General features: G+C 38.3%; 1 protein-coding gene and 1 long non-coding RNA gene across 2 annotated transcripts; both read right to left on the minus strand.

Moving 5' to 3' along the window:
* Nucleotides 1–4,857: 4,857 nt before the first annotated feature.
* LOC149794485 (uncharacterized) lies at nucleotides 4,858–7,299 on the minus strand. Its single transcript, XR_016422635.1, has 2 exons — nucleotides 7,218–7,299; nucleotides 4,858–5,349 (listed from the first exon to the last, which is right to left on the minus strand). It is a non-coding gene; the product is annotated as an uncharacterized LOC149794485 (long non-coding RNA).
* An 845-nt stretch (nucleotides 7,300–8,144) lies between these two features.
* On the minus strand, nucleotides 8,145–32,098 carry LOC149794486 (uncharacterized). Its single transcript, XM_089969123.1, has 6 exons — nucleotides 32,034–32,098; nucleotides 29,792–29,832; nucleotides 28,569–28,988; nucleotides 27,162–27,560; nucleotides 19,361–19,399; nucleotides 8,145–8,272 (listed from the first exon to the last, which is right to left on the minus strand). Exons 1-6 carry the CDS (start codon nucleotides 32,096–32,098, stop codon nucleotides 8,151–8,153), a joined length of 1,086 nt encoding a protein of 361 aa, XP_089825249.1. The 3' UTR covers nucleotides 8,145–8,150.
* Nucleotides 32,099–72,089: the final 39,991 nt, after the last annotated feature.

The following is a 72,089-nucleotide window of genomic DNA, read 5'->3' on the forward strand; positions in this document are numbered from 1 at the left end:
AGATGGAACCAATAACGGCTTTGAGCAAAGAGAACTCAAAATCTTAGATAAGAAGAGTTTAGAACTGATGGATCGTTTGCATTTGGACATGTGGTTGCAAGAGAAATATTTGCTGAACTGAGTCAATGTCCGCTTGAGACTGAATCGTAGCAGTACCGCTTTCCATTTGTTGGCTGAGGATGCTAAGGCTCCTAAAAGCAAAATCGAAGAAGCCAAACTCTACGTACGACGCGTGGAAGTGTTACCTAAAGTAGGTAACGAGATCAGTCAAACGTTGAGCAGAACGACCGCCAAGTATCCCATACGACGCGTGGAAGTGAAAACGTTCACCATTCCCGTTGGACATCATTCCATGATCGAAGATCATCTGTTCCAAGGACAGCTACCCAAACGTTTGATCATTGGTATGGTCTCGAATTCAGCCTTCAACGGAGCCTTCAAAGAAAATCCTTTCAACTTTCAACACTTTAACGTAAAGAAAATCGAAGTCAGTCGCGATGGCAAAACCTTGTGTACCCGACCTTTCGAACCTGACTTTACCAAGAACAATTACTTGAGATCGTACTTGTCCCTGTACGAAGCCACCGGCCAGTTAGGAACCAACACCAGTCACGGCATTACGTACGAGGATTACGCAGGAGGCTATGCTTTGTGGGCTTTCGATTTCACTCCTGACCAAGGCAGCGACGAAGGACATTTCCACCCTATAAAATCAGGCCAGATTCGTGTGGAACTTCAGTTTGCAGAACCACTGAAAGAGACAGTGAACGTCATCCTGTATGCCGAATTCGATAATACCATAGAAATCAACAGTTTGAGAGAAGTCATTCTAGATTACTAGAAGCCATGGAAGACTGTTATCCCTCATTACCTAGTGGAGAAACTTTGGAGATGAAATGTGAGGAGACCCTGGAAAAAGAAGAAGTAATCATGATGAAGTCAAGATGGCCAGAACAAGAAGTCCATTTAGTCTCCTGTTTTGCCAAACACTTGGTCGACAAAATGACGGAATTGATCAAGAAAAATTGTTATGGATGTCAAAACGATCATCCCAGTCAAATTCAACACGATAAATGCCTGATGTTGAGTCAAGAAGAAAAATTGGACGAGTATCTGGACGAAGCTTGGAGTCTCATCTCGAACAAAGACGTGTTGCACCAGTGGTATAAAGACTTGCGTGAACATTCTTGTCCACCATTAACCACTCAAGAGATCCATCGTATCGAAGCTCTCCTGAATCAGAGTGAGGAAACAGAACGAATAACCGTTTATTCGTCAGACATTTTCAAGCAAAAAGTCAGGATCGAATTGACGACTTATTATTACCTGTGAAGAAGAAGAAAAAACATGGATACCTGGGAACTTTATTACCTTTTGAACCACAGTTCGTATACGGCTTCTTGGAATCCTGTCGTCTGTGCTAAAGATGAACTCCCTCATCGCAAACGTAAAGACCATCAAGCTTACGTGATCAACACGGACGACAATCATCTCCCAGGAACCCACTGGGTAGCCGTCTACTTTCCTCAAGAAGGATGTGTGGAATATTTCGATTCGTATGGATTACCCCCTTTGGAAGACGATATCATTGACTTTATGAGAAGAAATGCTCAGATCACCCGATTCAATAATGTGAAATTAAAAGGCACAGATTCCTTGGTGTGTGGAAAGTATTGTGTGTATTTTCTGCATCATCGCAGCCTGGGCTATTCCTTAGAACATTTAGTGACTCATTTCGATCCTCGTTCTTCTGCTAGAAACGATGTGAAAGTAGATCGATGGTTTTGTGACCATTATGCTTATCTTTTGTCTCAAGCTAGGAAACGTAGTGTCAATCAATGGCCTAATGATTTCCAACAGTGGAAATCACGATTTCATTCACAATGTTGTCAGCCCTGTTTAAAGTAGTTAGTATTTGAAGAAAAAATGTTTGATGTTTGAAAAAAATTGTTTGATGTTATGTTGTTAAAAATGTTAGAGTTGTTGTTTAGTGTTAAGTGATTTTTGAATAAAAAATGTTGTGTTTTGAAAAAAATGCCTTTGTGGTTTGTTTAGCTATAAGAATGTTGGATTGATGCTCTTTGATTTCTTACTATCCCTCTCATGAACGTTGCGGCTCGAAAACCGTGTGGGGATGTTTTCCTTCACGTCCGCGCTTTGACTTTAAGAACCGGTTTGTTCCCAGTCTAACCATCCATTGTCGACTCATCCTCCTACGAAGATGTGCTCCAAACTAGCTAAGCTCAACGAAGCCTACGTGAATTTGCATAGGGTCAGACACAGTCTGATACCGAAGCCAGAAGAAATAGAGAATGTGAGAATGTTAAAAATCACTGAAGACCTGATAGAAGAACTCTTCAGAGAAGAAATGAACAGGGAGAAAGAAGAATGGACAGAGAAGTACAGACTTCAGAGACAGCAGCAACAGCAGCAACAACAATAACAACAACAGCAGCAGCAACCTGAACCTGACAGAGGCTTTGTCGATTGCCGTATCGACACCAAAGAGTTCTTCTTCTCTTTCCGAAGAAGCAGACCTATTGCCAGAAAGTCTATAATCAGAGGACATCGCATTCTTAGAAACTAAAAAAAGAATGCCATAGCAAACAAAAAAACAGCCCTTTTCAGGGCTACCCAATACTCTAGAAAAGAAATAACGATCGATTTGCCAATGTGTGTAGGTAGAGTAGTGTGAAAATAAACACTAACTCTTTTTTTAAAAAATGTGAGGGTATGTGTTTATGTGCTTGTGTTAGTAAGTGATCAAGTAAGTTGGTATGGATAGTAGATTAAAATGATGTCTTTTTGGTGTTTGAGGTATATATTTGGAGTTAGATCGGATTGCTTTGCGTATGTGGATAGTCTATTGAAGTGATTTATAAAAAATTTTAAAATAGTGATGGGTAGCATAAAAAAGTGAGTGTTTCTTTTAGGTCCGCGCGTTGTTGTTGTTTTAGGTTATGATCTAGGTAAGATCAATTTTATGTTTTTTTAGGGGGGATGTTTTCCTTCACGTCCGCGCTTTCAGTATAAATTGAAACTCACTGGACAGTCTAGCTACCCTTGTTGATTGTTCAACACTAGAAAAATGAGCAGCAGACTGAGTAAATTGATGGAACTTCAGATGCATCTGGAGTATGCCAGATGCCTCCTGAATGAGCTGGCTGCAGAGGCCCTTGTGGAAGAAGCCAGGATAAAACAAGAGGAAGAAGAAAGAAAACTGAAAGAAGAGGAAGAAAAAAGAGAGGGATAAGGTCTCACGTGTTGATGATAAAGAAATGTGAGGTGAAGCCCTGGGTGATGGAACCTCCACAGGCAATGACTGCACCACAGTTACAACCACAACAAGAGGTAATTGTTCATCCTCGAATGAGGAATAGAAGAGAAAGAAGACAAAGGGAAGAAGAAGAAGTGTTCACTATTCCGCAAACGGAGGAGTGGGATAGTGAAGCCACTCACCCCCCGTCAGCTCTTCCAACAACTTCAGTCAATTGGACCAATGACTGGAGTAGGCGTTGTGTCTGTGGTGCCAGACCCGGAAGGTGCCACCATTAGCCAGGTGCCTCTGAAGTTCCAAAAACAGTCCTTTTCAGGGCTACCCCAATACTCTAGAAAAGAAATAACAATCCATTTGCCAATGTGTAGGTAGAGTAGTGTGATTATAAACACTAACTCTTTTTGAAAAAATGTGAGGGTATGTGTTTGTGTGATTGTGTGTTTGTGTTTGTGTTTGTAAGAGCTCAGGTATGTTCGTGTGAATAGTAGATTATGGGTTTCTTTATTGTTTCTTAGAGTATGTGGAGAGTATAGTTTGGGTTTGATTATATGAAATGAGAAAAGTGGGGATGTTTTCCTTCACGTCCGCACGTTGTTTGGTTATGATCTAGGTAAGATCAATTTTATGTTTTTTGGGGGATGTTTTCCATCACGTCCGCGCGTTTTGTATAAGAACCCACAGTATTCGTGGTTCAAACCATTCTGTAAAGAATAAAAAAAGAAGATGGCTTCAAACCACCTTAACAAAATGGAAAAATTGCAAAACGTCATGGACAATTTAGGAATGTTTGAGCAAATGTTGGTTAACCTAAACGAGGATCACTACTCATATAGTCCCCATAGAGTGAAGATGGAGATAAACAATTTACGAAAAATGAAGGTAATCATCAGTGATCTGTTGAAAGAAATAAAGGAGGAAAAGGAGGATGAAGAGGAAAGGATAAGGATGAGAGAATGGAATGAAAAAATTGAAAAAGAAGAAGAAAATGAAAAGAGGAAGAAAGAAGAGGAGGAAGAGAAGAAGAAAGAAGAGGAGGAGAAGAAAAAAAAGAAAGAGAAGAAGAGTGTAGGAGATAAAATAAGAACTTGGTGGAGGAAAAGAAGAAATTAGAAGAAGAAGAAGAAAACCCAAAGGCCCTTTTCAGGGCCAGCCATATATCTCGAAAAGAGATAGTCTTTCAATTGCCTACCCCTTTTTTTTTAAAAAAAATCCCATGTTCAATTCCCCTTGTACGTATATTAACCCACAATTTATTCCCATGTTAAATTTCCCTTGAGGCTAATCTGACCCACGATTTTCTCCATGTTAAATTTCCCTTGAGGCTAATCTGACCCACAATTTTCTCCATGTTAATTTCCCTTGAGGCTAATCCTACCCACGATTTTTCTCCATGTTAAATTTCCATTGAGGCTAATCAGACCCAAGGGTGTTTTCAATGCTAATTCCCATTGAGGCTAATCCGACCCCCTTAACTACTGGCAAATCTACTGTATAAAAAATTGTATTAGAATAGACGGTAGGTAGAGATATGGAAAAATGATGAACAAAAGTGTACAAAAGAAAGATCTAAAAACTCTACAGATCATCTCAATGGTGTAATTACACAACCTCTTGGGTTAAATGTTTATAAGATGGTAAAATCAAATCCAAACTTTTAACAACAGTAGCAAATGCTGCTAGAGTCTGAAACATCTATCGAACTATAACAAACAAAGGACAGACAGATATATGGATAGATATATAGATAGAACAACTATAATGAAATACAATTATTTCTCAAGAACGTAGAAAAGCATGATGCCAATATTGCACGGCAAATAATCAATATATTTTTTAATATAGTCCGTTTCATGTCCCCGGGTGGCTTTTCCAGATTGTAATAAATCACCGTTTTCTTTATCTTCATTGTCGAAAAACTAGTCGACGCTCTTTAAGGTCTAACATACTTTCAGAAATTAGATTGGTCTCCTCATGATCCGTGGAATAGTCTATTGAATGTGGACTTATCTGACTTCACAATACATTGTGCGCAATGTTCACGTATGGTTTATCTTCTTGACGAACACTTCCATCTAAAATGCAAAACCAAAAGATAGTAATTCAGATCCACGATTTAATATGACCAACGAGTATTCGGCCTACAGGTTTACTGTCTGCTAAAGGCGCTATCGTTCTTCTTAAACAAGCAAGAGAAGAGATCATTGCATATCAGATTAAACACTTTGGACATATCGAAATGGTCTAGAGTGCGTTCATGATATCAATGCACCAATCAATGCGCTGATAAATATTAATAGCGAGTCCTTCGGAGTAACGTATGTGTTACAGTCAGACGTTTTGCATCATTTTGGGAATAGGAATGGAACCCGTCCAACATATAGATGTTGCAAATGTATATTCAACACCCATCATTCCAGATTACTCCGTCGTTTTCAACCATGATCATCATTGCGATGAGAGTTAAATCGCTACTGAAATAACTGTATTATTATATTTAATAAAGAGTTTGATTGTACCCCCTAACATTGTACCGCTTGGTGCACAGTTTTACTCGTATACTTTAAAGTATGGACGACATTGAATATCGAACTGAAACAGGTGATGTAAGTTCAGTCACTTGCAATTGGCATGAAACCTAGGTTTTAATAGTTACCACTCAGAACCTACATTTTGTTGTTTTGAGTTCGTTTGTTGTCATCATTGATTATATCAAATATATTCTACAATCTTGACATTTACGATCTTTGCATCCTGTTGGATTGGGTGGGTGGGGGTGGCGATGATCAGGAACATAAAAAGACAGAACCTGAGCTAGGCATAAATATGAAAGTACAAGTTGTAATAGCATTTATGAGGCCAGACGTAATTTTTAATGGGGTAAAGACAGTAATTCCAAAATGATATCGCCTTTGCGACGATAAAACTGGCATTGCCATTATATCGCTATCAATTATCTCTCACTGATCCATTTCTTTATCTATTATTAAATGTACTAAAATAAAATATATCAGCTTTATGCGAAGACTTATATTAATGAAACTGAAACTTGAATCGACGTCGATTCTGTTTCACTATTTAAGGCCAATTGCCACGCTTTACAAGACTGATCATGGAATATAGTCTGATTTCCAAACGGTTGGATATAGTGTTAACTTTGATGTTCTCTAACTGATTTATGGCTTCACATTAGTTGGTCTTTAAAAATATTTACCTACAGATGCAACTTGGCAGATGTCAAGGCTAATCACACAATATGTACAATATGATATGGCAACGGTACACACATTAACATACAGACCGTAATTAATTGATAGCAGCTAATGTTAAATAGCATAAAATTCTACACACAGTAACTAAGTAAAATTGGTTTTTCACAGCTACTTTTGATGGCGCGAGAATTAACGACACCAGTTCAGTCAAACATGTTTAATGTAAAATTAGTCGAAGGACCCTCTATTGAAGCTACCAGTTGGACGAATATTTCTGTATTTAAAATGAGATAATAGCAAATATATATCCTAAGTACGGTGACGTATATTCCGAATACAGTAGAAAATCTATGTAAAGTATGCATTTCAAAGCCAGTTCAACCACAGAAAGATGTGAGAATTAGGAGACAAAAACCAAAGGGGGAAAAGAGGACACCATCGGTCCAAAAAATGATGTCATTCGCGATAAAACAATAGTATCAAATAAAACAGTCGTTAGATACATATTTAATAAAATACTCTAATCTGAAATTATCATTTGGATGTCCATTAATATCATTAACTTTTGACATGACAAATATTTTTATACAACCATAAGTGTGGGGTTCAAGTGCAAGTAAACTGTCTCACTTGTTGATTTTTGCCGATTAAAGTCTTGTCTGAGGTTTTGTTTAAGATAGCTAGAGAGAGAGAGAGAGAGAGAGAGAGAGATGTCATAAAAAATGAATTACCTGAAGGGATAACGTTCAAGACTGCGTACGGTCCAGAAGATGGCGTTGTTTTATTTAGGCCCTCATAAGTGTGCGCACGGCTATAATAAATGCTTTACTATCAGTAGATAAATTATCTGCATGAAATTCGTCTTATAATTATAACCATTGTTACTTTGGTATTTTTAATATTTATTGTTTTTGTTCTTTGTTTTTGTTGCTTTTTGTATGTTAATTGGGTTCATTTTTTATTCCTTTTTGGACCACGGAAATGCAAATGTTTCAAATGAAAGTACAATATGACTTCATACACCAAACTGATGGGTCATATATTGGGAAAATATTCGCCTTGTAAAGTATGTATATGTTCAGATGCCTTATTTTACATTAGGTTACTAAAATCAAAGAAGAAACAACCTGGAAGAACAGACGGACATAGTTGCAGGAGTCTTGTAGAAGGGAGTATGAGAAACATTATTATGAATGACTGAATATTTGTTCGATAATTTTCTTCATTCCATAGATCTAGATGTTAGGAGTAATCAAAAAATGTATTTCATTGTAAATTTAGATTATTGGAGAAAGAATACAACGACCCTCTTACCACAAAATTGTTTTAACTTACCTTTGTTCTTGACTCTGCAATTCTGCAAAAGGAAATTTCAATGTGTTTTTGTAGCAGCAGCAATAGTAAGAGTCGAAGTTGCATTAATATAGTTGATTCACCAGAGCAGAAGGTGGGTACGAAGAAAAGATATTTTGAAAGGGAAAAGTGTGTGTTGTTAGTTGTTATCATGAATTCCATCCTTAATATCAGTTGCAATTCCAAATGTTTATAATGAATTTTGAGGTTGATGAGTTATATAGTGTTCATGTTTTATCAGTTTCTCAATTCCTAAATCAGTTATTTGAGCTGAGAAAATAATTGTGCGTTAAAATCGTGTGGTACACAAACTAACCTGCCAACTTGCGGTATCGGTGTAGACATATGGACAGGATTACAACCACGACAACAAAGACTCCCACCACCAGTCCAAGTACGATAGCTAACACAGTGGAGCTGTTGTTATTTGAACCTTTAGTAATTTAAATAATAATAATAATAATAGTTGGAAAATTTATCTTAAAGTTTGCAAAATGGTATTATATTACATACATAAAATATTTTACGAGACAGTTTTCATTATGAAATTTCCAGAAGCCAGCAAAAGGTAAATATATTGATCATATTGACATTGTCACCCCATCTAAACTGAATTTTATGTAAAGAATCAAAAACACCAACGCTATACCGAAACAAATTCCTTTTATAATTTAGTCCGATATTTCCATCGTACTTTAATTCAGAAGACTTTTCAAGATTTATGGGCTACAGAGTCATTGATATATATTCTCTACATTTGTCCACTCAAACAATGATGGTATGATTTTAGTCCTGATATCACTTGAAGTGGGCTCAACGGACTTTGTTCGTCTACGAGAATATCTTACTTTAAATAATGTATATGATAACAATAAATTATTTACTCAATAATTTAAAAACTACTGATATCAGCATCCATTCCAAAACATTTGCTATAATGAAAAAAGCAAATTAATGATGAAATGATTAAGGAACATACAGCCTGATAATTATTATGCAAATTAGAAGTTTGCAAACTATCCTGGCATCATAACCAATCAACTTTATAAACTCCGATAATGAAAAGAAACATATGTTTTAGAGATAGAATTAGTGGAATACATAAGGGACTGCCCCATACCAACCCTCTCCGAGTCATACAAAGAGGTATTGATATGGTATACCTAAGTGTAATAAATTGTTGTGATCTATGAGTTTTAAAATATTACGTTTTCGTAACCGAACAAAACCGAATAACTTATTGTGGACATTTTAAACCCAAGTAAGTCATATCCAGAGGCCAGTACAATCTTATTCATAAAGCACTGATTAGATTTTTATTCTTTTGCTTATCATAAGAAGCAAGTGAAAAAATACATTAACTTTGTCTTATATAAAGATGAGTTCTTGTTGTCGAAACTTGGTTATCATTTTCCCCATAAATATTGTATGGGATGAGAGTATGGAGTATTTTTCTGATGTGTCATTCTATCAGTCAAATACTTGACTCTTTGGCTTTCAAAACGTCTCTCTCCTGACAATTGCACTATAGAGATATATAAGTTATAGTGTGACCAATATTTTTGTCTGTATACTCTGACTCGATTGAGCCTAGGCAGCAAATCTTAAACGGTAAAACACAATGTTTAATTTTTCATAATCGCCTGTGCTGAAATATATGGAAAATCATATATTGTGCCTAAGTAAGCAACTGCCCGAGTTTCCTGCAGCAAACAGGTGGAAATATATATTTGCTTCAACTATCTATAGTGGTATTTATTGGCTTAAAACTGTGCTGTTGCTGTTGTCGATGCATTGTTTGTTATTGTTGCAAAGTTGTAGTGTTTGTTTTGCTGTTGTTAGTGTTTTTTCTGATACTGATAATGATGTTCAAGGCATCCCAACACATGGGTGATGATGTTATACAATCAAATAATATAAACTATTTTTTAAGATTTGAGAGGGTACACATGCTTTATACAGTTTCATGCATCTTAGACATAACAAATAAATATATAGTTTTAGCTGTACTGTAACTCGTAACTTGAATTAACAATTATCTGTTCATCAACTGATACTTTGACACTGAACATAAATTGGCCTTCTTAAATTGATTCATTTACCCCCGATATCACAAATGGGCCTTTCTTTCCGCCCCTTACCCTACCGACGACTATACCAATCGTCAAAGCTATTACAGTACATATCAGGAAACTCGTCTATTCGACAACATTAAGTTTCCGCTGAAGGTCTATGACATTACAACGTCTGGATTCCATACTCGAGGTCTTCTTGGACTATCCGGAAGAGCTGCACGATTTTCAAGAGCTTTGATGATAGCCTCGTGGCTGTACGTTCTACCAAAGCCAGGTTCAAACGTAACTCTTATCTATACTGGCCAGACCGTTCTGGATTTATCAAAATATTTAATGCATGACTTTTACAATAACCAAATATTAACGCTCGTTAAGGTGTCAACATGTAGCTGTCCTACACCGATACCGAGAGCCTGCTGCCGGGGATAGAGAGAGAAGACAACTCTAGAGACATAGAGGATGTCAACCTATACGATACGAGTGATTTCACGGAAGTTCATCCTCTTACACGGTGAATTTAACACAAAGGTGGTATGAAAGCTCACTGGCGAATTTAACTGAGTTACTATCGTCGAATTTGTAGGTCTACGTCCAAAGATGTACTATATCCTGTAAAAAAGGCAGCATAGAATCCTAGAGGGTAAAGGGTGTAGCGAGATCGACGGTCAAAACTGATCTATGGCATACTTTATTCAGTGAGAGCCTCACACAGAGAAAGGAGTTTCACTATACCCACACAGCCACACGTAGCAAATTAAACCAGTATGGGGTGCATACAAAAGACTAGCCACTCGCCTCTGAACATGAAACAATGGATTGATCCAGTGAGATAACGACAAGATACTATAGCCACATGCAAACAAAGTTGAAGGCTGCCAACGTGTTTGAAATGTGTATTGTCTCTTTACTCGAGACTCAAGCATCTGCGGATGGTGTGACATAACCCCTAACATGCCGGCTCGCAGACGCCGTAAAATCGTTGAAAGTGGGTGGCATCATACGTGCCGTTTGCAGGGCAGGGTCGTTTTATTCGTCCTGCCACATACTCCACAGGGACCTCCACCCCTGTAGCAAGCAAGGCCCGAACCTTCGTGATCTGCTTGTTTAACAGGTACTTTAAAGACATGGCGTTATAACGTAAGACTTCCAATGGACTCACATACCTTTTCTTCTAGTGATAAGAATATTGGGAGGTAGATGGGTATCTACCAGTACTACCTGTGACTCTTCTCTCACGAACCCAGGCGAGGCCGCCGATCAACCACCCATTGGAGGCCTGATCAAGGTATTATATGACTGGCAGGCCAGGGGTTCCCATCTGTTTAAAATAATATGCGAATTCAGCCACCATACCAAAGCTGTGGCACTGCGAGTCCCACTCTCCACATCGATTGGCGCATACAGATACTACATCAGACCCATCGCATTGAGGAAATTACCGGGGGCTTTCCCTGCGGCACCGAAGAAGTTGTAGGTGTGGCGCTTACAACTTGCTTCAGTTGGCATAAGCCGTATAACTTAGAGACATAGAGGAAGATGCCGACCTCTACGATACGACTGATTTCACGGAAGATTACCCCCTCCTATACGGTGACTTTAACAAAGATAGAGGCAAAAAGTATCACGGATTTGGCAGCCTATAAGCAAGACCAAGACGCTGTGAAAAACAAAACTTGGATACTGCAGTAACACGGTGAAGGAATATGTAACCCGCCAAGATGAGGAAACCGTTTGCAAGCCTGGTGATAGCTGACAGGTCTTTCCAACATGGGAAAAAGTAAAATTGCGTCCATAGAATACACGGTAACCTCAAAGAGCCCCCGAATCCTATCCTGTCCATTCCGCAAAAAACATAATGAGAATTTTTCCTTTCTCTTCTCTAAATAATATATTTTTCGTTGACATTGTCTTTGTTGTTAGTTTTGTAATTTTATTTCTCTTTTGTTCTTTCTGGTAGCAGCCATACAGCATATGAAAATGAGATACAATGAATAAAAGTTAATTCAAAATAAAAGTTTATTTAGTGTTGGTTGTGATTTTAGGGATTATAAATGTTTGTGGTATTTAGGGACTATATATTGAACTTGTGGCCATGTCTACCGTAAAAGACACTGAATATACAAGTAATTAAATGGCAATGGTTCCAGTTAACATGATATGTCACACGTGACACATGCAATCATATATCTGAATTTCTGAAATATGAACATAAATCTGCAACATGTAATCTGATGCTGCTGGTGGTATGGAAAGAGTCATGCTGTTGTTGTTGAGATAAATACCTGAAAAACTTTCAACAGTCATTATAAATTATAGTTAAAACATCTTCATATTTTCTTTTAAATTTTACTTTGGTGTGTATATAAATTTCAGCTGAGGTTTGATTCAGTAAGTGGACTACTCTCCTGCTCAATATGTCTTCACAGATAACACAGCCATAAGATGCAACGTCTTTATATGGGATCGATGTTAGGAAACTGCATATACTTCTGCATATATACATTAAAGTACGTGTAGTTTCATTATTAACAATGCCTAGTCAAATTATATCGTAATAATCATTGTTGTTATATAAGCATGATGAGGGGGCAGGGGTTATTGGAGATATATAAAATGAGTAGGTTAATGGTGGATAGAACATTCAACGGATCTAGTGAATCGTTTCAAGGGGTTTGGATTTGTAGTCATAACGTTAAATATATTTCTAACCTTTAACATTATGCAATGTGTTAAAATCCCGATGCGGAACCAAGGCTATTCAAGACAAGGAGAGACTTATGCATTTTTTACCTCTACAAGTAATACCTTGCCTAGGTGTGACTTTAGTTTCACAGATGGTCATCATAATGTTGCACATGACACAACAATTAAACATGTTGTGTGAAAGACCTAATTCACAGTTCTGACTTACTGATATAAAATTGCATTAAATAATGCAATATTTTCAGCAATTGTATGTGATATATAATACTTCAAATAAGGAAAAGTATACGAATACATACGTATACATACGAATACATATTTGTTTCAGCATTTATCACCGAGGGTCCCATTCACATTAAAAATGCTATATACTACATTTGAAAATAAATAAGAGATTTCCATCGCCGTTTTCACATTTGTCTGAGATACAAGGACTCTCCCTACTAGATCAAACAGAAACCTTTAAGGTAATTCAGGTGTTGCATTGTGCCATAAAAACAAGAAAAAAGAGACCTATAAACAATTTAAAATCTACATACATTCTTCACTGAACACATAAATATGTACACACATACATACATACATACATACATACATACATACATACATACATTATTGTGTCTTCCTTCATTTTCAGTAAAGGGCTTAAAAGCAACATAATATAGAATACAGATGAGCAAAGTACAATTCATGCATACAGACTATTTCAACTTTAGCTATTCCACAGTAAACCCTCACCAACTAACACTCATCCCAAATGGCGTTTCCCCGTCAAATGTCAGACGTACAGTTCTCATTTGAATTAGACAGCAACGGTCAAGAAAAAATGACACAAAAATGGGTCCGTCCTCAAGTTAAATATCGGTCTGCACTCTGTAGACGTTTTCCAGGTGCTATTTCCGGTGATCCACTTCCTCGCAGAACCAAAACATGTATTATCGAGTGTAAATATGTCAACCAACATGATTGTGTTCTAATCATATATTTCGAAATATAGCAATCGAGTGATGCACAGTACTGCTCTGGCAATTAGTCCCGATTGACAAAATGTCCCACTATAAGCAAATTCATTGCATTGCTTAGTACGTCTGAAGGAATAAGAACAGATTTCGCAGTCTCGATCCCGTATGTTTTCGTTTTGCAAGAACCAAATTTTTTAGAAGGTGCATCGGAACCCAGTGTTTGAAGGTATGGAAAGGTAAATGTAACTAAACTTTGAGGGATAGTTGGACAAACGAAGGGGAAAATATGACACGTAACCAGATAAAAAGGACAAATCGAGCTGGACTCTGGCAGAATCAGGTGAACGTTGTCTCTTGATGTATAACATTGCTAGATATTTATGAAGCTGCTTCTTTTAGCGCATGTCCTCAGATCCCGATGATGTACGTACTTCGGTCTATGTCAGTCTACCTTTGTCTGATGGAAGCTCATCTAAAACGGACAACATTTTGTGTGCTGTTTAGTTTTTGTCATTGTTCTTTTATTATCTCTTTTGGTCTGTCAAAACTGTTCCTGGCATATATACTTCTCCTATAACTACATTCTAGTATGGAAAGTTTGTACCGCCTAGCAAACTTCACATTTTTGTAATCGAGAGGAATAACATACCTCCAGAGTTTCGGTATACTATTTCCTACACTATACACGGTATAGACATTGTATTAATGTTATTATCTTTAAAGAAGGTTTCAAGCCGATAATCGTTTTGTTGCCAATTTTGATCTTAAGAACTGTTGGATGGTCCCCACGTAGGTTGTACAGGCTTCAAATTAATTTATAATTTAACAATAATTAGTGAAAGGATCAATAATTGTAGTTTCTGCTGTTTCATATACTATTGTATAGCCTCTTTCTTTGATGATTGAACAAATTTTAACTAGTCAAAACTAGATTTACCACGTTTATCAAGTTAGTGCATTACATGAGGTCCAAGTAACTCCACCAACATCTAACTTGTTAAAATATTCATAAGCACATCTTATCTCAATATGGATAAAGACCCATTTAACACTCTTCGCAGCGCGCTTAGGATAAAGAAAATTCTAAGCCGTACCGTAGACCAAAACCAGATGTTTGTTTTTAGATTTCCTAACCTCGGCACCTACAATATTATTGTGCCACGTACTGCTAAGCTGGCATTTGCAATTGATTTGATAGCGTATTGACGTCAACCGTACAAATGCAAAAGAACGTGTCATCACCATCGTCAGAATGATCACCATAAAGCTATCGGGAAACGAAGTGGCCTGCATTGAATATATTTATCTTTGCAATATCTACAGGGATATGTGGCTGATGGACAAGTTGACTAGCGCAGTCTTACCTTGTACACAGAGCGCCAACAATGATGTTATACGTGTTAGTTGCGGAAACAAATGATCGCAGGTGCATATGGGTAACGCTTTTTGCGCCGCTTTCCTTTGATAATGGAATCCAAGTTGCACTTTGGAGATCATACATCTTTAGGTATCTGTGCTCATAACAAATGGTAAAAATATTGTCATATCCTCTTTCTTGCATCTTTTACTATAGTATAGGTAGAGTTTCCAATTATCCAATATTCAAGGAACATAGCCTCTCAATACAGCACGTAGATTAACTCATTCATGATGTATCGCGAGCTACTTGGCATTAAGGCGCATGGCCAAAGAGAGGTCATCAACCATAATCCAATCACCATTGGCCAAATCCAGCAGCTGTTTGTCAATTTCCAAACTTTTGAGTCACTGATTTAACCGTGCCTGACTTGGCCGGTTTGGCTTTTAATATCAGCGTGATATCGGTTGATGCCAATGCTACGATTGTAAAGACCATAGGATGAGCCATTGTAAAGAAGACAGTCGTAACAATATTGGAAAACGGGTTCCTAAATTTTGATTACACCGACGTAAGGAGTCGATATTTTGTGGCGGCAGTTGGTATAAAGAGTTATCTCAAACTCCGCAAAAATGCATTCATAGTCTCCGCGGTTATGCGATTCTCAGAGGCAGACAAACTCCCATCATGCAAATGAGAACCCAAGAGATCTGAGAACATTTTCTTGCCATATGGTAAACATCAAACTTCCCAACAGTCCGTTCGCGCGTACCATAGGACCAAGTTTACTTGCATTTTCCAGAACTGTATTAGTGTGTCTAGCCAATTCTACTTTTAAACACGGTTGTGTATGTTTGTTTCACTCAAATGTTCACCATGTTCAACTGTGGGAGCTCATGTCGGCCTTTAATCTATCACCTATTCGGCTGGTTAACACCATGTAAATGGCGTCAGTTTGTTTCACTGGCGACCGCTATCGATCTGGAGAGTATGTTAATTATCTAGCCAGGCCTCTACGCCATAGACATGCTTGCTAAGCCGGTAATCTGGGCCCTGTTAGATCTGTCGCTAACGATTTGCAAGGTCAGCGGACTGATATCAATGATGATCCTGATCAATTATGAGATGCAAACATTCTCATGACAAGATGATGAGGCGATGACTCAGTACCGGCCGTTATACCGGATACTGAGCAATTGACTTTACTGTGCAAAAGACCATCTGTATCATCCTTGACTACCTTGCCACGAAAATCAATGTAGTCAGCTGCGCTCCTTCCACACATAAACAAACACACATACACATAAACACACACACACACACACACACACACACACACACACACACACACACACACAACCATTAACTGATCTCGCACACTGTTTGTCTCGGTGCAAAACCCAAACATAGATTCTCTTATTTTCTGTTAGACAGCGGTGCTGAATTATCAGCACATATACTGTTAGGCTCAATGTCTATAAATAGCTATGACTGACATCTCAATCCCTCTCGAAACTTTACTATTTTGTTATATATTAGGTTCTTTACATTTATAATCCATAGTTCCGACTGCTATTGAGCAGTTTATAACTGGATGCAATAAGTAAATACGCATTTTTACCACAAACCTGTTAGATCCTAAAAAGCACAACATTACTTGTCTATTTTTTTAAATGCAATCCCACCGCTTGCTCTTCCAGATGAAACGCATTTGTGTAGTCAGACTTCCGTCGCACTGAAGCCTCTATAGGGAAACTGTTTCCTTGATAGGGGAAATATTTCTTCTATTAGGAAAGGTTACCTTTATAACGTAGAATCTTCTTTAGAAGGACAACAATCCTTTTGAAAAAAAAAATTCTCCTTCCTTACAGTGAAAATGTATGTCGGATTTAAAAACAGTCATGGAGAAAATATTTCAGGTACTAATGTCTTTTAAATAAGCTCGAGAAAAAGAATTTTGGCTATTTAAATAAGGCTTTGGTTTAGTCTGGCGCTTTACCGCACAGCAACACAAATTGGTTGTTTAGTGTCGAAGCATTTGGAGTATAGTGTCTTCGCGAAGGACACATCACTGTTGCTGATAGAATTCGTCTGTCTTGGGGATTACTGTTTGTTTATTATTGTGTGTTTTGTTTAATTGCTTGTTGGTTTTATGTTTGTATCTTGTTTGTTCTTTCTTAAGTGCGTTTAGGTGAGTATTAGCTGCCTCACGTGCTACGTCTCTCCTGAGTATGGTCAGCAACTCTGGACTACAAGGCGATAAACTAACAATACCGCTCATGAACATCGCGGACCTGTTTTATTACGTAAATTCCACAATTCAGTGCAAGCGAGGCTAACAGGTACAAAAGCGTCAAAGAGAAAAGAACACGCACACGTTTGTATGTTTTATTACATTTTACTTTTTACGAGAAAGCTAAATCAAACCTTTAAGCCAGGATGCACCAAATTTTGGGACAGGGTTAATCGGGAATGGGGGTCCTACGTGCGGCTGCATTTACGTGAATACATATTGTGGCCAGTTTAAAGCACACTCTCGAGAAGGGAGATGGAGAGTCCCAACACCAACCGTGTTAGGACTATGAGCGAGGCTGAGTGGCTGACAATCATGTTTGCTTATACTGTGATTTTGGTGGTGCATCGTCGATGTGACTTATCGGAAAACAAAAATAATGTAAACTCCTCAGATGTGATAGCCGAACTGAAGATAAAGTGTATTAAAAGATATATTTCCATGGTAATGTTTTAACTAAACATTTAACAAATTCCGAACAAATGCCATTCGTGCTGCCTATGTATAATTGATTATCTACGTTCATGATGTAAGCATATTAACAAATATGTCTCTTAGTCGGGTGTGTGCATAATAGCGGCATGTGAAAGGGCTGATGCACAGAGTGGGGGCTCAACCTTTTCGTCAGTGCAAGATTAGCTAGTGCGGGAATAGTACTTTGGTGGAGACAGCTCTAGCGGATGCCAAGGTCCCATATTTTTCGGTTGGGGTATACTGGAGAGATTTAAAGGCCTCTGGAGGCTCTGACATATATACCCCCGCGAAAGAGGGAAGTGGGAAGCACGCAAGCTCAAAAGTCCAAATCTACTAACTGCCCTTGCTACTGCAAGTATCTGTTTCGCTAGTTATGTATACAACAGCACTAATTTGACATTATTCACTAGTCATAATCATATCGGACCACTAATTATTTTACAGGCAAATAACCGGTCTACTGGTTGGAGATAAAAACACGGCGGATTTAATTCTTCCATTATACGTTTCATAAACTTTAATCTATATACTATAGTTGAGAATCAAATGTTTACCTTTCTAAATATTGTACTTAATTTCCCACTGACAAAATTACATATGGACTCATAGTGTTGGGCTATGTTATTTGGTCCAAACCAAGAAGTGTCCTTTTTATCAAAATGAGTAGCAAGAAAATGCTGAGAAACACATGCATTTCATGGTGAGAAAAAGTATCTACCTCCAATGAATGGAAGCAGGTATAGTTTGTATGCCAATCAAATGAAGAAATTAATTTAATTTTTTATACATTAGCAGTAGACTTTTTATATTAACATTAGGTTCCATATGAAATGAATTAGTGGTCTCATCCCTAATGCACCGGCAACGATTCCAGTGTACAGTCGACGATATTCCGACGCACAAAACCATAAAATTACGGAAGCAAGAGCTATGAATAAGGGTCGTAAATTGGTTTCTCTATTTTCTTACATAACGACAACAATGATGCTAGTGGACATGGCCCCACGTATGTTTCAGAGATTCGCCTTTTTATGCTTACTTGCCATAAAAATGAATTATAACGTTTGACAACTGTGCAGTTAACATTGACATTTCCACAAATTCTACATCCCTAAAACATACCACGAAAGGACACATGATCTGAAGTAATAAAAGCAGTTTCTGCAAACAGATTTCGCGGTGATTTCTGTACATCTGTACTGTACTTTTGTGCAACGCAGACCCACTGATATTAATCTTTTGTATAAAGTATCACTCGTTGATTTGTGGCTCATTCGTCATTTTGGAGCCAATTAATCGAAATGAAATATACTGTCATGGTCTTCATATAATTGCATCTGATAAGTGGGTGGGGTGCAATGTATCTTTAAAAGTAAACTAGAGGTAAGAAACGTTAGTATGATAATGAGGAACGGCACTTTACATATTGGCGACAAAAACCCACAAGCTTGTTTCCAATCGAAACACGTATATGGGTTCATTTTGTCGATTTTCGTTTCACTGTTACATCGTTATAAAGAACACCTGTCGATAAAACACACTAAGAGATCTGTGAAATCCTTTCAGTATCATATGTTGAACGACTTGACATCAGCTAATGAATCTATATGTTTTTCGTCCGTTCAAGTTTTATGTATATATTCATATATGTATTTACCTGGTTGTGTAGTGGGTCGTGCTGTTCCACCCGAAGGAGCTGAAAAAGTAAAACAAAAAGTGAATAGTAATTTTACAAATGCAAGTTCTTTTACGGATTTCCAAATGTCACGTGAAATATCTTGGGCTTTAGTCGATGTAGAGCTTGTTCGCTTCCACTTATTCACTTCAGCTTTTGGTGCAGGCCTTGAGCACAATATAGCACAGTCACTAAAAATAATTCTTATAAAATAAAATATGAACATTTATTCACTTGTTTTGTTAAAGCACACCACAATTTCATCAACATTTCACACTCGCATATAAAACAATCATTCTTTTATTCAAAACTAAAGGTCAGCATTTTTCTGCAACGATTATTACTGTACACAGTATATAACAATTTTATAATAATCCATACAATGTTTGCATCATTTTAGTCTCTCTGTAAATAACAATAATTAAGAGTGTTACCGAAGAGAGAAAAACTCTCTCTGGGTTAAGTGAATAAAACGCACATTGCCACTTCTTTTCTGGGGACAAATGGGTTACGTTTATTTACAAAAAACAAATATTTTTAATCTTTCACAAAATATTGAAAGTACCCTTGGTGCTTGCTATTATTTGAGAGTACATGTTACATTAATCCACTGGCAAAATAGGACTTTAATTTTCCAAACCTATATACGGGTCATATCTTCATGGTAGCGCAACCGTTTCTTTTTAACCACATCATTATCCATCTAACGGGGAGTAAAAACAGGGTTTCACGGTATGCTGATACATTTTAGATATTTGTATAAAAGACACTGTGCCATCGTTCTGCTGGAGAGAAGTGTGTTATATTCATTTGGCCTGACTATTAACCTACCAAATAGAACAATAGACTATAAATCATTTTTATTTTCTGAGTTATATGTAGATTTGTCTTATATGTATTCAAGATTACGTAAATTTAAAATAGTTATCCGGCTATATCTATATGAAAAAATAATACTTTTATATTTTTTTAATAATAATCATTGTGTGAAGCAACTAGGAAACATATACAACTCTTTAATAAGTGAATAAAAGTGTATCCTGTTTATCTACATTAACTACAGTTGTAACATGGGTTTTGTTGTTGTTTTGTTTTGGATATGTGATATGATACAATGATATAATAGCCCATGAAGTTTTGATGCCTTCTAAAGTTAATAGATACTGTGTCCATACGTTCAGTGATGTGGTAATAATTGTCTTTACTGTTTCTTCGAAATCTAGGCTGTCAAGTTCGGTCCTTGTCATTTTAACCAGCGTTTGGCAATCATCATATACCCAGCCTGAAGTCCGCAGAGTATTGCCTCATGGTAAGAGAGGTTTCCGAGGTCTGGCGGAGCAAACAACTTGCGCACGACTATTGTATATGAATATAGTCAGTGTGTGCATAGTAGCGGCTTCTAGAGCTTATGGGAATATGGTTTGCGAGGCCAGCCGCCAAAACTTTTCTTCCACTCAACGAAAGGTACCACGTACTTGATGACTATGTCAACAAATCTTGTCCGGATCTAAACCCCATCCCACGCTTTACACGTCAATGTTGAGGAACAGTTCGAATATCTGCTCTCGATCTCTCTTTACGTCGCTATCATTAAAGATTTTGCTGACTCTTTAAAAACGAAGCAATTGTGGCACTACCATCGCCGTGGTATGACTCTATAACAACGAAGCAGTTGTGGCACTACCTCGCAGTGGTACTGGTTCTGCTGTTTATGTTTTATGTGCCAACCCTCTAGCTGGCCCGTTTCTCTAAATCCGGTAATATGCACCGACTCAGGTACACGCGTATCGCTCTTGGAGATTTCATACAGACCATGAAAGTTCAACGTTTCGGATAAGCTTGGCAATAACAATATTATTCTGCACATATGACATAAACTGTCGATTATCATCGTTTCTGATGGATATTACAACCTAAAGACGCTCGTAAAAGTAATACATGCTTCCATGCCTGACATTACTGCGGACTATAATGTCACGACCGTTAGGGTCAGCATCATGATCCTTTCGTTCATCAACAATACTGAATCACGGACTGCACGTCGCCATCATCTTAGAGTTTGACTCAGCTGTGGAATTTGTAGGATTAAACACTTCTACGACACTCAGCACCCCATCTTTTATCAACATTCTGCGACTATATGTCCACCTCGATGATATATATACACCTGGGAGCACTATTGATGGAGCAAAGAGTCCTCTGCCACAAGTTATTACTTTTGTTGGTGAGTCTTACGGTTGATATGTGATCGATCTCCTATGGAAAACCACAGTGTGATTGCGGCATCCATGAGCTATCGATATGAATTTAAAATGAGAAGCACATTAATATGCTGAAATGCACTATCACCACTTAAATTAAGAATTATTGACTGCACGAGTCGGACAACAATGTATCGATGTGGTCCTGGCTTTTTTGCGCCAGCATTGCGGTTGCCTAGGTGCCATCGGTGTTGTTTGCCCCGGAGGCCGAACTTTGCTCCAACGATGTTGTAGATCTTAACGCTTTCAGTACGGGCACCAGTACTACCATATAAACTGTGTAATTTGCGGCCGATAGTATCACGTGAGTTTGTAAGGTTACGGCATAAATGCGTTTGGATTGCACCGGCGCAAGACTTTCAAAACGTTGGCAGTTTTACGCACATCAATGACAATAATATTGTCACCAAAAATGTGATTAGATCATTAATCTCTAAGAAAGACGCATTGGCTTAGCGTGCACATCATTTTCAATCTGTGTAATTTAAGCCTTAGTGGCAAATAATAACAGTACTGCTGTTAGAGCAAACGTCTCACACGAAAGCCTTACAATTAGATCTCCGTCTAGGTTTACCGTTAGGACCACCAGTGCAAAGGCATCAACGTCGCCGAACTGCCGTCGCGATTTTCAACAGCTCTAACCATCTGTGACTTTCCCAGACTTTGTGTACCTTAAAGCTACCCCAAAGGGACACATTGAAATGGAAAGATCCAAACTGGGATGGAACGAAGATTCAAAGTAGAGACCGACCATTAGATGCATACAGATTACCCTAAGCCAACCCGTAGCCAGCTAGGGTTAATGGCACTTTCGATGCAGCAGGAACAAGACACGAAAGCAGTACCATGGTGTGTGTGCGTGTGGGTGTGGGTGGGGGACGGCGGACGGGACTGCTACTATAGTGTCAGTGCAGTATTTGGCAAAGACCATTTATGAAAAAATCGTCGGCAATAACCTTTCCTTTTGGGTATATAACACGCTCTATCACTAGACTCATCAAAATAAAATTCATATAATCTTTGAAAAGATATATTTGGCTTATTACAGTGATCGGTCATAAAAACTAACAGGCGTAAGAAAAAAGCTGCGAACAGAAGGCACGTCGGTTGTTACTCTTGATCAGCGTGTTGGTGATCATACAACAGACCGTGGCATTTCCTCACCTAAAGATATTATGGAAACTACGATTTATCTTACATCATCACCATTTTGTTAGCGCATAACAGGTTAGAGGAGTGTGCCAGCGTGCCAGTTGCTCCTAACACGCACACATATAAATGCAGACCAATCAAACGTTCAGATTAAGCTCCTCATACAGGAATTATAATGTCGATATACCAAAACTCTAAGAACCAAAAGATTTTCGACGTGTGTCAACTTTGTTTTAATTTTGATTAGTGGAAATATTTGCAAACAGAAAGTGCAATACAAAATGAGCATAACATAGACATAAAATATGGCCAGTAAATGTTAGAGAGCTTCCCTTGTTGGGGGTGGGGGGGATGGAAGTGGTATTTATGGAATTAATATTGGAGGTTATGTTATGTATATTTAATTTGTATTGTTTGTTTGACCTTTGTCCGTAATTGAGGTGATTGGAGTTTGGGCCAAATGATAATGTCATTTTTAAAATATGTTTTCATTGGTATTTCTCTTGGAAATTCTTTGGTCTACCTGATCTTTACAGGCTATTTGCAAAAATTTGTGAAAACAGACCTAACCTAATTTACTAATTTGGTGGAAATTTCCATTGGAAATGACTTAGGTCCATTTTGTTGTGGTATAAGTCAGGTGACAATCTGTATATAAAGAAAACTAAGTATACAATTATCCATTCCTAAATCAAATGGCGGTGTGGTGGCAGATACCCCATTAACATATTCAATCGTCATGAGGCCTGTACTAAATATAAAAATCACATTAATTGATGAAGTTGCCAAAGCAAAAATACATGGACCCAATAACATCAAACACACAACCTTCTTAAGTATAAACAGCACCATAGTTTTATTCAAAAGGCGTTATGTGCCCTCCTTTGTCCCTTTTGAGATGGTTCAGGGATGTGAACCAACAATTTAGAAGGGGCCTTTGATCGGCAGTCCTACAGAGAACATTGTGTTTAAGGGATGTCCTCCATGGACTACCTGGATGATAAATTCCGGCTAAGCTCTCCTTGAGCACCATAATGTATTCTGTTCGCTCCACCCCCCACCCCACCCCCGGCAAATTAACAAAACTGGTGCGACTGAATCCGCAGTTTAGTTAAAAGAAGAACAATATGGAAGCGTAGTCGCAATTCCTCCACCATCAACCCCTGGCGAATCATAAGCACATCACACATATGACAATGTTTGGTAATTTGTTATTACTGGAAGCCTTTCCTTCTGTACGCCATGCATGGACAATTTCACACAACGTTAGAAACATGTATTCCTCCACAATCCCACCAACATGGTTCCGCTCTACAGTTATTGCGTACTTCTAGAAGAGGGACAGGTATAAGGTTTAGTTTGCATTTGCAACTAGCACAGTGGAGAGGATGGTGGCAGACCTCTATGCTACTTTCAGGTACTGTGACCGAAATTTATTTGTATGTGGTAGTATAGAAATCATGATGTATAGAGCAGGACCACTGATCAAAATGGCTTATTTCAAGTAATCGAAAAATGAGCTTGAACTAGTGCAAAGTGCACTAGACTTTAGCAATTATTAGAAAAGGGAAAATGAATATTGCAGATTAGGCAATGCCAGTTTCTGAAAGCATAATAGATTCGTTATAAAATATATTAATTGAGGAAAGGTTATACGTGAAAATGAACAAAGGCATTTAGCGGTCTTTTGATGGATACACATCCAAATAAGACTAAGCTGTAAAGGAAACTAAAACTTCTTTTAACGCTACGTAACATATGCAAAGATTCTTTCTTAGCCCTAATTACGTGAACAAAATCTGGGAAATTAATTTTCTTTAAAAATCAACCCAATGCAAATTACGAAACCGCAGAGCGGAAACAGTCATAGTCCGTTAAAAACAAACTAGCTACCTGCGATCACCCTTAAAAATGAAACTTTAACAACTCGCCATGAATGCACGTAGCGTATGTTGTGACATATAGTCATAATAGACGCTGCATATAAGGAGAGAAATGAGGAATCATATTCATTCTATTTTTGAGTCATTCTCATTTCCTGTGTTCCTGTTGTAAGTCTGCTGACCTGTTTTATGTTGTACTTATATATTATTCGAGAGGAAACACATTTGTTTGGAGTGTTCCATGGAAATAGAAAGTGCTCATTATTTGGACTATACTAATATTCTGAAAGTGTTGTGAATTATTCAAAGGAGTTCTGGACAACGCCATCTTGACAGCGTCACGATTCTCGGCGGACCAGTACATTTACGATTTTGAAATTTATACGGAACTTTTCATTCATTCGGACTTAAATAGAACTTCATAATACTGTAAGGCCCTCTGACATGTTCATTTATAACTTCGATCATTAATTTCTTTGTGAGTTTTACAATTCTTGCTGGTTTCGCTTCTTTATGTTACTTAGTTTGTGACCAGAGAGTCATAGCATTATTTATGCATTAGTTTATTTGTTACAGAATTATTGTGAGCTGTGAAAACTCTCTGTAGTGGGAGTCATTCCTTCCAGGACCTCTAGTTTATAATCGTGGACCCTCAGAGTTCCCAGTTTGCTGTATAATGAACTATTTGTTCTGCAGCAATTAAAACATTGGAACATCAAAATGTTGTTTAAAGACGATTTTCAAAACATCCATCAACGAAAACAAATTATTTGTACGTGTTTGAATTTTGATTAGTTTTACTGTAACCAAGAATATACAAATAATAAACACTTCTGTACAACGTTAGCCCCGTCTCAAGACTCTCCCAGCAGGTAGGTGCAATGAAACATCAAACCTATCGCTAGGATGAACGAATGGTTGAGATACAATGACGATCTAAATATGCATATATTTTTGTGTGCCGACAATGTCACATGGGTCAGTATATTATCTCTCCTCTACTTTATAGGGATGAAATGAAATTAACCCAAAGGAACTGAGTTCCAAACAAAGGTAGCACAAATTACTGAGGCATGAAATATGTCACAGTGTCCTCTTTTACTGGTGGCTGCACTACCCTTCGTGACCCAATTACATGCCAACTTATATGATTCCACAGAAATAGTTTCCAAAACAAAGAACTCAACACATACATTAATAATAATCGATGGACCGTTGTGTGTAAGTTAAAGTGACTTAATTTTCACTCACTGGTTTAGTTATCTACACGGCACATCTAAATGCTCACTTACACGATTCAGCGCTTATCAGAATCTGAGACAAATGACTTAATCGCCAACCCAGACCTAAGTGTTCACTCCAGATATAACACATTTTCAATTTATTATGCAGACTTGCTTTTAAATCCTACATAGAAAAGAAAATTTAATTGTGCTAAAGTTATGTTAAACAATAAACTTGTATGCATTTAGTCCAATAAGGTTACTCCAGCTGTAAGCACAGTCCACGTTTATGATGGAGCATTACATAAATATAAGTTTTGAAATTGGGTTAAGTCCTATATGTTCTTTGCATGTCTAAATTGATAGTATGTATCACTGTGAGAACACTAACTCAAACGCAGCCATAAAATTGAACACACACTAAATCAAGCCTTTACCAAGCTGCAGACCACGTTTTTAATTAATGTCTTTATGAATAAGACTCAGTTTGGTTATAATATGTAAGTGTAGGTTTTTGTTTTGTTTACACTTTACCCAGGAAATTTAAAAAAATACAATCAGTAACAAATTATGAAGTAAAATACCGAATTCATTAAATTCATGCTGAGATCTCAAACTTAAAAATCACATTAAAACGAAGTTGTTTCTGAAATTTGTTCAAGAGATTCATTGATTATAGTTGCAAGGCATGATGAAGTTGAAATTTGTACATAATTTACGTCTACATTCAATACAAATTAATACATATCAGTAAATCTAGTCACAAGTTCAAACTGACATGCAAACTAAATATACATTTAATGAAAATTTGTTAGTATACTGGTGAATATTTTCAGCAATGATATGGCACACACTAATGCATTTCGCATCCATTTTGAACACTGGCTGTGATTTCATTCAATTTTAAGAGTGACATAAAAAACTGAATGAAACAATCAAGATAAAATAACTCCAGTGTGGTGCAGCACATTCCAGTGATATTATGGCTATGTAAGTTTTACATGTAAAACATTTATAGAGTTTGAAATCTTATATGTTATAAAAATACAATTTATTCCGAGGGGTTAAAAAATGAAAATATCTTCTTTTAACATGAAAACTTTTATGACTTGAAAGCCTTTCGATTTATACATGTGAAAATGCTTAGTATTTCAAAGATGAAGTAATTAGATTGTGCTGTGACAATTGCTAACTTTGTGTGATCGTTCTCAAAGCAAAGACAATAAATGGGTAAAATAGATCTAAAATTAGACTCACTGGTTACCTGCAACTGATCTGTACTGATTATTCGCCGGTGCTTCATACAGCTGACTACCCAAGTATGTCCGCGCTCTGCAACGGAATGAGATGCCATCTTCATCCAACTTTGTCAAGTTGTAATACAAGGTGGATGTCCGCCTATAGATGCAGCCATCTTGTAGAGAAGCTTCTTGTACGATGTCAGTGGATTGTGTGGGAGTGTAGGGAATAAATGCATTCATTGATCCCATCTCTGATGACCTTTCCCATATTATTTCTCCTTCTGGAACACTGCCAACATTAGCAGTACATCTGTACTTGATTCTGGTGCCTGCATTAAGCACACTATTGTTGGTTAGCTGTAGCGTATTCCCATTGACATCATAGTATTCAGGACAGTCAATGAACACTTCAGTTGGCACAGCTAAAAGAGAGTCACCAGACGTTAAAAAATATATTCTTCTAAGTTTCACGTACATTTTCGTATGATTATATCCGTGTTTAAAATAAAAAAGAAACAACACAGGAATGCATTGGAACCCAGATGTCAAATTAAATTCTGACTCACAACAAATACCTCTCCCTGTATTCGATAATCAGAAACTTCAACATTACATCTTAATGATGGCAGAAATGAGATGACTACTTCTCACCATGGTGATGTGCGAGACAAAATCTCTTTCATGACATTTATTATTTTGTTTCATCTCGGCTTTGTAACATATCACTATTCTCTTCCTTCATGACATACGCGCAAATCTGCTGTACAATGTGAACGGTGTGATAATACCACGACATCTCAGTAGCTGTAATAAAATACAAGAAAATAATGCTGATCGATAAGAATTATACATATGTCATTACTCAATGAAGTGTCCATTTTACCTCCTGGAGCTGAAGTTTATGGCTCTAAGCACATTTTTTTCAAAATATATTCTATATTATTCAAAAGTTTTCTTCACTATATGCTGAAATCTCAGATTCTGAAAACATGTCATCTTGAACTTACAATTTTCAAATCAAACAGAGAGCGCATAATGCATAATGTCAAACGAAGCGTTATTATCAAGGATTTGTCTACCATTTTCATTTACAGTTAATGGAATGGGTCATTTTCATCCATAATATGGTCAAATTTGGGAATTATGAATTGTTTGCACTCTGACAATCGCTTCACAAACGATACAAAGAAAATATTCTTGAAAGTTTCAATGATTCACGCGCTTCGGTTAATTTGACTCGTTAGGTCCCATTCTACACTTATTATAGTAATTTCTTTGCCAATGATATCGTTGTCTAGAGCACAGAGTTCCTAAAATTAAGATTGGGAAATCTGACACCCAAATTGGGAAAATGGGCAGGTTTTGGGATGGATTGAGTGTGGGTCATAAAACTAGGCTAGAAAAATTCGAGATTACATTCACATACTTACACATAACTGTAAAATTCTTAGTGTCAGTAACTGTCTTAGTATTTTGATTAACATCCAAGTAGGTCAAATAACAATGAAATTCGGCTTGATCAGTACATGCCAGCCCCTGTGCATTTATGGACACTGTCATTACCACTGACTTTTGCTCCGTATCAAGACTTCCAGTGACATTTGGTGATCTTGTCTGAATATCAGAGGGAACTGTTGGTTCAAGTTCAGCCAAACCATCAAAACCCATTGAAGCAATGCTAGTAAAAGCAGACTCTGTAAATTTTCGTCGCAAGAGTCCTAAGCGATACACAGTGACTATATCTGAAGTTCCCCTGCTGGAACACTGCACATTTAAACTCGTCAACAGATTCTCAGTACTGGATCCTGTCACCATGGATGATGGGTTCAAGGACACTGAAATGCCATCAACTGTAACAAAAAATACAATAAGAATTAAGTGATTCGGAGTCCATTGCTTTTGTTCCAAATTTTTAACTCTCGCATTTTTATGTCTTGTAGGAGAGATAGTGGTCTTGAAAAAAGCTTAAAATCTCAGACTAAATACAAATGGCTGAACATGCATCAGTACTAAAAGAAATATTTTTTGACACAGACACAGGGCTGGTTACTTAAATAAACTCACAAGCCCTGACCAAAAGTCACGACTCCAATTTCCACATGCCCAAACTCTCCCCTTTTTTAATATTGTCACAAAACGTTGCAATAGCTACAGTTCGAATATAAATTCAATAGGATTCAAATGGGTTTGATGGTAATGCATCAGTGTTCAACACTACACTCACTAGGGACTGGATGGTCCTGGTGTTCAGTCTTCTCTGATGAATTCTCTGTGTGAACCCTGGTAAGAACCAAGTTTAGGTATGTCGATGCGTTGTTTGTAGTATGTGCAAGAACTAATAGTCCCTCCCCCATCATATTTTTTCTTTGGCCTGCATGCTTCACAAAGTAAACGTCTGTCAAAAATCAGTTCTGAAGTTGATTTATATTGAGCTTTGCTGATAGCTAATTGCTTTCTAAATCGGCTTAAAAACTTAATTACACTTGAACACTATTCCGACAACTGAAATCTGAAATGATCATGCTTTGCATTCCTTATATACAGTAAAATCTGACTTCACACACTTGTCAAAAATATAGTACATGTGGCTAAACATTCAAGGGAATGACATTTAATAACTTTTGTCCTTTGTACATGCATCTATATAACATACCTGATTTACCAATAACAGGTTGTTCCACTTCCTGATCATACCTATGCAAATTAACACAAAGGTCTCACCCAATGCAGCCTTCAAACGCATCTCAGTAGCTAATGTTGGGCGATTAAATAATCTATGAAATGGTGATTTATATCTGTCCTGTTCACTTTAACTGCCGCTATTTAAACTGCCAAAAGAATAGTTTTACATCAGCTCCAATCATGACTGTTTCCCGTTTATAAATGTTTCATGTAATGGCCATATACTGAAAGTGGTTTCTTTTTGTTGAAGATTACTGAAAATTGTGTTCATTGAAACACGACCGTATCAGAGGGTGAGGGGGTGGTACAAAATCATACTTTTAGCTTGACACTCTCTGATAATACATTTGCACATTTCAGCAACGCGATCCAAGTATCCTCAGACAAATTAGATTTATTTTGACAAACCTGACGGGCACCTCACTTAAAATACAGGACGTGTCCGATCTAAAATTAAAGTGGCCCCGGGCGACAGGCTATCCAATTATTTTAGCATTGTGCATGCTGGGAAATGTTACTTTTAAAGCTAGTAATTATAAAGCAACAGTACCTTGAAGGAACGCATGCTCTACTGGCTGCAAAGAATTTCCATGAATTCAACACATGGTCATTTCTTTATTTTCACTCTGGAGCACTGAAGCCATATTTGACATTCCTTAGCAACAATCAGATTTTCCAATTATCTGCTGTGGTGGGCTTCTCCACCATGGACTTCATGTAGTAGGTAGTAGTAGTCATCACGAACTGACATGTAATGCTGTGGCATGTCGTGGAAGGATGACGTTTACCTTGAAAAGTTGCAGTAATATCATTTTGCAATAGTGGACATCCATTAAAATGTGAGGAATTTACCTGTACGTTCCGCTATTGTACATGGTGAATAGTGTCCTTTCCAACTGTACACAATGCCAATTAATATTGAAAGACTCCCATAAAAATGACTAAAACGCAGTCGCTTACGTGTTTTGTGCTTTCGGTGATAATAGCAGTAATACGATTCTAATCCTTTCATATCGACCTGGGAAGGACTTTCGTCCACCTGATTAAAATCCAGCACCAGTCCGCATTTATATGACCCCAGTAGATTTTTCGAAGATGAGGTAGTAGTCCGGAATACACGGGTGCGGGGTTGGCACCAAACCGCTATTTTCACTTCGCCCACATAAAACATACAGAAACTGATATTTTTAAATACAGTAGTGGCGGACAGTCACGGGGACGGCAGCCAAAAAGAGGGATTCTGGTTCTGGCACAAGGGCGGTATCATAACTGGAGTGATTCTTATCAAAATAAACCTGTTTATGATAGAGGGCATTTACTTTGCTGGAACCGGCATTTTTAAATACTACTACTTACAGGGATAAAAACAACAATACTTAGACAGCCAATTCAAGATTGTTTAGTTTTTAGTGATTAGTGCAACCGTGCTCATATTAGTTAATACGAGAACAGAAAATATTTTTTTAGCTAATGCTAATTGTGACCTGATGTCAGGTAAAGTACTATATAATCTTGTTTTTCTACAAAATAATATTTTCTGTTGCAAGATCATAGCAGAAGCAGTTGTATTACTTTTATGTTCAGTGTTTTATTTGGGCTGGAAGTTATTTATTCAAATTATTTAATTCAAGGTATTCTTCTCTGGAACTACAAAGTGCACAAAAATAAGATTTATGGAAATAGAGACTTTAATTTATACTCTAAATTCAAATAAGGATATATTCTTGGGTTTTATTATTGTGATCCAACAAAAGACTGTTTGCACATCACCATTTTACGGGACACCAAAAGTATATCAACACTTCCAGCGTTAGAATTATTTTATAGCTCCACTAAAGTTAACAGAGAACGTTGATCAGTACGATTTATGTCTATAATTATATGATCATTTGGGATTTAATTCGTAATACCCTAAGTTCCTTTTTTACATTTTCACATTGTATTCTTGGGAAATAAATTATTTGTTGAATTTTACAAAGCATTTCCTTCTTTCGCTTTTCTATTACTTATTTTAAGACCATATTGTCATGGTATACTGGCCCTGGAGAACACAGTGAATGTTATATTGTAGGCACAATTTGATAATACTCTGCAAAGCAATTGGCTGAAAGACGTGACCCTACATTCTTGACAGATCCTTTTTAAATAAAAGTTAAGCTGTTAGTCAATAATTAGCATTGCCTGTGAAGATCAATACTTGGAAATGTCAATACCTTTTGCCCACCGTTCGTGCACAGTTTCTTGGTGGTGTGTTCTGAAGATGAACTTCCTCATCCATAACCTAAAGGCACTCGAGCAGGGACAACATCTATGGTCCACAAATCCACTGGGTTGCCGTTTACTTTCCCAAGTGTGGAATATATCGATTTCTATGGACTGACTTCTCTGGAAGACTTATATCTTATGACATGAAAATGTTGTAACCACTCAATTCAATAATGTGCATTTCAACAATATGATTATATAGTGTGTGTGTGTGTGTGTGTGTGTGTGTCTGTGTGTTGTTCTTTTCTTCGTCAATGAAGTCTTGGATTACCTTTAGGACATTTACTGATTCGTTTGTACGCTATTTCGCTAGAAAAAATATAAAAATGTGATTTAGTTTTCCTTATGACTGTTTTAATTAACTCATCGATGGCAAAAGGACATGCTTTTAGATCATTTGAAGTCTAATCTTAATCCGCAACGTTGTGTTATGTATATTAATTCGCATTGTTTGTTTGCTAGATTGTATTTAGTTGTATTCATTTTGATTTTTTGACATTGCTATAATCTTTATTTTTCATTTGACTTTGTCCAAAACCAAGTTAATTTTCTACCAAACCTCGGTCACTGATTTTCATTTCGTAAACAACATGTTTATCTCAGTCTGAGTCGGAATATTTGGAAATTCCCCATGAAATACCAGGACTGCCTGTTGTTTACTACATATTAAATTATAAGTTTAGAAAAAACATCTAATTATAACTAGATTTTATGTTGTAAAGATCTAGAACCTTCCAGAGCGAAATTGGCAATCCTGTTTCTAGAAAATGTTAATTCTGACGAGTTCAGGTATGAGACTATAAATTCTTGTTTTTTCTAGACATCATTCATTCGCGCTTTAAGATCTGAGCAGAATTAAACGTATTATTGCTTTGTCCAGTAGTTCATTTGGGATGGAATTGTACTTATTTAAATTTTTTGTTCACTGGAAATACAATGTGCTCATTAAAAATAATATTCTTGGAAATAGAGACTTGAATTTACAGTGAAATTTAAAATAAGGATATATTCTTGGATTTTTTGGGGGGGTGATCCAACAAAAGACTGCTAGCACAGCATTACGACACGGGCCACCATAGGCACATAAACACTGCCAGCGTTTAATTTCCACTAACGTTTATTCAGAACTTTAATTATTACGATTTGTGTCTGCTATTCTAGGATTATTTGGGATCTTGGATACCGTAAGTTCCTTTTGTTAACATTTTCACTTTGTATTCTGGGTCAAATATTATTTGTTGAATTTTACAAAACCTGTTGGTTCTCATTCTTTTCAAGTACTTATTTTAATGTTATAGGGTCGTAATAGTTGTCAGCCTCATAAATATGGTCATGTTTAATATTCCTTCTGACATGTCTGCTGTATATGAAGTGGATCGGACTCCCATAATCCTTTCTCTTGGTTTGTTCAGAACTGATTTGGCGGTTCTTATTGAAAAAATGTTGATAGAAAAAAATAATCTTCATTCGTTGTCTACTAAAATATATTTTTCGACATGCTCTCTCTCAGTATTTAATTTTTATGGGAATATGTTCTTTAACGTTTATATCTTCGTTTATGATGTTGAGTGGGACAACATACTGCAATGCTAGAAAATGGACAAAGTAAGGTCTTCGGAATTTTTCGCTGATTACAACGATTAGACCTTGAGTTAATCATTTGAAAACAATTAAACATTTTATTTTTTATAACTCAACGTTGTTTAGATACAAAACATATGAGCAATAAAATTTAATACCCTATTTAGATAAGTGTTCATTGTAATTAATTTTTAAAGTGTAAGTATCTTAGAGGTTTAATGTCACAACTACTGCAACAGCTGATATGTTTTATTTATAATGTGTGTAGAACAACTGCATAGAATTTTTTTAAAGATTGTCCCAACACTTAACTCAACAATTAAATGAAAACTACTAAAATGTACATTAGTTTTAATACTATCTGGTCTTGTCTGATGATTGATTAGAAAATGTTTCAGTAATCTGCCTATATAAGTTACTTTTAATATAGCTTATTTCTTGGAACGGTTTGCTTGAACATGGCAGGTACAATAAACAGTGTCCTAGCAGGTTCATTCTTTGCCATATTTGAATGCACATAGAGGTTTCCGATCTTCTCGTCCACTACCAATTTATCCCGTCATGATCCTTACTGGCGTCCGTCAGTGCTCATCAGTAACCATTTCTCGTTTTAACATTTGAATTAATGCTATGTTGTCTCAGCCTACTGTCATTTTTAAAGAAATTTGGAGACAAAAATTAATGTATCAACGGGCGTAATCGAAAAGCCGACTATAATCATAAATCCATCTTGTTTTTATTGCTTTGTAAGAGCAAGCACGCGCTGAGCTTACCCTAGCACATTACGAGCCTTGTACGGATAAATGATTACTGACAATTAATTTCTTTAATTAATTTCTTACATGTATATGTCATGGATAGATTTGTTCCATGGATAATGTCAATTTAACATTATTTTAAGACCCACATGTTTAGAAATATCTGAACAGATATTGATTCAAGCAGGGTTCGACATCGTCTGAGCATCTTGAACTGATCATCTCTGGATAACGAGCTAATAGGCATTAAACGTTTGCAAAGAAATGCCCTTTCTTGAATAAAACAAACAACACTCAAATGCACATTCCAAAGAGGAAAAATTGTATTACGAGAACTAGTTGAACATGAGTAGGACTGCCTATCCAGTCAGCTGCTTTGTTCAGTACAATTTATGTGGTACTTTCCTTTAGGAAAATGAATATAACTAATTTTAACTTTATCCACTGAAACTGTGCAGAAGGAGCTGATTATAAAATGTGAATAGACGTTTATTTCATTGGCAAGTACTGAGAGATGCCAGTACACGGTACGTGACTCTATGGTACTGTTCATACCGAGCAGTCTTTGTGGAGGTATTTGTAGATCCCGAAGAGTTCGTGACTGATGCCAACTGTTGAGATCTTTATAGAAAGTAACGGAATGTTCTTAAGGTGAAAGAGATATCTCTAAAATGCCACTTTACGCTCGTATGGAAACGTTCATCAACATCGCCACGCACCTTGTATACCTTTTATAGAAGGCAAGGTCACGGATACATGACCATTGAATGTTGGCAAAGATATACATGGCTATTGAATGTCGGTAAAGATGATAAATAATTGCCTAGTCAATTTAAAGTAATCTCGTGTCAATTTCTTCATTACCTTTACCCGACAATACTGAAATCAAATGCACAAGGCAGCAGAGTAAGACCCTCGTGAGCATTTTCTTCCTTTTTGCCTCATATACTTCAGACGTCTAATGGCGGTCCCAGCAATAAAGTCTGACCTTAACCTACATATTTTAGTCAATGAGGTATGTAACATAAAAAATATACACAGGTCGAATATAAATTGTGTAAAATTCTCCTTACAAAAAGAAATATCAATTAGTACTTACATTTTAGGAATATCATTGCATGAGGAGTCTGATACAAATAGACAGACTATATTTTATGACTATTTCGTCAATAGATTAGTCAGCAAATAGTATGATTCATGCAAAGATGACTAGGCCATGCCCATTCCGACATCGTAGCTGGGTATATCTGCGCTTGAGTATAAACAGGTACACGAATTGTTAAATCTATAAATAACATGTGTCACCATGAATCTTCTCTCTCTCTCTCTCTCTCTCTCTCTCTCTCTCTCTATATATATATATATATATATATATATATATATATATATATATATATATATATATATATATATATATATATATATATATATATATATATATATATATATATATATATATATATATATATATATATATATATATATATATATATATATATATATATATATTCTTCTTGGCATCCGTACGTCTACGGGTGACGATGGTGTATCTTCAGAGTAAGTCTTTGTTTCGCCTGCTTCCTGGCTGTCTTTTCAGCTTGCCAATATATATATATATATACCTTTAGTGTATTTTAAATTATCAAAAGTGGTGTAATAATTCAGCACTGTTGAAAATGTATTGCTCACAAGCTCAGAAAATTGTCACGTGCATAAAACTGTAGTATAGTTTTAAGTACCCAGCCTTTATTTTGTTGTTAGTGATATAATGATGATGGCCATCGAATTAAATTGATTGAATGTATTTAGCACTTGTTTCAAAATCAAGTTGTGGGCACTAACTCCACTGTTAATCACTTACTCTCATTACATATGGTAACAATTTTAATACATGGCCAACATATATTACATCGGACCAGGTGGAAATTTTATATATATATAAACGTTGATGTTGTTTCGTATTTCAATTCCTCTCTCTCTCTTGTGCATGTGCGTGCGTGCGTGTGTGTGTGTGTGTGTGTGTGTGTGTGTGTGTGTGTGTGCGTGACTTAGATTTTTAACGTAAGTTTAACACTTTTTCAGTCATATCACTACAATGTCTGCAGTGTGGCAGTTTATAGTGATGTCTACCACTGGGGCATCATGCCGCAGACATGTAGCATCATGTCCCACCCAGACACATTATCCTGAAACTAGGCCGACCAGTCATAACACTAACATCTTAATGCTGAGCGCCAAGCAAGGCAGCTGTTAATACCATTTTTGTAAGTCTTTGGTATGACTCGGCCGGGGATCGAACCCACAATCTCCCGCATCCGAGGCGGACGCTCTAACCCCTTGTCCGACGAAGCGGTCGTGTGTGCGTGAATAAGATCGTCTTTTTATTTGGTATACGTTTATGTGTGGTAATAAAACGTGGATCCCTTCGCAGTAAAGGCATACAATGGGGAATAGACTTAATATAAACAGGGTAGATTAGTCTTCCCATTTATGCACACAGAGTCAATAACCATCAATGTAAAATTTTATAACAAGGTTAATTTGAAAGAAACAGATTCAAGCGAGTGTTAATTAAATGATGGGCAACAAAAAAAACCCTAAGTAAACAGGTAGACACACAAATATATGCCCATTATGTCGGTCAATTCTGCTCGTCAGGTAAAATTTCGCAAAGATACGACATTCCTGTAAACATTGGATTACGTGTTCTTTTTGGTCGAAAATTCAATTTGTATCAGGAAAGAACGATCGTCCATTAAATAAAGAAACTGATATTTATAGAGTGTACAAATATATCCCATATTTCTACCCTTAATGCATATGAAAATGTTATTTCTAAATGTAAACATGAAGACCCACTCAATGGCCTTTTTGAAATTGTAACCCAGAAAATCCTATTTACTGTGTATCTTTTAGAATCATACAAGTAAATACATTATATGAAAGATGTAAATGTGTAGCTTTAAACGATACGGCATTTTAGTCCAAGTTTCCAAAGGACTATATTGAATAATGGCCATTTTCTGCCCCTTCTCCAAATGTCTTATATTATGTATACTGTACATATGAGGTGGTTAATATTTATTTATGACATCAATTTTTTTTCACATGTCCGTTGCCATGGTTACAGGGTGTCAAAACACTATAAAATAAGACATGAAAAGTAGTCATCTGTTCCATTTATTTCTCATAGATACTGTTTTATCATGAGCTATTCACTCAGTTTCAAAATTCCAATATGCATTTTTATTATTTTAGGGGTTATAAAACTGTGTATATATATATATATATATATATATATATATATATATATATATATATATATATATATATATATATATATATATATATATATATATATATATATATAGTTTACTTTCTAAAACTATTCCAAAACGGTCCATCATAGACAAAAATAGAATCAAGAAATTATACATCAACTGAAAATACGTTGACAAAAAAGGTACTTTATCATAAAATAAAAAAAACTGTTCCTCAATAAAATATTGCTTAATATCATTGAATGATGTTTAAAATTATTGAATTATTTAAATGATTGTTTGATATTATTGAATATGATTGTAGGACTCACGGTACTAATTCAGCTCCAATAGTAAACATATGGAAACACTATCATATTCAAAATTCAGTAACTTAAAATTTCTGGGTGCTCATGATGACACCTATAATTCTCCATGCACAACTAACCTTGGTGCAAGCTTATGTGTGGAGAACACCATATGAGCCGCGGCATTTTGTTTATCTACATGTGCATGAAACACATGTTATTGATTCTGCACCAAATGAATCAGGTGCTACTTTCATTATTGAGTACTCCTAAGTCAAACCTGTAAAAGGACTAAAATTGCATCAATAGAATGTTTATATTTTTTTTTAAATTACATATCATCCTATCTCAAAAGATATTTTTACTAAAATTTTTATTTTCATTATTAACCAATTATGGACCACCAAACCCTTATATACTCTATTATTTGTTCACCTATTTCTAGACTGGTTCACAGTTCTTCCGTATAATTAGTACCGTGTGTCCTATAACCAGATTTAAATTTTTTAGAAAACGTTGTATTTTACTCATTGATATTGGAGCATAATTGTAAGAAATAATTGGCCATGCTTGTGCATGGATAATAGTGCAATAGCATTTTATGTGATACCAATGTCTGTAGCTAAATTGCATCCACATTACATGTTGCTGTGTTGTATTGTACATATTAGTGGCTTATTCTTGTTATTAAAATAATTGTTTTCTGCCTTTGTATCTTCATGTTATCTTTCTATGGCATACATGCTACACAAATGAAACACAAGCATGCTGACATCAGCAAGTATGACATCACAGGGTATCAAACTACATGACGCATTGTATTTTCATCTCTCACTGGCTATAAGACAAGTTTTAAATGTTTTAAATTTCAAAATTGCATTTCTTTTCTTGCTGACTCTCACAGAAATAAGATGCAGTGCATCCCTATTCATATCAATCAAACAAAACAAATACGTGTGCCACATGACAGATCAAAATGATAAGAGGCCATTGTCCTGTTGTGACTAAAGCAAATACACACACCCATGAAGCATCAAGAGATACTAACATTCCAAACTTATTTAAACTATCATCACATGTGATTCATCACCCCCAAATGTTAATAAAAAGGTATAAAAGCCAAAGAAAAGTTCCATAAGCTTTATTATACTGAAGAATTAAATGACAGAGTGCTACTTCCGTATAATTAGTACCGTTTGTCCTGTAAAGGCGTTAAAAGGGGCCTGTAAGTTCGCTTACATGGGCCAAATACATGGGTTTGTTACCTTCACTGGAAATGACAAGTGTTATTTATGTATGTATATGCCTTTACCCTTATATTTCATGACTAAATAACACACACACACACACACACACACACACACACACACACACACGCGCGCACTACTGTGTTTCTATCTTTAGAAGAAAGAAAAATGTCTTCCACACCCCTTTAGGTAGCCTATAGTCAAACCCTAATCTATTTATAAACTATATATTCGTCCGTAAAGATATAATATGGACATTAATAAGAAAGAAAGCACTATTGGTTCGACACTTTTAATGAACGTCTGAAAAGAAGTGAAATATGCTTTAGAAGTAATGCCATTGGAGAATACAGGAAAGAAACGGACTATAGGTATTGTACTCTCTAGACTTGCTGCGTCTATTTTTAAACCAGCGCGGAATACTGCATTACACTGACTGCATACAGTTGTCTGTGAAATGAGAGGATGTACACGTTTATAAAGAAGATATACCTATAATGAACAAATAGCAACACAATCATTTTATTATGTTTTGCAAATGCTATTTACCAGCACTTATAGATTGCAAAGATGGCGATTTACAGACAGGGGCTCGTATCATTGCTTACAATTTACCTATCGTATAAGTAGTATATAATAACTACATAATGACTACATAATAACGAAGGAAATAATATAGCGCACTCTAGAAATGCCGTCGAATAGCTCACGCGTAGCGATACGTAGCAAGCTATTGTCCAACAGAGAAAACGACAAGGATACATAGACAGCATTTTTTAGTTTTTAGTCATTAGCGCAAACGTGCTGTCATACGTTAATATGAGAACCCAGTAAGTATGTTTCCATCATCCTATATTCTTCTTGTCTCTTTTATCTTCTTTTTTCCCTTCTTCCAATTCTGTCCAATTCTAATTCTTAATATTATTTTTAACAGAATATTCTGGTGACAATTGCCTCTTTTCAAATGGTAAGCGTTGCAGTATTTTATTTTCGTCAATCGGTCGAATTCGGTATGCATTTTGCTTCAATATTGGTGACAGAAACATAAAGTGCGCAGAAATCCCCGGCTACATTGTATGGATCTTTTGAAGATCATGAATATGAGCACTTATATTTTTTCATGAATGCTTTTTTTGGAGGGTGCTCTCTCCTGTTTAATCTTCTCAGACCAGTTAGGGAGGCCCTCCTGCCCTAATATTAGTATTGGGTGTGTTATGTGTTTTTGATTATGAATGTTTGTTTGGTGGTTGTCTTTTATTTGTTGTTGTTGTTCATATTGTATTTTTATATATATGTATATTTTTATTCGATATTATGTTCCAGACATTCATTGTCGTCTAGTAAGTATGTTTCCGTCATTCTCTGTTCTTCATGTCTCTTTTGTCTTCTTTTTTTCTTCTTCTATTTTTGTCCAATTCCAATTCATTTATTTGCTCCTCTGCAGTGTTGGTTTTGTTGAATCACTTGATTTTATCTCTGTTGCTGGTGTTATTTTGGTTTTCAATTTAATTTGCTGTTTTTCCCCTAGTTCGTCATGTTGGCCCTGTCTTTGTTCTTGATGTTTTGGTTTTTCTTGTTCTGTGTCTAACGTGGCGATCCTTAATACTTGTTTGATTTTGGTTTCTTCCGTTGTTGTTTCTCCCTTTTGTTGTTGTTTCTGCTTTCTTGTCTCTTTTTGTTGCTGGACTAGCTTCTCTCCTAATTCTTGCTGCTGTTTTTCTCTGTGTTGTTGTTTTGGACCTTCTTTTTGCTGTTGTTGTTGTTTTTGTTTCTCATGTTCTTGTCTTTTCTGTTGTTGAAATTGCTTTAGTCTTGGTTGTTGCTGTTGATTTTCTTTCTGTTGTTCTGAGCTTAGTTTTTCTTCTTTTTGTTGGGTCTTCTCCCGATGTAGTTTTTGTCGTCTCGCTTGTCCCTGCTCAATGTGTTTGTTTTATGTGAATGTGGAGTAGTGTGACTATAGCTACTAACTCTTTTGCTGAGGTGATTGTAGGTAATTGTGTTTGTAGATAAAAAAAAATTCTTCTCCACAATGTATTGATAGTAAATAACATTGACTTAATATGTGTGTATTGTTTTGTATACAAAATTATTTTAGATTAGCACTCTCATCACTATGGAATGTTTGGTAGGTGATTCTATGTTTATATAGTTATATTTCCCACACCGCCAGGCGTTATAGATTTTTTTCCGCTGTCCCTGTTTGGCTCGATTGAGATCAGCCCCTTGCAACATTGTTGCCAATGTCCAATACTGTGACGTCACCCCACCTGTTCCATTCCAATTGTCCCTAGACAGACCCTATATTTTTTGTTGCTATACAGGCCCAACCTTTGGTCCGTATAAATCCTGTCCGTGAATCGTCCCACGGTGTTTTGTAATATTAATTTTCATTGTCCTTGAATCGCTGTGGAAAGCTATAACGCCTGGCGGACATTGTTTCCAATGTCCAGTACCGTGACGTCATCATTCCTATTTTCCCTATACAAACCCAACCTATGTTCAATACCCCTTGTCGCTAAGCAACCCCAATATTCCCCATGTTAAATTGCTCTTGCCGCTAAACAGCCCCAGCAATATTTCCTATGTTAAATTCCCCTTGTCGCTAGTCACACCCACGACCATTTTGCATGTGATTTCCATTGTCGCTAAACAGCCCCAATATTCCCCATGCTAAATTCCCCTTGTCGCTAAACAGTCCCAGCAATATTCCCATGCTGCATTCCCCTTTTCGCTATACATCCCCAGCAATATTTTCCATGTTAAATTCCCTTTGTCGCTAAACAGCCCCAGCAATATTCCCATGTTAAATTCCCCTTGTCGTTAATCACACCACGACCTTTTTGACTGATTTCCATTGTCGCTAAACAGCCACAGCAATATTCCCCATGTCAAATTCCCAATGTCGCTAAACAGCCCCAAGGGTTTTGTCCATATTAAATTCCCACTGTCGCCAAACAGCCCCAGAACGTTTTTGACTAGGATTTCCCTTGTCACCAAACAGCCCCAGCAATATTTCCCATGTTAAATTTCCCTTGTCGCTAAACAGCCCCAACAATATTCCCCATGTTAAATTCCCACTGTCGCCAAACAGCCCCAGGGGTTTTGTCCGTATTAAATTCCCATTGTCGCCAAATAGCCCCAGCATCTTTTTGACTGGGATTTCCATTGTTGCCTTACAGCCACAAAATACTACTTAGTTGCTGCAGGAATGCCCACCGGTTTCTTCGTTTCCTTCTATGTTTATTTTGTTGCGGACGCGAATGTAATCACTAAAATAAAATAAATTATTCTTTTAGACATGAATAAGCGGCACTTTTAGTGCTGATCATCTGCAACTAGATGAGAATCATGCAATCATACTTTGTGCTCTGGCTCAATAAGAAGAAAATCCTATTTGCGCTAAATCTGTATACAAAACCTTAAAATAGAACGTGTTGCTATAAGATGAAAAAATGATTGGGATAGATCTTGAATATACATTTTTTGGAATTCAAACAATCATTTAAGTATCCAAGCAAATTAGTTTATTCTTTTGATATGAGTTCACCTTTTATTGCTTCAACTGATGTCATATTTCAAGCTGACTGTTAAGTTTTATTATATCCATTAACTGAGCCTTGTAAACATCTAACCATTCTCATGTTGGTTTTTTATAAAAAAAATTCCACAAAATAGATGTTAATGTTTTGTTAAATCTCTCTACTGTGTTTGTTTTTTCTCTGAAAATGTAGGCAAGTATTCAACATCTTTCTTTCTTAAAATAGTAACTTACATCTTTGTTAAAGATTTCTCTTCTTTCATCAAAGTGTAATTTCTTTGGTTTTCTGAGTTTAAAAATTTGTTTAAATGGATGTTGTAGTTTATGAACGTTATGTAGATAAGTAGCTAGAATTACTAGTTGATGCTTTCCAAGGAGAATACCTTATTTCTGGTTGAGACTGGGGGAATCAAGTTTATGTTTAAAGAAAACGAACTATAATAACAATCATACCAACTTTTACTGGTAGACATTTTGAAATATTGGTATCGCTGTTTGTACCTAAGTACAACTCTGTAATCAAACATTTCAGAAACAATGCGGTTTTTTTTTTCTTTTTTGGGTGGGTGGGTGGGTGGTTGGGGTGTTGTTTTTTTAGTTCATTACTACTACTATCATGACTGAAAATAATCTCATCACGAATAGTTACAATAAAGAAACTAAATACTTTAAAAATCTTCACCCAGTTTAAATCTTTATATTCTATTTTGTATATATCCCTCACACCACAGTAGTGTTCGATTTCTCTTTTTAAATCATCTTTAATCGTATAATTTGTTCCCAATCTGAAATTAAGACCATTGCCCATAAGCATTGTAAAATAAATATCTTCTATGAACAGTTTTAGATAATAGTGGGGCACTTGGTAGCATGTTTTAATGACTCTGTTTTCTTTTCTTACTTTTACATTTTTCTTTAGTTTTCCTTCGTCACAAAATGTATAACCCTTTGGATTTGAGGCATTCTTTCATTGGGTAAATTGTTTTACAAGGAAAGTTAAATAAGTAATCTGATTTTGTCGAGGTTTCACATTTTTATCCTAGATATAGCACTTCAAATACTCAAAACTTATAACACGCCGTAAGCAAAGCAACATCATCAAACCCCACTTTTTTCCAAAAAATCGGTCGAGAATAACAGGCTCTGTATGTATATTATCCGGAAATGAGACTGTGTAACGTCATAGGTGGTTATCGACTTTGCACGCCCTTCTATGATACAGTATCTAAAAATGCATAATGCAAATGTACAGGGTCAAAATCAAACTTATCCACTAAAATCACATTATCTTGGTATAATGTACAATACCTCTGAGTGCCCGACTTAAATGTTGCCTTATTAAACAGGCATCGACTTTTTGGCAATTGAACTCCCAAATCTTTTGTATACTTTTCGTATGTTAACACGTGTATACAGGAATCAGTCCTCATATTCATGTTTTGCAAAACATTTATCGATTTGTGTATGTCTGTCTGTTTACTTATTATTTGCCCTTTGATACAAACAGATAAACATGAGGTTGACTTTTTATGAAGACAAGCAGCATAAATAATATTTAAAAAAACATTCAAGAACGGTTGTGTGTGTGTGTGTCGTAACTTTAACAATTTTTCAGCCATATTGCAACGATATCTGCAGTGAGTCGCTTTATAATGATGTTTAGCACTGGGGCATCATGCTGCAGAGATGCTGGATCAGTAGTGAAGTGGGGCGGATTAGGGACAATGGGACTTACCATTAAAAACAGGGTCCCGTCCCTTTGGGGACTATGTAAATTTAACATGCGGAAAACTGGCCTGTCCCTTTGGGGACAATGGGAATCAACATGGGAATCTATTTTGGGTCAGTCTAGGGACAAGGGAAATTTAACATGGAAGAAAAAAGCAATTCTAGGGACAAGAAGAAGTTAACATGGGATTTTTTTGTTTTTTTAAAAAATAAAAAAAAATAAAAAAAAGGGCTAGGCAATTGAAAGTCTATCTCTTTTCGAGAGATTGGAGTGGCCCTGAAAAGGGCCTTTGGTTTTCTTCTTCTTCTAACTCCTTAACTTCTTTATCCATTCCCTTATCTTTTCCAAACTTCCCTTCTTCTTTCTCTTTTCATTTTCCGTTATCCAGTCCGGGTGACCCATGGCTCGGAACTTGTTCTGGATTTTCATCCAGTTAACGTTCAGTTTCTCTAGTTCTTCCTTATTCTTTCTATTTTCTTCTTCTTTCCTCTCTTTTCTCCACCTCTCCTTTATTTTTTTCACTTCTTCACCTATCACCTTTCTCACCTCTTCTTCCTCTTTTTTCAATTGTTCAACACCCCTTTTGACAAAGAGCCACTCTGACCGTTGTTCTATCTCTTCCAAAAACCTTCTTACTTCTTTTACCTTCTCCATGGCCTCTTTTATTGTCCCCACTCTGACATAGGGGGGATTTATCAGCCCTCTCAATTTCTTCACTTCTTCTTCAATTAATCCCTCTATCACCTCCCTGGCTAATTTTAGTTCGTTCACGTAGTGCAGACTTGTTCTTAACCTCCAATCTCTTTCAATCCTTTCAACTCCATATTCCCCATCCACCATCCAAAAGTAAATATTCCTTAACTTGTGACACTTCCATCTTCGTTTTGTTTATTCCGTGGAATGGTGCTAATAACGAACACTGAGGGTTCTTATAGTTAAAGTGCGGACGTGAAGGAAAACATCCCCCTAAAACACAAAATTTATATTACCTAGATCATCACTTAAAACGCGCGGACGTGAAGGAAAACATCCCCTACTTTTCTCATTTCATATTATCTACTAACCACATACATGAAGCAGCAATAAACAAACCCCAAATCTACTATCCACACACGCAAAGCATTAAAATTAAACCCAAATCTACTATCCACACAAACCAACTTAAGCTCTTACAAAACCCAATAATCTACTATCCACACAAACGTACGTCAGCGCTTACAAACACAAACACATACACTCACACTAGGAAAAAAAAGAGTGTTTATATTCACACTACTCTACATACACAGATTGGCAAATTGATTACTATTTCTTTTCTAAAAGTTTAGGTAGCCCTGAAAAAGGCTGTTTTTTTAACTCCATGGCACCTGGTTAATGATGGCACCTTCCAGGCCTGGCACCACACACACATCTCCTACTCCAATCTCCTTTCACTCTTTTTGGGGGGAGAGCAGAGGCGGAATGAGTGGCTTCAGAATCCCAATCTTCTGTCTCTGGGATTCTGAAATTTCCTTCTTGTGGCTGTGGTACAGCCATTCCTCTCTCCTTTTCCTCCTCTTATTTTTTTCTTCTCTCCTCCTCTTCTTTGTTTCTTCTCTCCTCCTCTTTCATCCTTCCCTCTTCGACGATGGCCTCCGCGGCCAGTTCATTTAGTATGAGCCTGGCATATTCCAGGTGCACATGAAGTTCTAACAGTTTCGCTAGCCTTTTGCTCATTCTCTAGTCTTAATCAATCAACAAGGGTAGCTAGACTGCCGAACGATTTTCAATTTACACTAAAAGCGCGGACGTGAAGGAAAACATCCCCTAAAACAAAATTTATCTTACCTAGATCATAACCAAACAACGCGCGGACCTAAAAGGAACACTCACTCACTTTTTTTACTACCCATTACTATTTTAAAAATTTTCATTAAAAATAATTTATTATCCACATACGCGGAACAGCAATAAACAAACCCCAAATCTACTATTCCCACACGTCAAACATCAAAAAACATTATCATTATCTACTATCCACAGAAACGTACGTGAGTGCTTACAAACACAAACACATACAATCACACCAGAAAAAAGTCAGTGTTTATATTCACACTACTCTACATACACACATTGGCAAATCGATTGTTCTTTCTTTTCTAGAGATTTGGGTAGCCCTTAAAAGGGCTGGTTTTTTTTGTGCGAAATTGAAGCTAGGGCGATCTTTTATATTCTAAGAATGCGACGTCCTTTGACGATAGACTTTCTGACGATAGGTCTGCTTCTTCGGAAAGAGAAGAAGAACTCTTTGGTGTCGATACGACAATCGACAAAGCCTCTGTCAGGTTCAGGTTGCTGCTGCTGCTGCTGCTGCTGTTGTTGTTGCTGTTGCTGCTCTCTCTGCTGTTTCTGAAGTCTGTACTTCTCTGTTCATTCTTCTTTCTCCCTGTTCACTTCTTCTCTGAAGAGCTCTTCTATCAGGTCTTCAGTGACTTTTAACATTCTCACATTCTCTATCTCTTCTGGCTTCGGTATCAGACTGCGTCTGACCCTATGCAAATTCACGTAGGCATCGTTTAGCTTAGCTAGTCTGGAGCACATCTTCGTAGGAGGATGAGTCGACAGTGGATGGTTAGACTTGTTGTTGTTGTTGAGTTGAATTATAGTGGTGTGCGCTCGCAATGAGCATGTACCACTGGTTTGTGATGCCACAGGCACCTTTTTGATTACTCCTGGGGAAGGAATGGTGCCACTTCCTCCCAGGCATTTATGTGTTCACAGAACACTTATTGATTGGGCCGTCAGGTCGAAGTACTTTTGTGTACATATCGATCTGATTGTAAGGCCTATATTTTTGTTTGAGTGGGATTGGACCCAGCACGCACTCTGTCATTCATTTGCATTGATAAGCGGCCAGTGGGATTGGACCCGATTTGGTTCGCGTTTTTAATTTATGATGCGTGCACTGCACGTATGGGTTTTGATTCCTGTCCGTGGTAAAGGGTGAAAGTGGTCGGGCTCGGGCGGAGTTGTCTTGCCACAGGTTAGCAGGGTTTTTCCGATCCAGGATATTTTGTTCTAAATTTCCGTCTTTGGAATAATAAAAAACTGTTTTTAAGAGAGGTAGAGTTTATTGAGGTAGATGTTAGCTACTAGGTGACAGCATTTTGATTGGTTTGTTTTGCAGCATTGTGCTGCTGGTCCTGGATGGAGTTGGTGTTTTTCCATCTTATTTAGTAATTATTTTGGGTCCTATTTTTCTATTTATAAGTTTTGGTTGCAGCCTTGTGCTGCTGGCCCTGATAGTCATTGGGTCTTTGACTACCTTATGCGAGTAATTTTGGGGATGTAATTCTGTATAGTTTGTTATATTTGCAGCATTGTGCCGCCGGGCCTGATAGTAGTTGGGTTTTTCCGACTACCTCATATGTGTAAGTTTTTGGGATCTTAATAAGGGGATCCCTGATGGTCTATTCTTGCGACCACCTTATACGTTCTATTTTTGGGATTACATAGTTATATCTAGGTTTATCTTAGCTGTCACCTATGTATAGAGAATAGAGTTTTGTAGCTGTTAGTTAGGGTGTTCGGAGAAGGGTAAGTGTAGAGGGGTGGAGTAAGATTGTTATTTTCACCACCTACCCCCCTGTACATTCCTTCCTGGTTTTTGGACTAGTTATCTTTCTGTGGTTGGTGTTTTTTATTTTATTCTTATTATTTGTAGAGTTCTATCAGTCAGTGGATTTGATTTGCTTATAATTGTTTAGATTTGATATTAATTTTATGTATGAAAATATTATTGTAGACTAATAAATTTCGTTGCTTGGCTGGTTTCCGATTAGATTCTCTAGTAGATGGAACTCGCAGTCTCATAAATGGAGACTTCAGGAGAACCGAATCCTAGTCCCTGCCATTGGTCTAAAAGGGTATATGGCTTAATTATTTATTTATGATTTGTAAAAATAAATTTCTTTGTTTAGCTGGTTTCCGATTAGATTCTCTCGTCGATGGAACTCGCAGTCTCATAAATGGAGACTTCAGGAGAACCGAATCCTAGTCCCTGCCATTGGTCTAAAAGGGTATATTGCTTAATGTGACTTTATGATATGTATTTAAATTTTTGTATAAATTTCGGTTTTTGTAAGGAAAGTAATGATATTGTTGTATGTGGTATTTAAATTGGGGTTTGTGCTATTAAGGAATTCTGGATATGTACTCGGCGATCCTATTTTATTCTGTTCCGCTTTGAATATTTCCCTTTCTTTCTGTAATTTGTAGCATATGTTAAATATGTGGTGCAGGTCTTCAGGCTCCCTACAGTAGAAGCAATTTGGGTTGTGAGGTTTTGGTCCTATGTGTTTTCCGTAGCTGTTAGCCAACTTGGTTTTTCCTGTGTAAATTCTATTTATTACTTTTTGTTCTTTCCATTTAAGTAAAGGTGGTTTTCTATTTCTAATGGTTTCTTTAAGTGTGTTATGTAGTTTTTTACCTGTCTTGCTATTGTCCCAAAATTCTTGCCATTTCTGATTGATCATGACTGTTATTAGGCTGTATATTTCACTAACACTATATGCCAGTGGTACGTGGTTTAGCTTGCTTAGCTTTAGTTTGGCTAATTCGTCTGCTAGATTGTTTCCTATTATGCTTATATGAGATGGGACCCATAGGAATTCTATTTGTTGTTTGTTTCTTTTCAGTTGTTTTAGTATTAGATTGATTTGATTTAGGAAATTTTCTCTACTTTTGGTATTGTTGTTTAGGATAGTTGTAAGGACGCTTAGCGAGTCGCTTATTATTACTGTTTGGGGTGGATTGTTTTTCTCCACCCATTCTAGTGCTTGTGGTATTGCCCAGAATTCTGTTGTGTAGATTGAACAGTGGTCCGGTAGTCGGTGACCAACTTGTATTTTAAGTTTGGGGATTACATATGCAGCTGCAGTTTTTGCGGGTTTAGTGGTTTTTGAACCATATGTGTATATTTGTAGACGGTTTGAATACTTAGTTGCTAAGATTTCAGATGTTATAGTGTGCAGCTGCAGTTCTTGATCTAATTTATTTCCATGTTTGGTGATAAAGGTATTGATGTTTGGGTCTTCGTTATACCAAGGTTCAGGATCGAATGTATTGTTATTTTCTTTTTGGTTTATGTCTATGGGAAGTAGTTTCGTTAATTCGTGCACTATTTTTCCTGTTGGTGCGTGGTGCTTTTGAGTGTTACTAAAGGAGATGTTGCATTTCTCTATTGCTAGTAATGTGGGGTGAGTGTTTGATTGTGTTCGTAATCGGGCTGCATATCTCAGTATTAGTTCCTGTCTTCTGAGATAGAGCGGTAGTTCACCTGTTAGTACTTGGAGCTCTACTAGTGAAATTGATGGTAATGTTCCAGTGATTGTAATTAGGGCTTTTCGTTGTATTTGCTCTAATTTTTTAAGTTGTTTTGTTGGTGCTAGGTTGTAGACTTGGCACCCATAATCAAGTTTGGATCTTATCAGTGCCCGATATATTGCTAGCAGTGTTTCCTGATTGGATCCCCATTTCGATCCTTTAAGGCTTCTTATGAGATTGATGTCCTTATCGCATCTTTGAACTACTTCCTGTATGTGTTTTCCCCAATTTAGGTGTTCGTCGAAATACATACCCAGAAACTTCTTAAATTTAACATATTTAATTACTTGATTGTTTATTGTGAAAGTCGGTTGTGGTTTGTTTCTTTTGCGTGTGGGTGAGAAAATGATGACTTCTGTTTTATCCTGTGATAGTTTGAACCCCCATTTGTCAGCCCATTTTCCGATGTTATTTAGACTATCTTGTATAGTTTGTATGGTTTTTTGACTGCTGGGATTGCCAGCTTTCCATATTCCGCTGTCGTCCGTGAATTGCGAAATTTTAATTTGTGTAGTTGCCAGATTTTTATCTAGGTCGTTGATCATTAAGTTGAAAAGAGTGGGACTGAGTACACTGCCTTGTGGAGTTCCATTTTCAAGGGAGTGTATTTCAGAGTGTGTGTCTCCAACTCTAGTTATTATTTTGCGGTCTGTTAAGAAGTTTTCGATGAAATTGAACATTTGACCAGTAATTCCATAGTGATTTAATTTGGCTAATAAGCCTTTGGTCCATACTAAGTCAAATGCCTTTTCTAAGTCTAAGAATACCGCTATTAGATTCCTATCTGCTTTCCTTTTTGAGTTAAAGGCTAATTTGATCGCTGTTTCCAGTCTTATGAGTTGATCCGTTGAGGATCGTTTGTTTCTAAATCCGCATTGGTTTTCGGATATTAAATTATTTTGCTCTAGGTGGCATTTCAGGCGATTAGTTATTATTGTTTCCATGATCTTGCATATATTGTTTGTTAATGAGATAGGTCTGTATGAGCTGACGTGGTGGGGGTCCTTATTTTGTTTCAGGATAGGAATAACTATGGCAGTTTTCCATTTATTAGGTAGTTTTTCTGTTTTCCAGATTTTATTTAAGAATTTAATTATTGATTGTTTGATGTTATTTGGAATATTTTTATACATGATATATCCTATTTGATCCTCTCCAGGAGAAGTTTCTTTTTTGGTGCTTAGTGCTTTGTCCCATTCGGCAGTTGCAATATCTTTGTTTAAGTAGGAATTTTTGTTGCCAATGTCAGTAAATAGTTTACTATGGGTTCTTTCTACCTTGTTTCTATGTTGTTGGAATGAGTTGGTGTGGTTTATATTACTACTCATTTCTGCAAAGTGCTTAGCTAGTGTTTCAGCTTTATCTTTGTTTGTAATTGCTCCTGGTATTTTTGGTGTGCTATTATATGTTTCTCCTCTAATGGCTCTAATTTTGTCCCAGATTTGTTTGGTGCTGGTTTTGATATTTAAACTTTTGCAGTATTTTTGCCAAGTAGTTTCTTTGGCTTGTTTAATGATTTTTTTGAGTTCTTGTTATTTTACTCTGTAGTTGGTGAAATCCAGTGAGTTTCCTGTGCGTCTAAATTTATTGAGTGCCTTTTTCTTATCTATGTGTGTTTGTTGGCATAGTTTACTCCACCACGGGACTGGTTGTTTGTTTGGGCGGCCACTTGTTTTAGGTATGCTAGATGTTGCAGCTAGATTGATAGTATTAATCAGGTTGTCATAGTATGTGTTTAAATTGTCATTTTCTATGTCCTTGTGGTCTATTGTGCTAAGTAAGGTTTTATACATTTTCCAATCTGCTTTTTTCGTATCTCCACTTGGGTTGTGTCTGTTGTGAGTTAAACTGAGTAGTCATTTGCAGGGTGGTTATCAATGGGAAGTGGTCACTGCCTATGGTGTCAGTTTGATCCACTCTGCATTCCGCCACCTGTGCTATTGATGGGGAGCATATGGTTAGATCGATGGCGGTGAGGGTACCATTTTCGGGGTTTAGTCGAGTTCTGGTACCGTTGTTTAGTATGGTCAGGTTGGATTATGCTATCCAAGTTTCAACCAACCTGCCTCTTTTGTCCGTTCGATCACTTCCCCATATCTAGTTATGCGCTTTGAAATCTCCGCATATGACTACTCGGTCTACCCGTTTATTGTCATTAATTTGTCGGTATGAGTCTATGTTTGAATTTTTAGTACTGCCTCCTGGATCGTATAAATTAAATATTTGGATATTCTCTATTCCTGTATGTATTATTAATGATCGAATTTTCACTGACTGATTTTCGTCTACTTTGAGAGGTATGGGGACTGGTGTTACATTGGGCATGTTATTTATAATGAAGGTAGCTAACCCCCCTCCTTGCCCTTTGAGTCTATTTTGAAAGTACCCTGGGGCGTAACCCTGAATTCTTGGTAGGGCCCTTATTTAGTTGGTGATTTTTGTCTCTCGAATGCAGATTATGTCAGGTTTTATAGGTAAGTTTTGTAGTTTTAGTCTTAACTCATCTATAATGCCTGACATGCCTCTTGCATTCCATTGCCATAATGTTAAGTCCCTATTTGTTGTACTATACATGATGGTGTTGTTCGTTTATTGGTCTTTGATGTTGTGGAGTTTTATATCCTACTTGTTCCAAAATGAATTGTAGTATAGTTTCTAGGTGTTTGATCCTACTTTCTAGTGCGTCTAGTTTGTTATTTGTTATATTTGTTGGATCCTTTATATGAGGGGTGTTTATGATATGTGACCTTTGTGGGGAGGGTGGGTGTGGGACAATAGGTCTGCTAGAAGTTTTGAGGTGACAGGTTTCAAGTTTGTTGTTGTGCTGTCAAATACAGTTTGCTTCGACTTGTTTAATAAAATTACCTGTTTAGCTAGTTGATATCGCATGTTTTTAGAGTTCATTAATTGTATAATCTGATCTTCCCTAATAGCATAGGGGCAGTTTGGTGTGTCGGGGAGGTGGTTACCCTTACAGTTTGTACATAATGGGGTTTTTCTTTTGCATTGCCCTCTGTGGTTCCCCCCGCACTGTTTACATGTGTGTTGGAATTTGCATTTGGTGCCATAGTGGCCCCAGCGTTGACAATTGTTACATAGTCTGGTTTTATTGATATAGGTTTAAAGTTTATATCTGATTCCTGTGGGGTTTAGTTTAATTATTGTCGATAGGGGTAAGTTAGATTCAATTACTGCTGTGTTTGTTTCGAATCCGTGGTGGTTCCTTAATTTGAAGGCTCTACTGATTTGGGTTCCACCTTCCTTGATTTGTTCAGTGATTTGTTCGTTATTTAATTTTTGTAGATTTCTAGTCAACTTCAGGACAGATTTGAAAATTGTTTTTGGTGGCTCTGCCTTTTCGTGTGTTGGATTCCTTGGTTTGTTTGAAAATCTGATATTTGAATTGAGAGTGGCTCCTGTGGTTGTTTGGTGGTGTTTTTCTACTTGAACTGGTATCGTGTTGATATCCCTTATTTCTAGATATTTGGCCATTTGCCTTTGAGTGCCGCAGTGCACTATTATGTATCCTGTGTTCGGTCTAATTATTTTGAGCTGCCCTGAGTGGTTTCTTTGTAGGGCTCCTATGATACTGTTTGTTGTCATGTTGGTAAATCTGGGGTTTCTACTTTTGATGTATAATGTTAGTTCTAAAGGGTGGTACTTAATTTTTGGTGTTTGTTTTTCGTGTTTTGTACAGTTAATTTGGGGGTAGGTGGTTTTCTCTAGTTTGGTAAGTTCTTCTATTTGTGGTTTTTAATTTGCTAAAGGTTGTTTCGTATTAGTCATATTAGTCTGTTTCAAGGGAGCTTTTCCTTTTCCTAGATATCCCTTTTGTTTGACTGTTCTAGAAACGGGGGTGGGGTTGGAATCTATATCGGTTTGACTATATAGTAAGTCTTCTTCCGTTAATGGTTTAGATGGTCCCGGGGTTTGACTATTGTGGTATTTAATTACACAGCTTTTGGTCGGATTTACGGGTTTTGTTTGAGTTTTGCCCGTAGGCGTTATTGTTGAGTTGCCTTTGTTTGTCTGTTTAATCCCCTGCTGTGTTGTCTCGCTATAACTTCCTGCCCCTGCTGTTTTTGTTTCAATTTGTATAGTTTTCTAGGGGATAATGCCAATGTTTGGAAAGTTTATCGTGTTGAATTTGACTGGGATGATCGTTTTGACGTCCATAGCAATCTTTCTTGATCAGTTCCGTCATTTTTTCGACAAAGTGTTTGGCACAACAGGAGACTAAATGGGCTTCTTGTTCTGGCCATCTCGACTTCATCATGATAACTTCTTCTTCCACGGTCTCCTCACATTTCATCTCCAAAGTTTCTCCACTAGATAAAGAGGGATAACAGTCTTCCATGGCTTCTAATAGTCTAGAATGACTTCTCTCAAACTGTTGATTTCTATCGTATTATCAAATTCTGCATACAGGATGACGTTCAACGTTTCATCAGGGTCTCGTTTTGCAAACTGAATTTCCACACGAATTTGGCCTGATTTTATAGGGTGGAAATGTCCCTCGTCGCTGCCTTGGTCTGGAGTGAAATCAAAAGCCCACAAAGCATAGTCTCCTGCATATTCGTCGTACGTAATACCGTTACTGGTGTGGGTTCCTAACTGTCCGGTAGCTTCGTACAGGGACAAGTGCCATCTCAAGTAATTCTTCACGGCACCAAAGTTAGGCTCAAAAGGTCTGGTACACAAGGTCTTGCTATCGCGACTGACTTCGATCTTGGACACATTGTTAAGCTTAAACTCAAAAGGATTGATAGTGTTGGATCCGTTGAAGGCTGCATTGCTCACGATGCCAAGGATTAAACGTTTGGGTAACTGTCCTTGGAACAGATGATCTTCGATCATGGATCGCAGTCCAGCAGGAATGGTTAAGGTTTTCACTTCTACGCGTCGTATCGGATACTTGGCGGTGGTTCTGCTCAACGTGTGACTGACGTCGTTTCCCACTTTGGGTAACACTTCCACACGTCGTACGTAGAGCCTGGCTTCTTGGATGACAGTTTTGTACTCGTTAACATGAGCCATCAAATGGAAAGCAGCAGTGCTACGATTCAGTCTCAGGCGGATATCCACGCCGTTTAGCAAATACTTTTCTTGCAGCCACATGTCCAAATGCAAACGATCCATCATTTCTGAACTTCGCCCTTGCAGAATTTTATTTCTACGTGTGTTAAACCCCACACTGTGAGGATTGTCAGCTTCTGTCAGGGCTGTATCGTTAAACGTGGTATCACCCGCTGTGTCAGGTTTCCATGACACGCAAGCATCCAGATGAGTATTCTTGGCTTCTTTTCCGTACGTCAAGAGATTTTCCAGGTAGGCATGATACGGTAAGTATCCATGCTGCTGCTGACCAGTTTGTTATTCAAGTACAAGTCCACTTCACTGAACAAGGAATGCATGAAATTGTTGATAGGAGCTACTCTATCATTGGCTCCAGGATTGGTGTTGTCCGTTTTGATCACTTTGACTTTCAAGTACAGATAACTGCTATTCAGATCGATGTAATCTTCGGGTTGACCTTTGATATCAAACTCGATGGGAGCTGATTCCGTTAAAGAGGAGACGGGATGAAATTCGACCCACTGGGATTCTTGCATCGTCATCATGTTGGGTTTCACGGCAAACAGATCTAGTTCCGACTTGGAACAAACACAAGACTCTCGGTGCATCATTTTTTTCTCTTTCTCAATAACCGAAAACCTCTAAGTCTCGAACAGTTCTTCTTTTCTTTGTCTTTCTAGCTTTAGACGTGTGAAGTATGGTGAAAGGGTGTTTTCTTCGTCGTCTCTTTTTGCCTTGTCCTTGCTGTGGCTTCAAGGAAGTAGGAATGCCTGACTCGGTAGCGTGCAGGGCATTTATAGGTGTTTCTCGTCGGCCCAAAAGGTCTTTACCCGTTTGCAGCAAGACATTTTTGCCTGCCCTCAAGAAGGCTTCTTTGGGCTTTTGTTTGTCAATGATGACATTTTGGAGAAATTCTTTGCCTTGTGTCAGTGCGACATCTTTGAAGGCGTGCAATCCGCGTGTCACCATCGGTTTCAACACTGGGGCCACCGAACGAAAGGCTGATTTTAGCATATCTCCTAAACCGTGTCATCGCTGTCGAGCAACCCCTCGGTACACTGGATACATGACTTACGAGTCGTGAGAGAACCGTTTTCGAAAATGGAGTTTCACCGTGACTTTTCCTTTGGTGAATTGAATATTTTGTCCCAAATCTCCTTTTATAGCAATGTTGACCGTGTCCAAATACGACTTGCTGACAGGCAAATAGTGAGGATGTACAAATTCGCGGTGGACGTGATAAATGTTTCCACCTTCCTCATCAGCGACCGTGGCAGAATCCACTTTGAAAGGAATGACACGCAGTAACGGTACGGAGGTGTGTCCCACCACGTTGTACTCCACCACATCGGAGTACACAAAGATCAAATTCAGTCCTTGGTTCATTTCTACCAGGGAAGGAAATAACTTGCTAAAATAATCGTTGTCGGAAATGACTGGTAATTCGTTTTTCTTGATCATGGTCATTCTCATGTCCATGTCCCCACCCAACATGTCAAACAATTCAGGACAAAATAAAATAGACATGATTTTGCCCCCGTCAAATTTCATGAAGAAGCGACGAGCTGCTTTGTGGTATTCCATGGTGACACTTTTTTTGACACTTTCCAAAGCTTTAAGAAAAACGACATTTAATCAGGAGGTACCGGTGCTGACCAGATGTTGACCACTAAAATAATAGCCTGGGGGAACGAACAAGTGGTAGGACCACTTTTAAGTTTTGTCATCACAGCTTTTGTGTTCATATTTGACATGGGTATTCAAGTACTTTTGCAAGGGTTCGTCATGAACTTCCACCGTAAAAATACTTTGATTGGGAAGGACATTAAGGACTTTAGTCGGGTGAATGACTTCTACTAAAGTCACTTCCCAATGGGCTTCGTGATCTAATTGGATGGCCTGAGGTAATTTGGCCGTGTAACAGCACAACGTGTTGTTGGGAAACACCTCCATGGAACTGTCACTGGGTAAGGTTAAGTAAAACTGGTTTTGGTGACTCATGATTCCAGAGTTCTGTGACTGTCCGAGGGGTTACTGGAAGTCAGAGGCGTGTCCCCGCCTAAAATAGGGTTGTTGTTGTTGTTGTTATTGGAGTGGTGACTGGCACTGGCACTGTACACAAGGTTCCCGTTGTTCCCGTTGGAAAAGAATTTCAGGGAGGGATTCGGAAGCAGGTAACCGATGCAACTGTTAATAAAATGGTCCACAATTGTTTGTCTCCTTGTTGCAAACTCAAATTGGCGATGGCTGCCCCAATAACACAATACACCACGAAGATTTGGCAGAAAAAGACGATTTGCGTTTTATTCACACGTTCTCCACACCACACCCACAAGGGTTGTTTTGGTAAATCTTGCAGAGAAGAACTGGGTGAAGGAGTGGTAGCAGTAGTCGCTGCGTCTTTGTGAAAGGGCATGATGGTCACTTCTTTTTATAGTCGAACACTTGCGAAGCGTAGATCCAAGAATCAAAACTGGGTGGATATCCTTTCCAACGTACTTTGACTTCTTTGACACGTCGTTTGCCCACTTTACGGGTTCTGCGTTCGAGAATGCTTTCGATGTCGTACACGTCGTCTTCTTTTTTCGTGACACGTTGTAACTCGGGCAAATAAAACGTTCCTTTGAGTACTTCTCCGTTCATGTCTTCCAATTTATAGACGGCAGGATGACGGCCATGTACTCGTCCAGTGACACGAAACAATTCGGTAGTCCAGTTAGGTAAGTAACCTTTGTCGAAAGTGCGTTTGGTTTTGCCAATGCGCACCCAATCTCCTACGGCCAACACTCCACTTTTCTTGGGGACAGCCCTCGTCGGGGACGTACCAAACAGGCGCTCAAAAACCAGCACTTCGTTGTCGGGAGTCACGTCTTGCGGGGCACGTCCGATGCTTCGATAGTAAGATTGGTTGTACGCTTGCACCAGGTGCGGTAAGATGTCGATGTACTTCAGAGTGTGGTGATGCGTAAAATATTTCCACATTTGTTCTTTCAAAGTGCGTTGAAAACGTTCCACGATGCTGGCTTTGGTTTCGGGACTCTCGGTGGTAAAAAGATGAATGTCACGTTTCTTTAATTCTTTTTGGAAAGCTTGGTTCAGAAATTCGGTGCCTTTGTCCGTTTGCCATCGAAGAGGGTGACGACCGCTTTGTTTCAACACTCGTTGCAGGGCTCACACTAACTCCCTGCTCGATTTGGAAGTCAAGGGTACGACCCAGGCAAATTTGGAAAAGACGTCGATGACAAAACAAATATTTGTAGCCACGATTGTAGCTGGCCAAATGAGAGACATCGGCTAAATCGGCTTGCCATTGATGATCGATGCCTTCCACTCGGGTGCGACTTCTGGAAAACTTGCGTCGAATGGGTTTGTGTAAAGTGTAGGTAGCTTGTTCTTGTAACCATCGTTGCACTTGAGGTAAACGGAGACTTTTCAGTCGCGTTTTGGCAGCACGACACAATTTTTGAACTCCTGCGTAACCTGCAGGATGGAGGGATCGTAGTAAATGCTGGCTAACACTTTTTCCAAATTTTATTTGTTTGTTAATAAGACACCCACTCTTGAAGGATGCTACTCTTTTTCTCTTGGGGTATTTTCTTGGATTGCAATGCTTTGCGTGTGCGACCGGCAATAGGTGTCGCAGAGGAGGATGTCTGAACAGGGGATATCGGTTCTTGTTTCACTTCTGTCTTCACCTTCTTTTTCTCTTGTGATGAAAAAGGGGTGGTCATCATCTTTTTTATCCATCTAATTCTGGAGGTAGGTGGTGTTGTTAACTTGCATACTTTTTCTGGAGGAGTTTGAAACCCTTTTTCTTCTTTTTCTCCTTTTTCTGTCTTGGTCACTGGTAGTGGTGGTGGTGGTGGTAGTGATGGTGCTGGACTTTTCATTAAGGTCTTAAAATCTTTCAGAGTGGGAAAAGCTGTTTCGTCTGAGGCTTTCTGGTAAAAGAGTTGCAGTCATTGCGAGAGTTGACCGTACTTTTGCGATTTTTCTGTTTCGGACAAATCTTGGCGATCCATCAAGGACTGCAATTCGTGTTGTAACTGGGACATCTCGCTCAAATAGGGATTGGGAGGTAAATGCGGGGTGCGCTGTCCTTGCCAACGATGGTATTCCATCCATCGTTTGTAAGGCACTAAAGCTAGTTTTCGTCCTTCCATGGGATGTCAGGGGTCGATTCTGAGATCTTGGGACTCCAGAGGGCCTTTTTATCTTGCTCCCACCAGTCATCCCAACACGGTTCCCAAGACTCCTTTCAATAATGAACCTAGCAAGAGGGGTAAAATTCCTCCACGTTGGACCAACATCTTCTTCTTTTGACGAATGGGAATTTTCTTTTGAACCATTTGGCGAAGAACGTGACGATGTTTGCCTAAGCATTGTTTCTGGTGTTTAGACAAAGGGATCGTGCCTTTCAACACGTTCAAACAACATTCGCACACGGTATCGATGACCTCTTTGGAGGCTGATTGAATGAGTTTTTTTCGCAGGGGTGAAGAAACTTTGGACAGGACAGATAACATGTCCCCATGTTTGACTAAACGTGGAGGCAGTCCTTTCCTTTAATTTCCTTGGAGTTTAGAAGGGGAATGTTTTCTGGAGGATGACATCTTTCCTTGTGGGTTCCGGGACATTCACCAAACAGACACTAACACACGCCCTTTTATCGTTTTTGGGGGGACTATCGCTTTGTCATAAAGGTGACAATGTTTTTTCCAAAATCGCCAAGGAATACTCCCCTTTGTTGAAGCCTCTTTTTCTTGGAATGACTGTATTTATTCTTAGGATAACGTCGATACTTGGCTAAGCGCTTTGTCGGATGACTAGTCTGCCTTTGTCTCTTTCTTTTTTGACTTCTTGGAGGTGACATCTTTTGGAAGTTCACTGATACCCCTATTTGGTCACAGACCTTTTTTATACTGGAACGCGTCGCTACTGATTGTCTTTACGACGTATCAACTTGAGGACAGGCATGACACGTCGTGCATGGGTACGCAACGGACTAAATCGAGCCAGTTCTTGCTTGGACAAATCCAGCAAACTTTGTAACATGCTCGATCTTTCTTGAACTTTGATTTTGGGAGAAGGTACTTCGGGTTATCAACGGAGAAGTTCTTGGTGTAATCAACGTCTCCAAGTACTCTTCAGTTCTTGGTGTCATCAACGGAGAAGTGAATGAACCTGAGGCTACCAGAGAAGCGGTTAAAGCCGTTGTAGGTCGTGGTTTGCGAGTGTAAGGTTGCGTCCTGGCCGAAGTGCCTCTCTTGCGACTAGTTTTCTTCTGTGGGCTTTCCTTTTCCTGGGGCCTTTTTCTCCGTTTCTTTTTCTGGGGGCTTCTTTTCTTTTTCCTGGGTGGTGACTAGTAAGAGGAGGGTCCCGCCACTGGAGAAGTTCTTGAAGACACGGGTCTCCTTGGGGACCTGGTCTTGACAACGTGGCTCTTTTTCTTCTTCTTGGAGCTTCGTTTGACTTTTTTCTTTGGGAGAACTTTGGGGGCATTAGGATCCCATCTTAAGAGAGAGCGAATGTTGACCCCTCCTAGAGTACCGCTCCCTCCAGGTTTCAAAATGATTTGTTTTTTGGTTTGAGTGTCGATGCGGGGATCGGCCAGTTGGGTCAAAGCGACTTTGTTTCGATCAAAAAAGCGTTTGGTTTGATGAGGAATCTGAATGATCCCTTGCAGTAATTGACGTGCCGTCACCGTGAACCATCGTAAGACTTTTTTGAGACTAGCTTCTAAGACACGAACTCGTATTTGTGGATTTTTTTCTCGACTGATGCCATACAAGGCACGAATCAATTTGACGGGAAGATGCGACTGAAGGGACGTCATGTTCAAACTGTGTGAGACAGCCGAAAAGTGTCTGAGGTTTTTATAGATTTTTTGTTGAGTGAAATTAAGTCGAGGACGGAGACGTGTACAGGACAGGCCCTCCGTCTTGGCACCAGTGGTGAAACAAGTGAGTACGAAATCGCAAATCATCGGGGGTCGTAGGTTTCAAATCGACGAGTAAATAGGCGTGTGGAGTTTGAGTGGCATCGTCGTACGCCTGAGTCAGCCAAGGCATTCCTAACTGTTTGGCTAAGACTTGCACTTGCGATTTATCTCGAGGGCTTTTAAACAAGACCACGTAATGCGCATTGAGACTGATGGTGCGATGAGCTTTACTTTGTTGAAACAAATTTTGGGTGATGTAAACGACACTGGCATTACGGTGATGCCCTTTGCGCGTAAACCACAGTTTAATTTCTTCTTCGTCTAATCCTAACATTTCGTCCATAATGACCAAATGGGTTTGACGGGAGTCAGAGACGATGCCGTCGTCTTCTTTAGGAATGCCTTCCACAAACACGATGCAATCGCCTTGACTTTCTCGCAAGAGGCTGTACGCCGATTGCTACTCTTTGTAACACCACACGATGCGTTGAGGTGGTCGATCGATCAAATGATGTTTATGTTCGATCAAACGTTTGACGAATTCGGTTTTGCCTGAACCGCTAGGTCCAGCAATGAGCATGTTAAAGGGATGGCGAAGATACAAAGCCTCCCAACTGGCACGATCTAAGTGTTCGTCGATGACTTTGACAGTGGAGGAAGAGGGAGCAGAGACAGCAGAGGTAGCCATAGTGTTAGGAATGTCACTTGTGACACGAAGACAAACAAGACAAGAGTTTATATACTTTTCTCAGGACACGTTTATTGAATGTTTTAAACATGAACACGAAAGACAAAAGTACATAAAAGCCAAAGGCATAAGTACAACGATAAAAGGCACATCAAAATCATCAACGTGGAATAAAAACAAGTGTCTGTAAAACATGTTTTGGATAATGTTCTGACCAGTTCTATAGGCGGTAAGGTCACACAAGTGTCCTCCCAAAAGGGTCTTTCAGGCATGTCCATGACAATCCTGTCCTGGGTAACGGGTCCTTCTGGCACCGTCACTAACACGGGTTGAAAAGTGACTTTTTTCCTTGAACAACTCTCGTGCATACTGGGCCACTTCTTGGGTCCAAGCCTTTTTTCCAGGCACGGACATCTGTCCAATGGGGGTGTAAGTCACAAGCTACACACACATCGTCATACACGTCTTCGGTAGCTAAAAGTTGACGAATCTTTTTTTCCCCTAGAGGTCGAGAAGTATCCAGATGAAAACGCAAGGCTTTGAGCAAAAGGAGTGTTTCGTGACCATTTAAGGACATTTGGGTGGTAAGTACTGTTCGTAAAGAGTCCACAAGGAATCGGCTGGTAAACGAAATCCCAGAAAACAAGTCACTAAGACACACACCACTTGTCGACCCAAATTGACTGGATACAGTTCTTGTAATAATTGATGGTAATGATCCACGGTTTGAATATGGTCATTGAGTTCCTTCCACGGAATCTGTTCAATGACATATGATAAAAGTCGTGGCATGGCAACCTGTTTTTATACTCTTTTTGTTTCGGAAACAATACACGTCCTTTCTAGCCAGAGATCTTCGTTCTCCAGTGGGGAATCTAAATGCTCCAAACTGTAACCTAAACTTCAAAGTTCGTTTAGAAGTTTCCTCTTCCTCTAAGTAGATTCCACGTAAAATATGTTGGTAATCCTTTAACTTGTCTTCCTCAATGCGTTGCACTAGGTGAATCTCGAAGTAACCAAAATGATGAACACGTGGATCATCGGGGGCCTGGAAGTATTGAACAAGGTCTGACCACTGAAACAATTTCTGACGAATCAGTTCTCTTATACCATTCAGGTACCAGTGGTTAAAGATCTGGTGACGTAACGGATGCAACTGTTCTTTACGTTTGACTTGTATTTTGACCAGCTGTCGGTAAATGCGTTCTCTCAACTCCACAGGCAAACCACGAATGTTCTCTTGTAAAGTATCCATGAATAGGTCATATTAAATTCTCTTTCTGACACAATAAATGTAACATTTGCACAGACATGGTTTTAATTCATTGTCGAATCTAAATCGTTTAATCACTAATCTACACATTAAAATTCGTTCAGAAGTTTCCTCTTTCACTAAGTTGACTTGCGTAAAAGATGTTGGTAATTCGTTAACTCTTCCTCTGGAATTGGATCCAGTAAGTTTACAATGTAGTAGATAGAATTATCAATACCAAACCAATTCTTTTTAAAACCAGGGGGTCGGTGATCAATGTCTGTCCAATGGAACACTTTCAACTCAATCAGTCCTTGTATAGCATTCACGTACCAGTGGTTCAAACACCGGTGACGTAACGGATGCAACTGTTCTTTACGTTTCACTTGTATTTTGACCAGCTCTCGGTAAATGCGTTCTCTCAACTCCACAGGCAAAGCACGAATGTTCTCTTGTAAAGTATCCATGAATAGGTCAGTCCGTACAATTCACAATCTTCTCCTAGAGCAAAAGTAATCCACATAGTGAATAATTTTTGACCACTGCCATTCAGGGTAACGTCCAAGAATGTCACTGAACTCTTTTGATGTAAACGGTCTAGAGTAATATAATAGGACGAATGCACACTTGACCCAGAGAAATCTAACACTTTGATTGACTTTTTTCACTTTCCTCTTGTGAATTTCTCGGCACAAAAGTTCTACAGTTACCCATTGAGATTTCACTCTGGCAAACCCCTACAAACTTCCTTGTAAATCTTCTCTTGCAGTTCTTTAGGTAATGATTCCATATCGTTTTTGAAATGAAGTTTAAATACTGGTCTCGGTGATGTCCAACATTTGACTCCTAACCAGTCTGGTTTCTTCTTCAACGACATGGTAAGTTACTTCAATGTCTCGGTCCCACTAAGGGTAAGTAATGAGAATTCGGTGACCCCTTTTTATCCTAGTCGCAATGCAGTCTCAAGCTTGTACATCGTTCCTTTTTTATGTCTAGTTTTGGAAGGTACCGCCGTCTCTAAGGTACCGTCATAATTGTACCGTATTGTAATGGGTGGAAAGGCCATAGAAAGGTAAGGGCAGTGCGGAGACCATCGAGTATGTTCCAGAATAGCTGAATCTTTATAGATACATAGATCCATTCGTAATTTCAGGCCACAACTGAAACACTGTACTTCGTATCCCAATCCATTCTCACGTCCCAAGTAGACAAATCCTGTTCTAGCTAAAACATTCGAAGTAGGTAATCCTTTCCTATCCATAGGCCATTTTTGAAACGTTTCCAATCGACAGGCACAATCACAATAGGCAGGCAAGAAGACCGGAAAATGGTGGGGTTTGAACTTGGAGTTCTCATCGGGTTTCTCACTCGATTCTTGCTGTGGCAAAGTTATTCTTCTGGTGAGTGGCTATCCTCTTACAACCAATGTTTTATACCAACGTGTCCATAAGGCAAAGTAAAGTGGTTGGGAAGCCGCACTCGCTTCTGGTACACGATTTGATAGACTTTTTCCAAGGGTCGACTGACGATGTGGTTAGTGGGTAAACGTACAATCTTGTTGGGTTGATAGGTGGTCACTTTAAAGTTTCCATCCTCTCCAGATTGCAAGGCTTCTTTCAATACCCCAAAGTTGACCACTCGACTGGTACGATAATTTAGAGTCAGTCCTTTCACTTTGCACTCCGTGTGCACTTCTCCTTGTTCGTCTCGGTATTGGAAGCGGTAATTTTTAGGACCGCCACTGGCGAAACTTAGAATCTTGTCGTCGGGATGTTCGTCTGTCCAGGCTCCTAAACGGTCTCCTTCGATGTCAGGGTGTTGTTGACTTGGTTGATCGATGTAAATGCAACTGTCCGTGTCAAAGTACAGCACACGTTCCCTTAACAGCTCTAAAGCTTCGCACAATTTTAAGCGAGCATGAGCTGTCACGTAAGCCGCAATGATGACATTTCCAAAGGGGTCGTCTTGTACAAAGTCCAGATCTTCTTCGTAATTCACTAAGATTAAATTCTCGCGAACGACGTCCACGTGCTTCATAAATTTGGTTTTGTCGTGAATCATCTGAAAGTAGCGGGAAGGTTCTGTCAAATATTCCGTCTTGGGTAAACACGGTCGTTGTGCCATTTTGCCCCACAAGCAATTTAACATCACTTTGGCAAACGATCGCCTGCCTTCGTTTTTCTCGATGTGATCTAAAGTGATGCCTTCTTGTGCCCAGTATTTCACTTTCAATGCCTTTTGGCCTTCGGGAGTGTGACACCAGGACGGATAGCCGCTGGCTTCTTGTTTCAGTTTCAAAAAGGCATCCACGTAGTCTGCGAAAATGCCTTTCTGCGTGGGGTCAACCTTGTGGTATTGTTCTGTCTTGGGAAAGTGACAAATTTCGTACACTTCTAACAGTTGGTATCCCATGTCCAGAACTTTTAACAATTCTACGCTGACCCACGTCCTCGTCAAGGCCCGTTCTTCCTGGGTGTGATGACATGGTTGATCTTGGTTGCACGTTTCGGCACAAGTACGGTACAAAGGAAACATCAGTTTGCCTTGACAATGGTGAGGTAACTCTGGATGGTACAAATCCGTGGGAGGCAAAACTTTGCACTTGATCAAGCCTTCGTATTGTCGAATGTTTTTCAGGTCGATGTGTTCCGTGAACAATTGTGAGTGCCCTGCAGGAAAGCGACAATATTTGCACACGTAGGGATACAGCGAACACACGTCCAAGTATTTCATTTCTTCTCCTTTCTCTTCGTCGGCTTGGTACAGCAAACAGGTGGCATTGGTCCTTCCTCCGTACAAACTATCCCTCGGGTTCAGGGGGTCCATGAACTGGTAGCTTTCCACGAGGCGTTTAAACTCGGGATCGGTTTTCAAACGGTGATCGTACTCGTGTTCCCACATTTCCACCACTTGGTATCCTTCCTGTTCTAACTTTAGGCGTCGCTGACAAGTGTCCTGGTACAAGTCTTCCATGGTTCGTTGTAAAAACTGAATTTTAGTGCCGCGGTCAGGGTAGCAGACGGGACATCCGTGAAATATGCAACCGTTAAACTCGTACACGATCTTGGGGTTTTCTAAGTCCCAGCCATCGACCGAATGCGTTCCGATGGTCTTTTCGCCTCCTCCGTTGCGGGCATGCTGAATCCATTTGTCTTCCTTGTCGCACAAGTAATGTAACCAGCGTAGGGCTTTGACCGAGTATTGACGTTTGACATAGTTGGTCGTTTGAGGACTGATGACAGCCACGGTGTTTTCAGGCATGAATCGTTGTCGGTAGACTAAGGAACACGCTTTGGCAATGGTGCAAGCTTCTTTCAAAGAATCGACCCTTCCGTATTCCATGAACAGTCCTCGAAATTTTCCACAGCATCGCCGTAAAATGTCCACGTCGGATCGACAATACTTTAGCATTTCTTCCTGAAAGTCGAAAGGGTCGGAGGCATGGACCTGGTACCAAGCGTAGAAAGCTTCTCGTTGTTCGGTACGCATGTTGTCAGGGTCGTAATAGTGAGCCTCAGGCAAATGGGATAGAACGGCATGCTGATTGGCTTCAGTATTGAAAAGTGTGGAAAGTACCCTTTAGCCATTTCTGTCATTCCAAAAGTTTTAGGCATTCGACTCAAAGGCATGGCCAAGTAACTCATCGAATCTTTAAACTGTACTTGTCCCACTTACATGAAAATGATTTTCGCTCCATTCAAAGTGACTTTAGGACGCTCAGTACCATGTTCCGTATAGTATCTCAAAAGAAACTGTGAGCCATCACCGTGGCATGACGATGACAATCTCCGCAACGTTCGATGTCCTCTTTTCTCCACGTCTTGTCGATGGGGTCTAACACCCATCGGGCGAAATCGGCTAGCGAGTTCGGTCCTCGAAAGATTTTTTCACGCCCTCCAGGAATCTTGCTACAGTGAGGGCAATAACTCAAGATAGGTTCTTGTATGCACTTTTCGCACGCTCGATGAGCCATGCAGAAATTAGGAATGTGAATGCCGGTCTCTTGCATGCATTCGAAATCGAAAAAAATGAAATTGCCTTTCTTCTTGTGTCCATCTTCTTTCTCTGATTGGGGTTGGTATTTTTGCACGTAGCATTCGTGTTCCAAGTCCACGATGTGGTGACAAATGTGACATTTTTTCTTTCCTCAGCATACGTGTGCCTTGGCATTATTGGTAAGTATGCCTTGTCCACATGTAGGGCACAATCTCAGCAGTTGACAAGCACATTTCTTCTGTGAACCTTGCGTCTTCAAATGTTGTTGGTAACAGGCAGGGCTGACAAACGTACTCAGACAAGCAGAACAATGCACTGGTTCTTGCCCTTCGCTCAGACAGGGTGGAGAGGCCAAACATCCTGAGCATTTCGATCAGCGATGTTTGTGTTGCTCTCGATTATTATAACCATAGTCACATTTCTCGCAATAATAAACATATCCCAGGAATCCGGTGATAGTGGTAATGGTATCGAAATGGTCATCGTGATGATAAAAGTGAACGTATTTTCCATCCTTAAAATCTTGGCCTCGAAACAACAGAGGACAACGCACTTCTTGAGGGTGCACTTTCAAGGTGTAGCGTGGAGCTAGGACATCTTGCAATTTGTGCACCTCAGGAATGCCGCAGGGTGTGTCTTTGGACAGGCCGGCTTGTTATAACAGGAGTTCTGCTTCGTTTCGTTGTTTGGCTCGGTTCGATTTTCGAATGTTCTCCCATGCTCTTTTCCATTCTGCCGTGTCGTTTTTGTCGGCATAGGTTCGTCCCACCACGATAACCCTGGTTAAACACATCTGGTCTTGAGAATTGTAAATTGGGACGAGGCTCTTTTTGGTGCTACGAAGGCCGTTCACCGATAACACCTTTTTGCGTTGTCCGGTCCCTTGAGGAGGAGAGACGTGTGTCATGTCCAGTGTGGCTTTTCCATCGGTGATGTCAAACTGGTCATTGGATTGTTGTACATGTTGAATCTTGTCCATGACTTTGGAAGCGGTCAATTCTGCAGGGCTGCTAAACTCGATCCAAACAGGGGATTTCAAGCCGTCGTATTGAATGGAAAGTCTCAAGCGATCGTCTTCTTTGGGTTGACATTGTCGCTTGAGTGTGGTGAGCAAAGAATCCCACATGTCAGTGATGAACCCTTCTGCTTTCTCCAAGGGTACTTTAAACTTCACCGTGTATTTGTAAGCCGTGGTTCTAAATTTTCTAGAGGAGCGCTTTTCCGTATTTGAATGGAATAGTACTTTTCAGGGTTGACTATGGGTGATGAACTTTGTTTAGAGGGTTCGGATTCTGGTTCACTCATGTCCTCTTCAAAATCACTGGCGTGAATTTGTGCCAAGACTTCAGCCCTGGTACGAGGCGATAGATCACGTTTCTGCCTCTTACTTTCTTCTTCTTTCTTCTCAAATGAATTGGATCGTTTCATCTTGATAGCAAAACGTTAAATGATTAAAGTTTAAACACCATGGACTAATTTATAGTCATAGCAGACCAGCGTATATAAAAGGGTATGTGTCTTGTCCTTTCACTATTCATTTCACTCTCAAACCGAGCACAACGATGGAAGAGACCACAAATCGAACGTTTCATCAGAGCTTTGCGAGGGGTCATTAGAAAATTCTCTTCAGACCAGCCGACGGACTCCTCTCCTTCCTTGCGAGATAAAAGTCAAGATACTTGCTATATCTGTCAGAAGAAAAAGCATTGGTCTTCAGAGTGTCCAGACCGTCAAAAAAGAAAAAAAGGGGTTAGAAAAGACAAAAGTCAAGATACCTGTTATTATTTTCAAGAAAAAGGACATTGGTCTCCAGATTGCCTAAAAAAGAAACAAGAGGAGTCAGAAGAAGAGAGGGATTCTTCAGAGGAAGAAGAAGAGGATGAAGAAGAGGAGGAAGAAAGCAGACAGGTGAAGAAAAAGAAAGAGGAGAAGAAAAGAAGAAGGGAAGAAAGTGAGGAGGAAGAGGAGGAAAAGACTGTGACGGTGAAGAAATTCAAAAAACAGAGAGACTAAACAACGAGACAGAAGTCTATGAACTTTTTAAAGTGCTCTGTTGTGAATTGTGAATTGGATTGTAAATATTTATAAAAGAATAAATTAGGTATAAAAAGGTAAGTGTCTTTGAGTTTTGATTTTAAAATAAGAAGCTACACTCACGCACTCATACACACCTACTATAGGGGTAAAATGGCTTTTTTTGAGTTATTGGCAATTGAAAGCCTATCTCTTTTCGATAGACGTGGGTGGCCCTGAAAAGGGCCTTTTTTTGGTGTAGAGGTGGGTTTAAGCAATCAACTTTAACTGTCTTAAGCCTTTGCCACGGCCAAGGCCTACTTCTGGACTGCGTACTGTTGATGATGATGATTTGGTTGAAATCACTAAGGGTGGTACGGTAGGCTTAGTCACAGGGTTGGAGTGTTTAGCTCGGGAAGGTCGTATTCTCTTCGGTCGTAATAAAGAAGTCGGATACATTTGTTTCAGACTTCTTAACTCCGCTAAAATGTCTAACAGTACCGTGACCGTTTGATTTTCACACCCTTGTTTCTTTTTGCTGCTGCTTCTTCTTCTTCTTGTTTTTTTTCTTACCTCTTCTTCTTGCTGTTGTTGCTGTAGGAGAAAAGCTGTTGTATAAATTTCTCCAATTCTTCTTTCTGTCTCTGTCTAAAATTCTCCACGTGCGTTAATGAAGGTACGAAGGTTCCGGAACAAATTCTTGCGAGGTAACAAAATCCACAAAATCCCAATTCACCTCTTCTGAAAGTAAGTCCGGGTTCCCTTGCACCCCAATTTATCGTTTTCTGAGTTTCCGTCATGTTGAAAAAACTGTCGCATGAATTAACTGCGCACAGACGCTAGCGAATCTATATAGACCACGTGACGTCACAGACTGCTCTCTTCGGATTGGATGTGGGCTGACTGAATTTTGTAACACGTGTTTGGATTGGTCAACGAACTCAATCCGTTTCAATCCTTTCTCTCCTTATAAATAAGTGCAGTTCACTGCATACCTTCACTTGTTCTCGGCGCCTCAACATGTGGACCGACGTTCAATCTTCTGCGCTTGTGTCAACAGTGATGTTCAGGACGGACATACCGATGTATGTCCGATCCGAGTGGACAGTTGTCCATAGGACCGCCACAAGCCTATGGATACGTAGGATTTACGTGGAGAGGCAAGGATGCCTCAAAAGAGTTTATATCTATGGACCTACCATTAGACAAAGCCTAAGACGAAGAAGATGTTGCAGATGCCCTTTATGTTAAGGGCATATTAACATAAACCCAAAGGCCCTTTTTAGGGCCACTCCAGTCTCTCGAAAAGAGATAGACTTTCAATTGCCTACCCCTTTTTTTTTTAAAAAAAAAAACAAAAAATCCCTTGTTAAATTCCCCTTGTCCCTAGAATTGCTTTTTTCTCCCATGTTAAATTTCCCTTGTCCCTAGACTGACCCAAAATAGATTCCCGTGTTAATTCCCATTGTCCCCAAAGGGACGGGCCAGTTTTCTCCATGTTAAATTTACATAGTCCCCAAAGGGACGGGACCCTGTTTTTAATGGTAAGTCCCATTGTCCCTAATCCGCCCCACTTCACTACTAGGATCATGTCGCACCCAGTCACATTATCCTGACACCAGGCCGACCAGTCCTAACACTAACCCCTTAATGCTGAGCCCCAAGCGAGGCAGCTGCTAGTACCATTTTTATATGTCTTTGGTATGACTCAACCGAGGTTCGAACCCGCGACCTCCCGCATCCAAGGAGGACGCTCTAACCACTTAGGCCACCGGAGCGGTCTGTTTAGATTACTCAAAAGCAAGATCTTTGAAAACAATTGTCTGCATTGGCACTATAAAGATGATGACGGTAATAATGCTAATGATAAAAGGAATCAGAGATTATCATTATAGTGGTGTAAGTATGTATTTTACTTTATTATTATTATTATTATTATTATTATTATTATTATTATTATTATTGGTACAACTGCAACAGCTACTACTGCTACATTTTGCAACATGGAAAAATTCTAAGGAAAACCTGAAATTATCATGTCAGTCGTGTAATAAACTTTAAAATAAATAAATTATTAATGACTTTTAATGATCAAGAGTAGGAAATACCACATTCAGGGTGGTGTACTAAATATAGTCACCATATCATTTGTGCGAAATACATGCTGCATTTGACTAAGCTGTGAATAAGATTTCCATGAAAATCGGCATAAGAAAACTAGATTGTTAAGTGATCAGATTATTATAAGAAATTCCTTATTACGAAAACTTGACAAGAATGAAACCCACTTAAAAGATTTCGTTACTGCATCACGTGAACAGGTGGCTCGTTTAATGTTCAGTACGTCGTGTAATCTCGTGAAGTATAGCCCCTATCTTTTAACATTATTACGACTCTATGTTTTGAGAAGGAGTAATAGAAAATAGTGAGAAGCAACTAGCTATGTAAAATTCAACAAATAATATACTGTCATAGTATGCAAATTAAAAATGTAAAAATACATTACGGTATTGTGATTTAAATCCCAAAAATCCTAGAATTTCTAACACAAGTTCTAACGGATAAAGTTAAAAAATAAACTTATGTCGTATTCCAAAATAAATCCAACGTGAAGAATGTTGATGTTCCTGTAACTGCCTACAATGTGGATATGTGCTAACAGTCTTTTGTTGAAACACTATCATATAATCAAAATATATATCCTTAATTGAATTGCACTTTAATTCCAAGTCTCTCTGTCCGAGAATATTAAAACGGAGCAATTCGTATTTCCAGGTAGAATAATGTGAATAATTCGAAATCGAAATCTGAATACAATAATACAAATGATTTCTGGCAAGGTGTTATCGCAGGATAATTAATTTTTCCAGTAAACAAGATTGTTTACTCCTCTACCTGACTTCGGTCACAATCAAAATTTTCTATTGAAAAACACTATTACTTAATGGAAAATTTCATTCTAGAAGATTCCATATGTTTACAAGATAAAATCTTAGTTATAATTAAAAAGTTTGTTACTACATTTTAGAGAAAATATTAGCTAGTTGTTTACAGAATAACAAAGAATCAATGACTTTTGGTCAGGTACACAATGAACTTGATTTTCGACTAGGTAAGCTACAGTATAAAATTGTACACAACCCACAGCGTATCATGAAGAAAAAAAAACTAACAAGCAATACTAATTAAATAAACATAACAACATTTACAACAGATTAGGCTTGATGCGAATTAACAAGTGCTCATTTATCAT

This window comes from Sinohyriopsis cumingii, chromosome 8 (genome assembly GCF_028554795.1).
Source record: "Sinohyriopsis cumingii isolate HCF-2022 chromosome 8, ASM2855479v2, whole genome shotgun sequence".
NCBI classification, from domain to species: Eukaryota; Metazoa; Mollusca; class Bivalvia; order Unionida; family Unionidae; genus Sinohyriopsis; species Sinohyriopsis cumingii.

Bases quoted from the DNA above. Each gene is read 5' to 3' on its own strand.
- LOC149794486 (XM_089969123.1), bottom strand. From the start codon at position 32,098: ATGGATGAGGAAGTTCATCTTCAGAACACACCACCAAGAAACTGTGCA. The intron at 19,400-27,161 runs GTAACCAGTGAG...TTACTTTTTCAG, and splicing joins TCAGTACAGATCAGTTGCAG to CTCCTTCGGGTGGAACAGCA. The intron at 8,273-19,360 runs GTAAATACATAT...AAATTACTAAAG, and splicing joins ACGACCCACTACACAACCAG to GTTCAAATAACAACAGCTCC.